This window comes from Capra hircus, chromosome 6 (genome assembly GCF_001704415.2).
Source record: "Capra hircus breed San Clemente chromosome 6, ASM170441v1, whole genome shotgun sequence".
NCBI lineage: Eukaryota > Metazoa > Chordata > Mammalia > Artiodactyla > Bovidae > Capra > Capra hircus.
Genome location: NC_030813.1, coordinates 49,396,999 through 49,469,087, shown reverse-complemented (window position 1 = coordinate 49,469,087; position 72,089 = coordinate 49,396,999).

Sequence of the window (72,089 nt, the reverse complement as noted above, 5' to 3'; positions counted from 1 at the left end):
TCAAAATGTTAACTTTTGAACCAAATTAGTGTTTAGAATGATTATAATAATTTGATGTTTCTCCTAATAGTTTTTGTATAACAGCAGCATATTTGACCTTTTTAAATGTCAGAAATAATATTTAATATTAATATGCTCCTCAGCCACTTTAAACACTCAGGTAATATTTAATTTTAAAAATAATAATCTTGATATTTGTGCTCAAAATGTCATCACATATTGCTTGAAGGATGATTCAATGTCTCTCTAAAATTGATGAATTCAAGTATTTCTTCTGCAAAGTTGTTTAGAAACTGGAATAGATAAAGTAATTTATTCTGTAGAAACTGAGTAGGATCTACCCCTCCTAAAGTACAATGACATCTTGCTACATTGAGGGCATTTTTATTGTGGGACTAACAATATTTTAGAAAATGAATAGTTCAGAAGAAAAATCTATATTTTAATGTTGGCAACAGGGCCCCTAAATAAAAATTTCAGGGAAACACTATAACAACGGAACTTAGGAGAACACTATTAAACTGAAATGTCAAGTGATTTTTGTCTTTATATAAACAATATATTGCCTGAGCCCAGATTCTGTAGGTTAGAGTCTGTTCCTTTTTCACTAGATATTACCATAAACTGAAATTGTTCAGTTATATCTGGAATAGATTGGAATATTTCTTACAATATGGATCATTTTCACAGGCAGCTTGATCTTATTTTAATACTACTTTGAGTGGCAAGCACTTTAGAGAAACAGACATATAATATTTTAAGACATTCATACAGAGCAGTCAGAAATATTCCTCTCATATATCTGACATAAAGAGGTTTTCTTTTTTTTTTTTTTTAAGAGAACTTCTATGCAGTTTCTTTTATTTCTAGAAACATTACAGCAGAAGACATCTACGTGACATTTATATATCTTTCAAGTAGGACTATTAGCCAGTGTGTCTCAGGGCCTGAGGACTAAATGCAGACATGCCTGGCCACATTTGGTCTAGAACTTGGTCCATTAGGATACTCTGAAAAAAAGAGGTAAAATTTTCGACAGGCAGTGTTGACTACCTTGAAAGAATTCAATCTTGAAATGGTGCACAGGTTTGTGTTTGCAACATCTTCACAAATTGGTGATAGTATGGTTCAGGTAACATACAGAATGTATATCTTAGAAAAAAAAATTTTGATTATAGTGTAGGAAACTGTTGAAGAGGGTTTTGTGATCATTATGTTCATTCACTACTCTTTTGGGTTCTCCTTCTGTGGGCATTTTATAGGACTGCACTCCCTGATAATGCGTGGAATGATGCTGTTCCACTAGGAATGGAAAGATGCCATCTACTTCCTAGAGGGAGTCACTTAAGTTCCAAGCCACAGTGTCCACTTTCTATTCCCCCTCCATTGACAGCAATGCTCCTGATTTTTGGAGAGCCTGTGAATGTAAATTCCCATGTAAAAACATGCAGACCAGACATTACTGTGCTGGTGCAGACATTTATAGGATTATCTTAAGAAGTGGGCACTGGGCACCAAGAAAATTGGTGTTAAAAATTAAAGATATGGCAAGTCATGATATTATGTACATGCTAATTCATTTCAGTCATGTCCAACTCTGTGCAACCCTATGGACTGTAGCCTACTAGGTTCCTCTGACCATGGGATTCTCCAGACAAAAATATTGGAGGGGGTTGACATGGCCTCCTCTAGGGAACCTTCTTGACCCAGGGATCACACCCTGGTCTCTTATGTCTCATGCATTGACAGGTGTGTTCTTTACCACTAGCATCACCTGGAAAATCCCTCCATGTTATTGGCAGAAACAGTTTTATAACCCATCTGTAGGAATTTGTGGTTCTGATGATTATCTTAGAGTATTAATTTGGATAGTTACAATAATTCAGAAATCACAGTTCAAAAGTGTGAGAGGTTATGTTGGCTGTGAGTAGCAAGTAATATAAGTAAAAGTTGGGTGCAAAAAATAATTAGCCAATTAGCAAAGCAAATAGGAATGAAAAGGATGAAGAGGGTCCACATGTTTAGAGACCTCTAGGATCAAAAGAAGTGGTTGATTTTTAACTCTCATAGCTAAAAATAAAATAATTAAAGCTTTTAGTTGGAAAGAATAATTTAAACTTAGACTTCAGGGGAAGGTTTAAATTAAGGGTATTGATTTGTAAGCAAGCTACATATAGGGAGCAGATCAGGGCCAAAGAGACAAATGTTCACTACCCAAGCTAGTTCACTATCTCAGTCCTCTGCCTGTCGTGAGCTATCTATTCTTATTACTTATGAATCAGGAATGGTTTGTTTGCATTATTAATATCCCATTCTACCTGCCGGGCTCTTCACTCTTAGTAGTTTGTTTGTGCATCCATCCTTACTTTTTAGTTGATGAGTTTCTTAAATACATCTCCTAGAGATCCCAGATTTAACCTTGATCCTGTGATCAAGTAAGCATTTGGGTTGTTACTCTTGTGTTTGGGGAGACTTTACATTGATTTATAAAGAAGTCAGAAATCATATGATCTTTCTGACTTATTACACTTAGCATAACATGCTCAAGTCCATCCATGTCGTTGCATATGACAAGATTTCAATCTTTTTATGGCCAAGTATTTAAAAATCAAAGACATCACTTTTCATAGTCAAAGCTATGGTTTTTCCGATAGTCATGTAACAAACAGTGTGAATGTTGGACCATAAAGAAGGCTGAGTGTCAAAGAACTGATGCTTTCAAATTGTAGTGCTGGAGAAGACTCTTGAGAGTCCCTCGGACAGCAAGGAGATCAAAGAGATCCAACCAGTCAATCCCAAAGGAAATCAACCCTGAATATTCATTGGAAGGATTGATGCTAAAGCTAAAGCTCCAATATTTTGGCCACCTGATGCGAAGAGCTGACTCACTGGAAAAGACCCGAAAGCTGGGAAAGGTTGAAGGCAAAAAGAGAAAAGGGCAGCAGAGGATCAGACACTTAGATGGCATCACTGAGTCAATGGGCATGAATTTGCGCAAACTCCGGGAGACAGTGAAGGACAGGGAAACTTGGCGTGCTGCAGTTCAACAAAGAGTTGGACACTACTTAGCGATCGAACAACAACAATAACAGTATTCCATATATATCTTCTTTATCCATATATCTCATGAAACGCACACAAGTTGTTTCCATATCATGGCTATTGTATTAATACATAATTCTGTGATGAACATAGGGAGTATATATCTTTTTGAAATTGTATTTTAGAAATCTTTGGATAAATGCCCTCAAAGTGGGATAACTACATCATATGGTAGTTCTATATATTTTGAGGAATATGCATACTGTTTGCCATAGTGCCTGAACCAGTTTAATTACTACCAGCAGTGTAGAAGGGTATCGTTTTCTCTATGTCTTCACTAATACTTGGTGTTTCTTGTATTTTTGAAAATAGCCATTCTGACAGGTATGGGGTGATATCTCTTTGTGACTTTTATTTGCATTTCTCTAATGATTAGTGATATTTAGCAACTTTTTATGTGCCTGTTGATTATCTGTAGATCTCCTTTGGAAAATGTCTATTCAGTTCCACTGCCCTTATTTTAATTGGGTTGTTTGTCTTCTTTTGAGTTGAATGACTTATTGTATATTTGGAATATAAAAAACAACAAACTAAACATAACATTAAATACAGAGAACACAGTAATGGTTACCAGATGAAAAGGGGTGGGGTGAGGTGTATGCTGATGAATGGAAGTTCCATTTTTGGTGGTGAGCATATTACAGTGTTGGATGGCATCACTGATTTGATGGATGTGAACTTGAGTAAACTTCAGGGGATGGTGAGGGACAGGGAAACCTGGTGTGCTGCAGTCTGTGGGTCGCCAAAGTTGGACATGACTTGGTGACTGAAAAATAGCAATGTTATAGGGTTATAGAATCAGAAATACTATGGTATACACATAAAACTTATACACTGTTATACACCAATGTTACTTCAACAAAACATAATTAGGAAAGAAAAAAGCTAGACCTACTTAATTGTTAAAAAACAAAGTGCACTTTGGAGGACTGTACTCCACCACTCACTAAATGCTGGTTTTGAAAAAGTGAGTCACCAGGACCAGAAGTGGTGTGTGTGGTTGTTGGGCAAAAGCCTGACAGGGTTTGTGCCTTATCATCTATATTTACTCCTTCCTCTACACAGTGATTATACGTGAAAAGTTAGAGCTTTTACCATCTTATGCCCTGATACAAAGATTATAAAGATCTGGGTGTCACAGAAATATAAGATAGAAAGCACAGATGGGAAATAAGCCTTTATTGATTTATATCAGTAATAAACTAGCATTGTTTGTTACCATGGTGTAACATATATTTTCCTAATGGAAAATGGGGTGAAAAAAGGATGCAAAGAAAGCAGCCAAAAAAAAAAAAAAGAAAATCTAGAAAGATGTTACAAGAAAGAGACGGAATGACCAACTAGAACAACGACTACACGAAAAACAGCAGAAGTATCTAAGATGTAACATTAAATGAAATGATATAATTTGTTGAATATGGGTAGAAAAGGATGAAATCAAAAATGGTATCTAAATTTATGACTAAGTAACAGGGGTGAATGTTGAAACCACCCTTAGAGAAGAGTAGCAGAGGAGACATTTGAGACATCAAGATGGAGTGGGGGGGAGGAAGGGAAGATTTATGTATGTGTTAATTTAGCCATTCAAGGAAAAATATAAAGTAGACATTTGGATTTGACATCTAAATCACAAGAGAGACAACAGTGTCAGAAATATGTATCACCAGTTTAACTGTGATAATTAAGATATAACTGTTGGTGAGTCTACTGAGGAAATTGTACAAGATAGGAACTTAATGATAGACTGTGAAAAATACCTATATTTAAATGATAGCTATGATAAAAAGGCACTTATAAGATGGCTGAAGAGCAGCCCTCCATAGCAGAAAATGTGTAAGACTGCACTACTGAACTAAAGAAAGTGTTTGAGAAAAGCAGTGTAGGTCAACAAAGGCAAATGTTCTTAGAGGGTAAACAACACAAGATAAACATGTTTGGATTTAGTCACAAGCAGGTCATAAGTGTACTACATGAGAGGACTTTTTTCCCAAAATTGAAGTATAATTGACCTACAATATTGTATTAGTTTCAGGGGTACCATATAGTGATTTGATATTTTTATAAATTATATACCATGCGAAGTATAATACTATTGACTATATTCCCTGTGTTGTACATTAAATTTCTGTGATGCTTGTTTTAAAATTGGCAGTTTTTACCCCTTAATTTCTTTAATCTGTTTCACCTATCCACCATCTCTGCCTTCTCTGGCAACCACTAGCTTGTTCTTTGTACTCCTGAGAAGTCTTTCACTAGAGCGATGTTAGTGAATGCCAGATTGAATTTGATTGAAGTGTAAAAGGGAAATGATAAAGTGGGAACAATAAGTTGTAAGTAACCCTCTCAGGCAGTCTGAGTAATAAAACAGACAGAATGAGATAGAGGTCAGGATTAAGATTTTGGCTTATATATTTTGTGTGTGTGTGTATAACCAGAGAGTCTTAAAAGGTTTCAAATGATGAGATGAAAAGTAGTAAAGACTAGAAGAAATGGATTTGGCACATTTGGGAAGGAGTGAATCCAGACCCAAGGTAAAAAGATGTATCTGGGATAATAGATTTATTATAGCTTTCCTTTAAACAGAAGAAGAGGGAAAAAAAGATGAGTATGGATATTTTTATTTTTTCTGGATAGGGTAAAAAGAAGTTGATAAATTATTCTCAGATAGTTTCTATTTTCTCTGTGAATTTAAAGGCAAGACCATTGTCTCAGATTGAGTGGGCAATGGTCAGGTCTCATGTTTGGATAGAAGTGCAATTGGTTTAAAATGAGTAGGAAATGTGGGAGAATATCCAGGCTGCACAGAGGGCTTGGATAAAGAGGAGATGTGTTTATGCACTGTGCCAAGTATGCATAACTTAAGATTTTCTGTAGCCCTATTCAGAATCCTGGGTATTAATCCAAAGAGTATAGACTGTCTAATTGCACTGGTGTTGTGCCTATATTCGATGGATAAGGCTGGAGGCCAGCAGAATGAGGCTTTCAATAATGTTGGAAATTGAGCTTTATAATTGAAGAACTATGGAATCTCAACTTTTTATGAAAGAAAGGAGGGGATGATAAGAAGTCCAAACACGGAGTGATTGATGGACTTAAACCTAGGTATAGTCTGATTCCAGCTATATATGATTTATTGAGAAAGGTGTTTAAAAAGAAAAGACCAACAAGCATATGAAAAGATACTCAATACCACTAGCCATTAGAGGAATACAAATCAAAACCACAGTGAGATATCACCTTACACCTGTCAGAAAGGCTATTATAAAAAAGACCATAAATAACAGTTGTTGGTGAGGATATGGAGAAAAGGAAAGCCTCATACACCATTGGTAGGGAAGTTAATTGGTGCAGACACTGTGGAAACACTATGGAAGTTCATTAAAAAAATAAAATAGAGCTACCATATCATTCAGCTATTCCACTCACTCCTGGGTATATATGCAGAGAAAATGAAAACACTAATTCCGAAAAAAAAAAAAAAAAAGATACATGAATCCCAATGTTCATAGATGTATTATTTACAATAGCCAAGATAGGGAAGTAACCTAAGTGTCTATCAACAGAAGAATGGACAAAAGAAGATGTTTTATATGTGTTCTGCGCTTAGTAACTTAGGCATGTCCAACTCTTTGTGACACCGTGAACTGTTGTCCGCCAGGCTCCTCTGTCCTTGGGGATTCTCCAGGCAAGAATAGTGGAATGGGTTGCATTGACCTCCTTCAGGGGATCTTCTCAACCCTGTGATGGAACCCAGGTCTCCTGCATTGCAGGCAGATTATTTACAGTCTGAGCCACTAAGGAAGCCCAATGTTATATATATATGTGTGTGTGTGTGTGTGTGTATATGTATGTATATATGTATGTATGTGTATATATATGTATATATGTGTGTGTATATATATATATATGTATATATACTGGATTTATTTTGAAAATCACTGGAAATATCTAGATATCACCCTTCACTACCATTCATTCCTTTGGAACAATTTAGCTTAGCTGTGGAGTATGTCTTCAACTTCACAGATGCAAGGTGACTGTTAACAGTATACAAACAGAATCTCAGTACATTCTAGACTATAAGTCATACACATTTTTATTACATAAATACATAAGAATCATAGGTTTTCACTTATAATTATTGCTAATGAAAAGAAATTTTTCTTCTGTCACACAGTTGAGATTGTATTCAACTTGTTTTCATCAAAAAGATTTTAAAAGACAGATGACAGTGAACATTAGGGGGCAAATTGCATAAAATTATTAAATGTGAAGTGTTGAAAAAGGTAGAGTGCAAATGTAGAGAGACCTATTCATTTAGCCTAAAAAGCCTGTGGCAATACACCTTATGTCCAAATTTGAAAAAGGAATACTGAGAAGATAGCAATTACAATCAAATTTACTGACAGTAAAGTTTATACATAAACTTTCCTATGCAAACAACTTGCTAAAAGGTAGAATTCATTACTTTCCTATTTGAGAACTTCAAAAATGAACACAAATTACAACCAACTATAAATTCATTTTATTCTGTCCATCAACACATACCAGCATATTTTTGATTGTACTTATTATATCGACTGCATGTTGTTTGTCCTTCGGACTACCAACTCCAAGTGGGTAGAAGCATTTCTGTTTGCAAGTTATCATTATGTATCTGGTTTGTCTCATCATATCTAAGTTTCTTGTGACTTGATCCAATATCAGCTGTGATATAGTCTGTATGGCTTCTAACCAACTTCACTTGTACACAGTGAAGTGATGGGGGGCAGTCTGGGACTTGGGGTAGAAAAAATCCTGGAGATAAGTCCTTCTCCTTTTCTAAGTACTGAAAAAGTTACTAGAATAGTTTTCAGATGCTTGATACAATGTGCAAGTCATCTTCACATTGGCTAACTTTACTTCCCCCTCCTTGCTTCTGTTCTTTGAGATTAAATTCTCAAAATACTTGAACTTTTGTTTAGGTTCTGCCCTCTGGGGAACTAGACTAAGGTATTTAATGATTTCCAAAGCCTAGAAAATTTTAAGGAGTGTAGTAGGCAGTGAGTAAACATTTACTTTGTGTGTGTGTGAGTGTGTGTGCATGTGTGTGTGCACGCGTGTGCGCGAGCGCGCTCAGTCGCTCAGTCATGTCTGACTCACTGTAACCCCATGACTTGCAGCCCGCCAGTCTCCTCTGTCCATGGAATTTTCCAGGGAAGAATACTGGAGTGGGTTGCCACTGAGTGACAGAATAAGATCATAAATGATTCTACAGTGGACTTCACTATTGTTGCTTTCTTAACATCTGTAGCAATATCTTCTGGCAAATGTATTCCAAAGGCTCTAAGCAGAAATATCTCTTCCAGTCTTTTAGGAAAGGAACTTGGATTGAGGCTATCCCCATGTATACTCAATGAAGAAAAAAATGACTTAGCCCATACCAATCAGTGAAAATGTCTCTTGACATCGACAAGCAGCATATTTCCTCTTAGCACTTAAAATTCCCTGGAACAATATTTACAGTGAAATAATTTTCTCTACTAGCTATCTTTCATGTATAGTCCTACTAGAATATAAACTCAAGGAGACCAGAATATTTGATGTTTTGTTTACTGCTGTATCTCAAATACTTAGAATACAGTACAAAGTAGATAATAATGAATTCATTCATTCATTCCTTGAGCAGAAACTGTATGTCAGTACTCTTCTGGGTTCTGGAGAAAAAGCAGTCAGTAAATAAAACAGACAAAATATTCTTCCTACATGGAATTCATATTCTGGTTAGGTGAAATAAGCAAAAAAACAAATTTGATTTATGTATATATACATTTTCCAGTATATAAACTAACATAAAAATCGTGTGTAAGATGGTTATGAGATGAAAAACAAAGTAAGGGAAGGGATAAGGAGTATCTTCAAAGTGAGGAGTAGAGTTACATAACTAAATTTAAAATAAATTTGTAAAGTATGTGCACCCGTTGTGGATTCGTGTCGATGTATGGCAGAACCAATACAGTATTGTAAAGTAAAATAAAGTAAAAATAAGAATAAATAAATAAATAAGAAAATAAATCATTGGCTCAGGATGGTCAAAGGAACAAAGCGTGATCAGTTTAAGCTGGGTACTCTCTTTCCTTTTGTCTTAAATTGAAGATAGGACATGATTGTTCAACTGCAGCAGTCAACTTGATTCCTCAGTGGAGACTGCCTGAGGGTCTATGCATAGAGGTAGATGGACATAGGGGAAGAAAGCACAGCACCTAATGATGAAATGAGAAGCCGTGGACCTAGACCAATATTATTTCCCCTGGCACTGTTTAGCTATATGAAACCATAAATATCTATTTGTTTTTAAACAGGTTGATAATAGATTGTGTGTCATTTGTAACTTTAAAAAAAAAAAAAAAACTTAAAGACACACACATAAAAAAAAAGGTCTACACTAAAAGTTAATTTTTCAATAATTCAAGTGTATAATTTATGAAGAGGCAGATGCATTAAAATGATAGCATCACAAATAAAAAATAATAGTTTTTAAAAAGAGTACAGTGAAAAAATTAAATCCTTTCACATCTTTGGATTACTTAAATACTATTAGTTTTAGCTTTAATCTTCCCATTCTCTTTCTACAAGCTCATTTCTTTTTCACTATCACAACTGTTAGTTTTCTGTAACTCTCTGCCATATATTTACTATCTTTCCTACAAAAGAATACATATTTTCAGGATTTTCAGATTATTTATCAGATAAAAGCATTAAAATGAATAATACATCTAAAATAGAAATTTAAGGTAAAAGTAAGCAGAATTTATGCATCAATAAATATAAGGCTTGGAAATTTTTATTTAAAAAGTCTATAAGTAAAAACTTGATGAAGGAGAAAGAGGAGAGTGGAAAATGCTGGCTTAAAATTCAACATTCAAAAAACTAAGATCATGGTATCTGGTCCCATCACTTCTTGACAAATATGGGGGGAAAAATGGAAACAGTGACAGACTTTATTTTCTTGGGCTCCAAAATCACTGCAGATGGGGACTGCAGCCATGAAATTAGAAGACATGTGCTCCTCGGAAGAAAAGCTACAACAAACCTCTACAGCATATAAAAAGCAGAAACATCTCTTTGCTGACAAAGGTCCATGTAATTAAAGCTATGATTTTTCCAGTAGTCATGTACAGATGTGAGAGTCAGATCATAAAGAAGGCTGAGCACTGAAGAATTGATGCCTTTGAACTGTGGTGCTGGAAAAGATGTTTGAGAGTCCCTTGGACCGCAAGGAGATAAAGCTAGTCAATCCTAAAGGAAATCAACCCTGAATAATTCATTGGATGGACTGATGCTGAAGCTGAAGCTCTAATACTTTTGCCACCAGATGGGAAGAGCCAACTCATCGGAAAAGACCCTGATGCTGGAAGACATTGAGGACAGGAGAAGAAGGGGATGACAGAGCATGAGATGGTTGGATGGCATCATCATTGATTTATGTTTGAGCCAACTCTGGGAGACAGTGAAGGGCATGGAAGCCTGGAATTCTTAAGTCCATGGGGTTGCAAAGAGTCGGACATGACTGAGTGACTGAGCAAGAACAACAACAGTAAGTAAAAACTAGTGTACAAAATTGAACTTGTAAATTATGACAAAATATAATTTAAGATAAACAAACATAGATTTGGAATCAGACAAAGAGTGAAATCTATCTTTCCCACTTTTTTGCTCTGTGTTTTTTGTCAGACTATACCTATTTCAAAGAGTGGTTAGAGAATTAACAAGTAAAATAATATCAACATATGTTTTGCTTATCTCTTAAAAATCTGTTTAAAGTGTTGAAATTATGCGTTTTTGTTGTTTTTGTTTCTGTAGTGTTAAACAATATATTGTGGTGTGTGTGCTCAGCAATGTCCAACTCTTTGTAACTCCATGGATGGTACCCCACCAGGCTTCTCTGTCCATCGAATTTTCCAGGCAAGAGTTCTGAAGTGTGTAGCCATGCCCTTCTCCAGAATATCTTTTCAACCCAGGAATCAAACTTGTATCTCTTTCACCTCCTGCATTGTTAGGCAGATTCTTACCACTGTGCCACTTGGGAAGTCCACTGAGAAATAGCTTAATCTATCATTACTTTGATGTGTGTATTTTTCACAATTTTTTTGTCTGTAGATGGGATAATCCAATTGTTTTAAAAATTATCCTAGAATTTTAGAACCACTTTCTCTTTCCTTTATAAAGCATATAATATTTAGAGTTATTGTTCATGTTACAATGTGTGATGCTGATGACACTGATAATACTGTAACAACATGAAAAGTTTCACACAATTTTTATCATGCTGTTGGTTCAATGGCCAAGGAAGGAACTGAAATTGCTTTCATGGAATAACTTTGAGGGATACTGAAAAGAAGTTTTGTTCTTGATTTTTGCTACTTTCTTTCTCAGTAAGGAGGTAAGTAGTTAGCTCTCATGCTACTTTTCTATGTATTTCTTTAATGATTTCTCATTTAGAAATTAAATTTTGTAGGAAAAAAGTGGTTTGTGAATGGCGTATAAGAAAACAGCCTTTGCAGTTTAATCAAGAAATATTAAAAATCATTAGAAATATATGTTGATATTCCAGAAATAGGTTTTTTAAAGACAGGAAATTAGCAGCTTCTAGAATTAGGGTGAAATACATGTACTAGATGCTAAAGATACTCAAATCAAAATTTGTGCTAATGAAATGTGGACAATATGATAGACTTTTAGCAATAGCTTGAGAATAAGAGGTTAAAATTATATGCAAAAAATAGACTAAGATTACTATGTTAAGTATTGAATCTGCATTTGAATTTTTGAAACATTGTTTTGCTTTATAATATTACAGTCTCCTTATAGTTGTAAAATTATGACTTGAAAAGCTGTAGTTTGGCTACAATTCATGGATGGTAAATTTTATGTTGCTGAAAATAAAGATTGAATGTGTCATAATTTTCCATGTCCTACATATTAACTTTAGAAAAAAAAATCATCACTTATATTTAACTGCAGGTGAAAATAAATCAGTTACATGGTAATGGCCCCATGAGCAAGCAGTCACCATGCAAGTGCATTTTATGGAAACAGAAGCATAAAATGGAGAGAATGGTAAGAAATTAGAAACCAAACAGACCAAATAAAAGACTGAATATTACAGGGTATTTCCTATCAATGCAGTAAAATTAATACAGAATCATTGTTGATTTACTACTTTAAACAAAATTTCTAGTGGAAGGCTATGTCTTAGTGATTCATTCATTTTCTTCAAAGACACCAATATCTTTGTAAGGAAACTCCACTCATTGTAAATGAAAAAGATAAACTCCCAATTAAACATCAAAAAGAGAAAATTGCTATATTTCAAATGCATACTTCTTCTCATAAATTCATTTTTAGGTTTGAAAGTTTCTTAACAGAACATAATGTAGTTCATTACTGTGAAAAACTATTTAATCATAGTGATTCAGTATCTAGAAAAAAGGAAGATTTTCTTTAGAGAAAAAGCATGCATAATAAGTTATCTGAACAACAATTTTAGGCCTATATATTGGGGTGAGGACATCAGAGTTTATAGAATTGGTAAAACTTTGAAAATTGAAGAATTTGATGGAAATAGATAGATATATATTTCTCTTTTCTATACCACCAAAGCATTTTAATAGCTCTAATACTAAACATCACTATGAACAAAGTTAGTGGAGGTGATGGAATTCCAGTTGAGCTATTTCAAATCCTGAAAGTGCTGCACTCAATATGCCAGCAAATTTGGAAAACTAGCCAGTGGCCACAGGACTGGAAAAGGTCAATTTTCATTCCAATCCCAAAGAAAGGCAACGCCAAAGAATGCTCAAACTACCACACAATTGCACTCATCTCACACACTAGTAAAGTAATGCTCAAAATTCTCCAAGCCAAGCATCAGCAATAAATGAACCATGAACTTCCAGATGTTCAAGCTGGTTTTAGAAAAGGCAGAGGAACAAGAGATCAAATTACCAACATCTGCTAGATTATGGAAAAAGCAAGAGAGTTCCAGAAAAACATCTATTTCTGCCTTATTGACCATGCCAAAGACTTTGACTGTGTGGATCACAATAAACTGTGGAAAATTCTGAAAGAGATGGGAATACCAGACCACCTAACCTGCCTCTTGAGAAACCTATATGCAGGTCAGGAAGCAACAGTTAAAACTGTTCATGGAACAACAGGCTGGTTCCAAATAGGAAAAGGTGTATGTCAAGGCTGTATATTGTCACCCTGCTTATTTAACTTCTATGCAGAGTACATTATGAGAAACGCTGGGCTGGAAGAAGCACAAGCTGGAATCAAGATTGCCAGAAGAAATATCAATAACCTCAGATATGCAGATGACACCACCCTTATGACAGAAAGTGAAGAGGAACTAAAAAACTGCTTGATAAAAGGAAAAGAGAAGAAGGAAAAAGTTGGCTTAAAGCTCATATTCAGAAAATGAAGATCATGGCATCTGGTCCCATCACTTCATGGGAAATAGATGGGGAAACAGCGGAAACAGTGTCAGACTTTATTTTGGGGGGCTCCAAAATCACTGAAGATGGTGATTGCAGCCATGAAATTAAAAGTTGCTTACTCCTTGGAAGGAAAGTTATGTCCAACCTAGAGAGCATATTCAAAAGCAAAGACATTACTTTGCCAACAAAGGTCCATCTAGTCAAAGTTATGGTTTTTCCAGTAGTCATGTATGGATATGAAAGTTGGACTGTGAAGAAAGCTGAGCGCCGAAGAATTGATGCTTTTGAACTGTGGTGTTGGAGAAGACTCTTGAGAGTCCCTTGGACTGCAAGGAGATCCAACCAGTCCATTCTAAAAGAGATCAGTCCTGGGTGTTCTTTGGAAGGACTGATGCTAACGCTAAATCTCCAGTACTTTGGCCAACTCATGCGAAGAGTTGACTCATTGGAAAAGACTCTGATGCTGGGAGGGATTGGGGGCAGGAGGAGAAGGGGAAGACAGAGGATGAGATGGCTGGATGGCATCACCGACTCGATGGATGAGAGTTTGGGTGAACATCGGGTGTTGGTGATGGACAGGGAGGCCTGGTGTGCTGCAATTCATGGAGTCTCAAAGAGTCGGACACAACTGAGTGACTAAACTAAAATGAACTGAACTGAACCCCTTCAATCATGTGAGGCCACATCAAAAATTCTACTCTTCATATGAGGATTCTCCCAGCACCCAACGTGCATGTAGATACCCTAGCCTCAAATCACCTGTCTCCAAAACTGTGAGAAATACAATTCTGCTCTGAATCTGGCTGAACTGAACTGGCATAAATGTAGCAAGTCATTTAAAACTTGTACAATATATGTATCAATTATAGCTAAATAAAGAATAAGCAAAAAATAATAATAACCGTTGCCTTGAGGCTGATGATCTTTTCTGATTGAGAACATTATCACCACCACAACCATCTCATCATACTCATTTCCTAAAAAGCACTTCATGAACACTGTTCTATGAACATATAATTTTTGCATGATGACCTTTCTGGGGAGGACTTACCAGTTTTTTCTCTGATAATCTCTCTAAAATATTCCTGATTTAGTTATTTAACTTCCCTAAAACTCTGGGCATGCTCTGAATAATACCAGTCTTTGAGAATTAATGAGCTAGAACAGTAAATGAATGGATCATCTTCACTGATATGTTATAAAGATTTACAGCTTATATCTACTTTTGAATTCCCAAAAAGTCTTTTTCCAAGAACACAACATAATTTATATCCTCAGTTTCTCCACCTGAATATAAGATCAAATTTCACATGTAAAAAATTCGTTATAGCAACAACACACAAAGCATATCAAAAAGGGGATTTTGTTAATTCTGATTATGCACATCAAACAGCTGAGGAAAAAAGTATGCATTTATAAAAGTTGTAAAGTTGAACTAAAAATTTTATAAGTGAAAAATACCCTTCTGGAGTCACTTAATATGATATAATTGACAACAGTTAAAAATAACATTTAAATTGCAGTACGTCACATGAAAACAATAGAATGGGAAAGACTAGAGGTCTCTTCAAGAAAATTAGAGATACCAAGGGAACATTTCATGCAAAGATGGGCTCAATAAAGGACAGAGATCGTACAGACCTAACAGAAGCAGAAATATTAAGAAGAGGTGGCAAGAATACACTGAACTATACAGAAATGATCTTCATGACCCAGATAATCACAGTGGTATGATCACTCACCTAGAGCCAGACATCTTGGAATGCAATGTCAAGTGGGCCTTAGGAATCGTCACTATGAACAAATCTAGTGGAGGTGATGGAATTCCAGTTGAGCTATTTAAAATTGTAAAGATGATTCAGTGAAAGTGCTGCACTCAATATGCCAGCAAATTTGGAAAACTAGGCAGTGGCCACAGGACTGGAAAAGGCCAGTTTTCCTTCCAACCCCAAAGAAACACAATGCCAAAGAATGCTCAAGCTACTGAACAAGTTCACTCATCTTACACGCTAGTAAAGTAATGCTTGAAATTCTCCAAGCCAAGGTCAACAGTATGTGAACTATGAATTTCCAGATTTTCAAGCTGGTTTTAGAAAAGGGAGAGGAACCAGATATCAAATTGCCGATATCCTTTGGATCATCGAATAAGCAAGAGAGTTCCAGAAAAAATATCTATTTCTGCTTTATTGACTATGCCAAAGCCTTTGACTCTGTGGATCACAAAAAACTGTGGAAAATTCTGAAAGAGATGGGAATACCAGACCACCTGACCTGCTTATTGAGAAATCTGTATGTAGGTCAGGAAGCAACAGTTATAACTAGACATGAAACTACAGACTGGTTCCAAAATGGTAATGGAGTATGTCAAGGCTGTATATTGTCACCCTGCTTATTAACTTTTATGCAGAGTATTGTCATGAGAAATGACAGTCTGGATGAAGCACAAACTAGAATCAAGATTGCCAGGAGAAATACCAATAACCTCAGATATGCAGATGACATCACCCTTATGGCAGAAAGTGAAGAGGAACTAAAGAGCCTCTTGGTGAAAGTGAAAGAGGAGTGAAAAAGTTGGCTTAAAGCTCAACATTCAGAAAATGAAGATCATGGCATCTGGTCCCGTCACTTCATGGGAAATAGATGGAAAAACAGTGGAAAGAGTGACATTATTTTGGGGGGCTCCAAAATCAATGGAGATGGTGACTGCAGCCATGAAATTAAAAGACTCTTACTCCTTGGAAGGAAAGCTATGACTCAACTAGATATTAAAAAGCAGAGGCATTACTTTGCCAACAAAGGTCCATCTAGTCAAATCTATGGTTTTTCCAATAGCCATGTATGGATGTGAGAGCTGGATTATGAAGAAAGCTGAGTGCTGAAAAATTGGTGCTTTAGAACTGTGATAGTGGAGAAAACTCTTGAGAGTCCCTTGAACTTCAAGGAGATCTAACCAGTCAATCCTAAAGGAAATCAGTCCTGCATATTCATTGGAAGAACTGATGCTGAAGCTGAAACTCCAATACTTTGGCCACCTGATGTGAAGAGCTACTCATTCAAAAAGACCCTGATGCTGGGAAAGGTTGAAAGCAGGAGTAAAAGGGGATGGCAGAGGATGAGACGATAGGATGGAATCACTGACTCAATGGCCATGAGTTTGAGTAAATTTTGGGAGTTAGACGGACAGGGAGGCCCGGTGTGCTGCAGTCCATGGGGTCATGAAGAGTTGGACACAACTGAGTGACTGAACTGAACTGAACTGACTGATGTCATATGATGGTCTTCTCTGGTATCTCAGGTGGTAAGAATCCACCTGCAATACAGGAGACCCCGGTTCAATTTTTGGGGCAGGAAGTTCCCCTGAAGAAGGGATAAGCTATCCACTCCAGTGTTCTTAGGCTTCTCTGGTAGTTCATATGGTAACGAATCAGCCTGCAATGCAGAAGACCTGGGTTCAATCCCTCAATTGAGATGGTCCCCTGGAGGAGGGCATGGCAACCCACTCTTGTATTCCTTTTCTTTTCTGCTTATTAAAATTAATTTTAAATTTATATTAAAATACACTTATTTTACAAAGTTGATAGTTTAAGATACACAAAAGAAGTGATTCAATTATACATTTACATATATTCATTCCTTTTCAGATTGTTTCCCATATAGGATATTGCAGAATATCGAGAGTTTTCTATGCTAAACATTAGGTTGCCTGGAGAATCCTCATAGACAGAGGAGCCTGGTGGGCTACAATTCATGGTGTCACAAACAGCTGGACATGACTGAGTTACTAACCACAGCATGGCTTGTCAATGTGTGATGGTAAGATGCTGTGGATGCTGCTGCTACTGCTGCTAAGTCACTTCAGTCGTGTCCGACTCTGTGCGACCCCATAGACGGCAGCCCACCAGGCTCCCCCGTCCCTGGGATTCTCCAGGCAAGAACACTGGAGTGGGTTGCCATTTCCTTCTCCAATGCATGAAAGTGAAAAGTGAAAGCGAAATTGCTCAGTCGTGTCCGACTCTTAGCGACCCCATGGAATGCAGCCCACCAGTCTCCTCCACCCATGGGATTTTCCAGGCAGGAGTACTGGAGTGGGGTGCCATTGCCTTCTTTGAAGATGCTGTGGATGAAGGTGTCCCAAATTTAGCCTGGAAGACCTCAAGGGGCTGCATGCCATTTGACCTAGTTATATGGCATATAATAAAAGTTTCCAAGGAATGGTCTTACCTATTTTAGTCCTAATTAATTCTCAGCAGCCAGAATCCCATCATTATTCGTCTCTAGAAGGACTAGTTTTCTAGGTTTTGGTTAACTATTAAAGTGATATCAGATTTTAGTGACAAAGATTACCCTGGAAGTCTTGCACATTTTTTTGTTGTTTAATCTTTAAATCATGTTCGACTCTGAGACCCCATAGACTGAGCCTGCCAGTCTCCTCTGTCCATGAGATTTCCCATGCAAGAATACTGGAATGGTTTGCCATTTCCTTCTCCAGGGGATTTTCCCGACACAAGAATCAAACCTGCATCTCCTGTAACTCCTGCAAAGACAGGCAAATTCTTTACCACTGAGCCACCTGGAAAGTCCATAATACAGTTTGATAGTAGGTAAAAATGGAAGCAGAAGTTGAATAAATTGATATAATGATCTAAGAAACAGATACTGAAGGCCAAACCACAGCAGTGGATGTAGAAACCACGTGAGAGATACTAGAAGGCATATTTGATGTGATTCAGTGGTAAACAGAAAGTTGGTGTAAAGAATGAGAAAAATAATATGGTCTGTCTTCTCAGTTTCTTAATTGGCTAACATGATGGCTATAATACTATATACATCATGCTATTGCTCTGAAGGCTATAAACAGTGGAAATATTTTTTTATTCATAAAATCCTCAATCATAATGATCTACTTAAGAATCATTTTTGTAGTTAAATATGGTGATAGATTATTGAGGGTTCATGTTTATATGCTTATGTTAACTATGAAGCTTAGTCTCTCATTTAAACCAACTGATTGTTTTGTTTAGACCAATCTAAGATTGCTTTACTTAGGTTGCTTGACATAGGAGGGAATATGCAGCATTTATTTGAAACGTTTTTCTTTCTCCTCTAACTTGTCTGTATTCCTTTGTAGAAAATAGCTTGTCCATAGCTGTGGACAAGCTATGTCCATAGCTATGTCCATAGCTTATCCATATTTTTCAATTCCCTATTTTTCCTGTTGATATATTTGCTTATCTTGATTCCTATAGTTTCCTAATAAGTCTTGAAATGAGGTAGTATTAGTCCTCAAATATTGTTCTCTTTCTCAAAGTTGTTTAAACCAGTTGGGATTTTCCAGATTAACATTAGAATTAGTTCACAAATTTCTACAAAGAAAATCAGTTGGAATTTTGACTGGAAGTTTGCTGTGTCTCTGAATCAGTTTGTAAATAACTGATATCCTAATAATATTGAGTCCTCTGACTCATGAATACAGTTTATCTCCTTTTTTTTAGGTCTCAAAATTCACTCAGTAATGTCTTGTAGATATTCATATACAAATCTTTCACATCTTTTGTCAGAATAACCTCTAAGTTATTTTTAATGTATTTTTAAAGCTATTGTAATGGTATGATATTGTAAGTTTTAATAAAAATTTTGTTTTGGAATGATTTTAGATTTGTAGAATAATTGTGAAGATGGTACATGCAGAGTTACCATACACCCTACAACCAGTTTCCCTATTATTCACATCCTACTTTAGTATATTATATTCGCCAAAGTAAATGTGTCAGTACTTATACATTATGACCAACCAAAGTTCATGTTCTATATTCCTTAATTTTCCTTGTGTATGCTTCTGTTGTAGGATTCCGTCTAGGAGACCACATTACGTTTACTCATCTTGGCTACTTAATCTACCTTTACTCTTGGCTGGGTCCATTCCTGAGACATTCCCTGTTTTTGGTTACTTTGACAGGTTTGAGGAATAATATCAGCTATGTTTTTTGTCAAATGTCCCTCAATTAGGGCTTGTCTGGAGTCTTTCTCAAGATTAGTCTCTGCTTCCATCTTTTGGAGGGGGAGTTCACAAAGGTAAAATGGCATTCCCGGCACATATCACTGGTATATACTATCACCAGGACTAATCTCTCTTGATGTTTACCTTCATCATCTGATGGAAGTATTTATCATTCTCCGCTGAGAATTGCCATTTCCCCCTTTCCAACCTGTACCCTTTGAAAGTCTTTGTGTACAGATCATACCTAAGGCGTGGAGACTTATGCCCACTTCCTTTATGGAAGTGTATCTACATATAGTATTTAATATTTTTCTGCACAAGAGAGTTAACTTTTTTCTCTTTATCTATCATCTATTCATTCATTTGCTTACACAGCTATGGATTTATTTACTTATATACTATGGATTCATGGACATTTATTTTATACTTTGGGCAATAGTCCCAAACATACTTTTGGGAAATAGTCTTTTCTTAATCAAGTTGCTCAAATTGTTCCAGCTATGGCTTGTGAGAATTATTTTAGTTAGCTATTGTGTCACTTTATTATATGCACACCATTGTGGGATTTACTTTTTTTAGTCACTTTCTTATTTTAGGGCTGCTAGAAGTTCCAGGCTCACTTTATTTAGTCTCTGTCTCAATACCAAATTTGGTCACTTCTCTAAAGATTCCCAGTTTCTTTTATTGGTGAATGGGATATGATCCACAATCTGGGTATTGGGGGAGTTTATTGCTATTGGGATGTCACTGATACTAGTCTCATTTAGCTGATAGTCAATCTGTTTACATATAGTTCTATAAATATTTCTATATATAACCATATGTATCTGTGTTAAGACAAACATGAGCTTATACTGATGTCTCTTACTCTAACCTGTTATCACATGATTCATGATAGCCTTCTTCCTTGCTTATCACTAACCTTCAACTTCAACACAAGAAACCTGTTTCCACCCACTTAAGCATTTGAGATCCACTTACTTAGTTGTTCAATTCTAATAATAACCGAATATAGTATTAGAACTACTAATCTGTACTCTCATGGGAAATAACCTTATCAACAGTTGCAATGGTTAAGTGCAATTCCCTGTCCTTAGAGACTCCACTTCTTTCTGATTGTCCTTAGGTCAGCATTTTTTCCTTCATTCTTTACAGAGGGATGGTTTCACACATCCATAACAAAGCTAGTTTTGTTTGTTACAATCTGCCTTCTATCCTGGAATTCTACAAGCTCTTATTTTTAATTTGCATATGCTTAATCAGTCTTTGTGCATTAAATTCTAGAAATTTTAATGAATACATAGTGTCACGTATCCACCATTACTGCATTATAAAGAAAATCTTACTTAAAAGTCCTCTCTTATTTGCTTTTTCAAGCCACTCTCTCACAAATCCCCAGAAACCATTGATTTCTCTGCTGTCTGTATAGTTTTGTTTTGCATTGCTTTTTAGCTCATTCCTTCTGGTAGCACAATGGCATTTCATTATATGAAAGTAGTGCCTCTTGCTTAACCATTCACTTGCTGAAGGATATCCTCTTTGTTTCTAACTTTGGCAATTCTGAATAGGTTACTATAAACATTCTCATAAGGACATCATTCCTGTAGGATTAAGGCTTTACCCCATGACCTGATTTAATCTTTATCACCTCTTCAAATAACTTATCTCCAAATCTCCAGATTGAGACACACTCTAAGATACTAGGAGTTTGACTTCAGTGCATGAATTCTAGGGGATACAAGTCCATAATAAATATGGCATTTTCTGAGCTGGCATTAAATTTTTTTATTATTACCTATTTATATTTTTGTCTGTGTTGGGTCCTAGTTGCTACCCAGGCTTTTCTCTAGTTGCGGCGATTGGGGGCTACTCTATATTTGCAGTGTGTGGGCTTTTCATTGTGGTGGCTTCTCTTGTTGTGAATGCGTCTCACAGGCTTTAGCATGTGCAGATTTCAGTAGCTGCAGCATGTGAGTGGCTCCGAGGGTTTAGAACACAGGCTCAACAGTTGTGACACAGAAGTTTAGTTGTTCCATGACATGTAGGATCCTCCAATATCAAGGATCTAACCCCTGACTCCTGCACTGGCAGGAGGATTCTTTACCACTGAGCCACCAGGGAAGCCCATATAAAAATTCTTGAAGATACTTAGGAGTGCAAAACGTTCTTCCTCATTCATTTCTCTTATTTTCCTTGCTTTTTTCTCCTTCAGTTCAGTTCAGTTCAGTTCAGTCACTCAGTCGTGTCCGACTCTTTGCCACCCTATAAATCGCAGCACACCAGGCCTCCCTGTCCATCACCAACTCCCGGAGTTCACTCAGACTCACGTTCATAGAGTCAGTGATGCCATCCAGCCATCTCATCCTCGGTCGTCCCCTTCTCCTCCTGCCCCCAATCCCTCCCAGGATCAGGGTCTTTGCCATTGAGTCAACTCTTCGCATGAGGTGGCCAAAGTACTGGAGTTTCAGCTTTAGCATCTTTCCTTCCAAAGAAATCCCAGGGTTGATTTCCTTCAGAATGGATTGGTTGTATCTCCTTGCAGTCCAAGTGATCTCCAACACCACAGTTCAAAAGCATCAATTCTTCGGCGCTCAGCCTTCTTCACAGTCCGAATCTCACATCCATACATGACTACTGGAAAAACCATAGCCTTGACTAGATGGACCTTAGTCAGCAAGGTAATGTCTCTGCTTTTCAATATGCTGTCTAGGTTGGTCATAACTTTTCTTCCAAGGAGTAAGCGTCTTTTAATTTCACGGCTGCAGTCACCATCTGCAGTGATTTTGGAGACCAAAAAAATAAATCTAACACAGTTTCTACTGTTTCCCTATCTATTTCCCATGAAATGATGGGACCGGATGCCATGATCTTTGTTTTCTGAATGTTGAGCTTTAAGCCAACTTTTTCACTCTCCTCTTTCACTTTCATCAAGAGGTTTTTAGTTCCTCTTCGCTTTCTGCCATTAAGGGTGGTGTCATCTGCATATCTGAGGTTATTGATATTTCTCCCAGAAATCTTGATTCCAGCTTGTGTTTCTTCCAGTCCAGCGTTTCTCATAATGTACTCTGCATAGAAGTTAAATAAGCAGGCTGACAATATACAGCCTTGACGTACTCCTTTTCCTATTTGGAACCAGTACAAACCTTAGTGTAAGGAGTAGCATTTGTTGTTCAAAACAGTTCTCTTATGGCTAGATAATTTATTCTGAGATTTCTGACTGCTTCTCAGATTATGATTCATAAACTCAACCTAAGAAAAAATGAAGAGAAACCTGGGAGAGCAGCTCTGTCTGAGATGGTTATTGATTCCTACCCTGTCTGTTATGCATTCTAGATGACAAAGGCATTCAGTTTTATTATTTTGCTGGCCTTGTCTTTCTGTATAACTACCATCATTTTACTCTGTTTAATATGTAAACATAGTGTTCAACTACCATTAGTTACTTTGAAATTGCAGCTATATAGTATACCTGATGGTCTCAAAACCTGGGCTTGAACTTAAAGAAATAAAACAACAACAAAAACATCCCCTCTCAAAATAAATTTTCTGGCAGTATAGTTCATTTGTTATTCACATACAATAAAAATCTACTTTCACACGCTCTTGTTGAGCAGTGGAATACAATATTTGCTATAATGACTAATTTTGTTATCACACAAAAAGATTTGGGTGAGTTTATTTCTTTGAAGCAAGCATGGAGTGCTTTCATTTCTATTTTCACCCCATACAATAAAGAACCTAGAATAGAATTCAGATGTGTAGCTTGTAAATTTTGAGGTCTTAAACTTTTCGATGATAATATCACCCAACAATAATATTTCATACAATACTAAGAGAAATATTTCTAACATTTTTGAAATGCTCTTCTCACCAGGAAAAGAAACACTGTGGGTTTTTTGTTTGCTTTTAAAATTTCTTAACTAGAATTATTTTCCTGGCAAGAGAAGGGCTTATACTGTGGAGCAGTTTTGTCTAACTTGGATCCTGAGTGGAAAAAGGAATGGCCCCATTGACTGTGGTAGTTATTTATGTTAGACTTTCTAGGACAGTCTGACAATCATTCACAGCAACTGTCAGAATGAGTTCTGATTTGGGGCTAAGAAAATATATTTACTGTGGCTTCTTAAGACATGGACTGAATATTTGAGATTTAAAAGGAAATCTAGAGATGGACAAGCACTTTAAAGTCACATCCACATGAAAAGCAAGGAAAAAGTTTAGTTCAAAAAGAGCAATATCTTGCAAGGATAAAACATATTGACATTATAAGGCCCACTGTTTAAAAATATGTTTTCAGAGAGGAGTGCTAATTGAAAATCACAAATCAAAACACAGGAGTCTTTAAAGATTCATGCAAATAGATTGATAATATGAAGCAGGTAAATCTGTCAACAAGCATCTTGTCACCTGACTGTAGTTTGGCAGCAGAGCCTAAGTATCTGGGATGATGAATAAGACAAATGAGGTAAATTCTATCAGGTAGAGAAGTTTTTGTTTGTTTGTCTGTGTTAATGCAAGGTTCCCAGACTAGGCCTTATCCACAAAAATAGAAATAAACAAAATAATGAGAAAGAAACACTCTTCTCACCCTTGCTGACCATGGATTTTATAATTTAGCAATATAATCAGATCCAGATTAGCAGCTAAATCTGAGGGTTAGGTGTGATGCAGTACAGATAAAGAATTAGGCAGAGTAGCCTTTGGCAGATATCAAGGTGAAAGAAGAAAAGATAAGAAAAATCTAGGGGTTTTCCAAATTTTGACATTGCGCGTGGCACTTTCGGGAGTTTTGCAAGTTTTGTAAAAGTATTGTAAACTATTCTTATAAAGTGCCCTCCAGATGTTGTCTCTGGAACACAGCAAATGTTACAGAGATAAAGGTTTTAGTTTAAGCAGAAGCCCTTTGATGTGATAACATCTGCCTTTCATCTGAGAAGTGAAAGAGAAGTTTCTGATTTGAAGGCCGTTCATACTGTTTTGGCAAAGAGGATTTTTCAATGGTGCCAGCAGAACAGAAAAAAATAGTAGCTAAATAATGCTGCAAAGATTTTCATTCATAGAACGTCTGCTCCCGGCATGAAATTTACACCCGTGCACTGATTACAGAGACATGGAGGGCAAATTCTTCAAAGTGAAGTGTGGTTTTGAGAGAGCACACTGTTCAAAACACTTCAGTGGTTGGCTCATAGATGGTCTTAATAGTTCACACCATAGGAATTGAAGTTAGGAAGATTACAAAAATCTCAGTGAAGTTAAACTGTGGTATTCACAAGCTGGCAGCAAGGCATGCTAAAGTGTGTCTTTGAGTACACAACAGATTCTCTCCAGGTTGATGATCTTAAGATTGATTATGGTATATCAACATGGTCAGAAATAGTCTCCTTCATACATTGCGCCATTGTGACTGTAATCCACAGAGCCTTGTCATTTCTTTCTCTTCCCAGAGGTACTTAGAGTTCTCTAAACTGCTGTCCTCTGATCTAGACCCTTGACAGATCATTCCACAGGGTAGCTAGAGTAATTATTAAAAAGGAAGATTAGACTGTGCAACTCTACAATGAGAAACAATTTATTGCTTCTTCTGTGTTACAAATAATTGCCTACTTCATACAATGTTCTAGGTAAGGGGAAGGGGTAGAAGGAGGCCTTGATTAAAGGAAGGGGATGGCTCTTACAAAAGACACAGAGTTATTTCATGAATGATCACTCCTAATCATGTTGATTTATTTTCTTTGGATCCATGACCAAGTTTTGACCAGTACAATATACAGGAAGGTGTTCTGAATAAGACATTCATTGTTTACATACACACACACACATACACACACATCAATATATCAAAAAGGGAAAGCTCTTCAATTTTCTGTCCCTTATAACTGACCAAAGTGCAGTAGCTATCTTCTAATCATGAGGAGAAAGGTCAACTTGCCAAGAGTGACAGAACACAAAGAAGAACATGGATTGTTAATGACACTATTGAACTGCTGAGCCAATGTTGGAAATATTCTCTGTAGTTACATGTGAAAATACATATATGCATGCATATATACCAGGCAATGGTTCAATGGTTCTCTTCATTGTATTTTCCATAACTTTCAAGTTTTTCATTCTAAATTGACATAACTTTGGGCATTATTGTGAGGATGAAGAAAGTTGTTCTTTCATGCACGGATTTCCCACAAGGCAGGCAGCAAGCTCAGCCATCTGTTATTACTTAAGAATCTTTGAAGTAGATGTAGGTGTAGAGTTGACTTCATTACAAATGGTGTACTACCTGATGATTTTATAAGATCCCTATCAGTTACCATGTCTTGGGAATTAAGAACACTTTCTAGTTTTCCAGAGGTTATTCTAGAAAGAATGTTAGGAACTTCAGACCTTCTAATGTTTTCTTCATATTATGCCTGAAGAAGATTATTGATTCTTATATGCAATAATTGCTTACTAAAAGAGCTATTGTGAACGTAGTTTACCAGTAAAGTGAAAAATTAAGTTCTGTTCACTTCAGTTCAGTTGCTCAGTCATGTCTGACTCTTTGCAACCCAGGACTGCAGCATACCAGGCTTCCCTCTCCATCACCAACTCCTGGAGCTTACTCAAACTCATGTCCATCAAGTCAGTGATAGCATCCAAAAATCTCATCTTCCATCACCCCTTCTCCTCCTGCCTTCAATCTTCTCCAGCATAAAGGTCTTTTCTGATGAGTTAACTCTTCACATGAGGTGGCCAAAGTATTGTAGCTTCAGCTTTAACGTCAGATATTCAGGACTGATTTATTTCCTTTCCGATTGACTGGTTTGATCTCCTATCCTGTGGACTCACAAGAGTTTTCATCAGCACCACAGTTCAAAAGCATCAATTCTTTTCTGCTCAGCTTGTTAACCTTAATATTAATATTAATTCACGACAAGAAGTACCAACCATTTGTCACTGTACAATTGATGATTAAACACATTGTGTCACTGCCATATTTAGATGCATTGTGGCAAATGACTCTGGGCTTCAATTAAGTAGTATTGAATAATATTATAATCCAGAGAATATAATTTTACACAAATTAGTAATGATACATTATTATCAACTGAGAACATTAACAACTGCTTCTACAGTGATGCCCTCATACATTCAATACCTCTCTTCTATTTTACAATTTACAACATTTTCATCTATAGGGAAACAACCGATGTGCTACTTTAGGTGCCTATCATTGTAGTTTCCAGATTTTATTTTGCCTTATCTATAAACTACTTAATAAGTGACAATTCATGCATTGCCTTTGTTTCACACACTTTCATTGAAGAAGATGCTTTATAGAAGGACCTGATTATTTTGTGTGTGAACATTTTTCAAATAGATTATTAAAGGGTGAGGGTGTTGCAATGCTTATGGGAATCTTTAGCACATTGCTAAATCAATTATAATTCAATTTTTTTCTATACTGTAGAAACTTTGTGCATCCTTGATGAAGAATATTTTGTAATGGCAAGAGCAAAGTAAAAAATCAGACAATAAACTAAATTATGCAGAAATGGATGTGTCATCTGAAATCAACTTCTTTAGATTCAAGTTCCTATCATGCTTTTTTTTTTTCTTTTTTAATAGAAGATAATTGCTTTACAATATTGTGTTGATGACCGACAAACACATGGAAAGATGTTCAGCATTGGAAAGCAAATCAAATAAAAACTACAATGAGGTATCATCTAACTCCAGTCAAAATAGCCATTATTAAAAAAAAATACAAATAATTAACACTAGAGAGGATGTGGAGTAAAAGGAACCCTCTTGCACTGTTAGTAGGAATACAAACTGATACAACCACTATGGAGAACAGTATGGAGATTCTTTTAAAAACTAGAAATAGAACTACAGTTGGCCCAACAATCCACTACTAGGTATATACCCTGGGAAAACCTATTCTTTATTTTGTTTCTGAATTACTTTCTGCTACTCTAATGGGCTTCCCAGCTGGCTAATTAGTAAGGAATCTACCAGCCAATACAGGAGACATGGGTTAGATCCCTGGGTTGGGAAGATACCCTGAAGAAGTGAAGGGCAAACCACTCTAGTATTCTTGCCTGGAAAATGCCATGGACAGAGGAGCCTGGTGGGCTATAGTCCATGAGGTTGAAAAAATCAGGGATGACGGGTGACTGAGTGTGCACACACACATACACACACACACACTAATATTCAATAACTTTCTCCCTTGACTTACTGTGTCATTACATTTGTATCATATCATCTGTTTTTTAGTTTTATATTTACCTCATTTCGCTTTCCAAATACTATGTGATCATTGAAGCAAATGCAAAAAAGCAGAATGGCTGTCTGGGGACATAGCTGTGAAAAGAAGAGAGGCGAAAAACACAGGAGAAAAGAAAAGATATAAGCATCTGAATGCTGAGTTCCAAAGAATAGCAAGAAGAGATAAGAAAGCCTTCTTCAGTGACCAATGCAAAGAAATAGAGGAAAAGAACAGAATGGGAAAGACTAGAGATCTCTTTAAGAAAATTAGAGATACCAAGGGAACATTTCATGCAAAGACGGGCTTGATAAAGGACAGAAATGGTAGGGACCCAACAGAAGCAGAAGATATTAAGAAGAGATGGCAAGAATATACAGAAGAACTGTAAAAAAGAGATCTTCATCACCCAGATAATCACGATGGTGTGATCACTCATCTAGAGCCAGACATCGTGGAATGGGAAGTCAAGTGGGCCTTAGAAAGTATCACTAGGAACAAAGCTAGTGGAGGTGATGGAATTCCAGTTGAGCTATTTCAAATCCTGAAAGATGATGCTGTGAAAGTGCTGCACTCAATATACCAGCAAATTAGGAAAACTCAGCCATGGCCACAGGACTGAAAAAGGTCAGTTTTCATTCCAATCCCAAAGAAAGGCAATCCCAAAGAATGCTCAAACTACCACATAATTGCACTCATCTCACACGCTGTAAAGTAATGCTCAAAATTCTCCAAGCCAGGCTTCAGTAATAAATAAACCATGAACTTCCTGATGTTCAAGCTGGTTTTAAAAAAGGCAGAGGAACCAGAGAGCAAATTTCAACATCTCCTGGATCACGGAAAAAGCAAGAGAGTTCCAGAAAAATATCTATTTCTGATTTATTGACTATGCCAAAGCCTTTGACTGTGTGGATCACAATAAACTGTGGAAAATTCTGAAAGAGATGGGAATACCTGACCACCTGACCTGCATCTTGAGTAATCTGTATGCAGATCAGGAAGCAACAGTTAGAAATGGACATGGAACAACAGACTGGTTCCAAATAGGAAAAGGAGTATGTCAAGGCTGTATATTGTCACCCTGCTTATTTAACTTATTTGCAGAGTACATCATGAGAAACGCTGGACTGGAAGAAACACGAGCTGGAATCAAGATTGTCAGGAGAAATATTAATAACCTCAGATATGCAGATGACACCACCCTTATGGCAGAAAGTGAAGAGGAACTAAAAAGCCTCTTGATGAAAGTGAAAGTGGAGAGTGAAAAAGTTGGCCTAAAGCTCAACATTCAGAAAACTAAGATCATGACATCCAGTCCCATCACTTCATGGGAAATAGATGGGGAAACAGTGGAAACAGTGTCAGACTTTATTTTTGGGGGCTCCAAAATCACTGCAGATGGTGATTGCAGCCATGAAATTAAAAGATGCTTACTCCTTGGAAGTAAAGTTATGACCCACGTAGATAGCATATTCAAAAGCAGAGACATTACTTTGCTGACTAAGTTCCGTCTAGTCAAGGCTATAGTTTTTCCTGTGGTCATGTATGGATGTGAGGGTTGGACTGTGAAGAAGGCTGAGCACCGAAGAATTGATGCTTTTGAACTGTGGTGTTGGAGAAGACTCTTGAGGGTCCCTTGGACTGCAAGGAGATCCAACCAGTCCATTCTGAAGGAGATCAGCCCTGGGATTTCTTTGGAAGGAAAGATGCTAAAGCTGAAACTCCAATACTTTGGCCACCTCATGCGAAGAGTTGACTTATTGGAAAAGATTCTGATGCTGGGAGGGATAGGGGCAGGAGGAGAAGGGGACAACAGAGGATGAGATGGCTGGATGGCATCACAGACTCGTTGGACGTGAGTCTGAGTGAACTCCGGGAGTTGGTGATGGACAGGAAGGCCTGGCGTGCTGCGATTCATAGGGTCACAAAGAGTCAGATACAACTGAGTGACTGAACTGATTTCTCTGCTATGTTTATTGTCTCATTCAAAATTATCAATCAATTAATGCTAAATAAAAACAGCTGTATTGAGCTATGTATCTTGTAAATTAATAACAATGTTATCTGCTTTTCCTTCCTAAACTTCCTATTTTTCCTTTCCAATGTGAGAAATTTAGAGAGAATTGCTTTCACTCTTAGCTATTTGGACAAGTTGACACAAATTGCTTATTCATGTACTTTCTGAAACTGGAGTGTAGATTCATCTCTAAAATGCTTTTGTGTCTTATTTCTCTGTGTCACAGGAATATTTTTATTTCAATGAAGTTCAGGTTCTTGTAGTGTAGAAAAAAATAAAGATAGCTTTAAAACTGGAATATTTTTTAAACTCAATATATATAATAAAGAAATGGCAGCACAATCTTTTTTACTTAATGAATCAAAAGTTGAAGCTACTGAATTTCCAAGGAAGTGAGAGTGATTTAATAAGCTAAAATCTATATAATATAGTCATTTAATGTGATGTCTCAAAAATACTTAATGGTTTAGAAAATTGTATTTCATTCATTATTAAGTTAAAAGTTGATCTAACAAAGAGAATACTGTATGCAGTCCCATTTTTCTGGAAATGTATACATGTAAACATGCATAAGAAAAGATTTATTTGCACTAAAAAATCAGTATTGGTAACCTGAATGGGAGCTACGTGATTTTTTTTCCATTTATTGTCCTTTCTGGATATTTGCATTTTCTAAATATTTGGTAATAAACTATAGGAAAATTATGACCAACCTAGATAGCATATTCAAAAGCAGAGACATTACTTTGCCAACAAAGGTCCATCTAGTCAAGGCTATGGTTTTTCCAGTGGTCATGTATGGATATGAGAGTTGGACTGTGAAGACAGCTGAGCACTGAAGAATTGATGCTTTTGAACTGTGGTGTTAGAGAAGACTCTTGAGAGTCCTTTGGACTGCAAGGAGACCCAACTAGTCCATCCTAAAGGAGAACAGTCCTGGATGTTCATTGGAAGGACTGATGTTGAAGATGAAACTCCAATATTTTGGCCACCTCAAGAGAAGAGTTGACTCATTGGAAAAGACCCTGATGTGGGAGGGATTGGGGGCAGGAGGAGAAGGGGACAACAGAGGATGAGATGGCTGGATGACATTACCAACTCAATGCACATGAGTTTGGGTGAACTCCCGGAGCTGGTGATGGTCAGGGAGGCCTGGCGTGCTGCGGTTCATGGGGTTGCAAAGAGTTGGACATGACTGAGGAACTGAACTGAACTTAACTGACATATATAATAAGGAAATAAAAATGAGCAGCCTTTATTATCAAATATCTGAGTGGTCAAAATGAAGCAATCTGTAAACAATTCCACTGAAACGCAATTTTTATTGACCCTTAACTTTAATTCCTAAGCTAGCAGATTATGGGGCTTCCCAGGTCCTGCTAGTGGTAAAGAACCTGCCCACCAATGCAAGAGACATAAGAGACACAAATTTGTACCCTGGGTTTGGAAGATCTCCTGGATGAGGGCGCAGCAACTCAAAAAGTATTCTTACCTGGAGAATCCCATGGACAAAGGAGCCTGGTGGGCTATAGCCCACAGGGTCACAAAGAGTCAGACACTATTGAAGCAACTTAGCATGCAGCAGATTTATATTTTAATTTATGTCCTCTGTCTTCAGATTAGGCTAAGTTTTCTTGTAACAAAATTTTGAACTGTATTCCCTAGGAAATGTATACTGTAGAAAGATAATTTCAAGACTGAGAAGACATTTGGGAAATCCAAGGATTTTCTGCTTTCATAGTGAATGGAAAATTTTCTTCAGTGTACCAGCATTGAATCAGAATTCACTTCAGGCTACATCAATCTATGGCTACAATTTGATTGTTGGATGGGACTCTTTTATTGATTTATATTGTTTGAAGCCACTAAAAACCATAGGCTGCCAAATGTTTTGGTAGAGATCACATTTGAGAGGTGGAGTCTTAGTTTAGATTATAAAAAGCAGTTTTGACTTGGGAATTTTGTTTTCTTTTCTTTGCTTAAAGCAAACACTGAAAGATCTGCTAATGGATATGGTTTGTTGGTGAAGTGTTAAGAAGTAGTCATTTTATCTTCATTTATAGATTTTGTAGTGATTTTTTTTTTTTTACTTTAATTTTCATCAGCTTCCTTTCAAAATATCAGGAGTCAGGAGGGATGTTTTTTGCTCAGTTCTCCCTAACTAGGAGCAGAATAGAATAGGTCCAACAATGATTAGGCTGGTTTCTAATAGGAAAGAATTGTTGGCTAAAACCATTTATCAGCCCAGTATATTATTTTTGTTAACTTACATAATTTTCCATATCTTACTTTATTGTTGCTGCTGCTGCTAAGTCGCTTCAGTCGTGTCCAACTCTATGCGACCCCAGAGATGGCAGCCCACCAGGCTCCCCCGTCCCTGGGATTCTCCAGGCAAGAACACTGGAGTGGGTTGCCATTTCCTTCTCCAAAGCATGGAAGTGAAAAGTGAAAGTGAAGTTGCTCAGTCGTGTCAGACCCTCAGTGACCCTATGGACTGCAGCCCACCAGGCTCCTCCGTCCGTGGGATTTTCCAGGCAAGAGTACTGGAGTGGGGCGCCATAGCCTTCTCAATCTTACTTTATTAACTATCATATTTTTTTGCCACATCCATGGTTGTATGAGTTTTCCTGTAATAAAATAACCATGTCCTTATCTGTGTTATGTTACAATGTTAGTATAACATTTCTTATAAAGAGTTGAAACTTCATTTATTGCACATTGACTATGTCAGGACTACTGTGGGCAAGAGTCTGCTTGTGTTTACCCTTTCTGTAATTCCATGGATAATTTTCAGACACATCTCTATGTGAGTATTTAAGCCATTCAATACTGATAATCACTGCAGTATTCTGACCCAATAAATAAAATTCACTTCTAAAGATATTTTTAGTTTAAAATGGCACTTGTATATTACTATATACATTATATATTATGACTATGATTCTTCCAATTAATTGAATAGTTAAACTTTTTTTTTTTAATAAGAAGTAGGATTTATTGGTGAGCATAGTTAAAGAGGGGCTGGCGCTGATGATCTCATGAGTGCAGGGCCTACCATTTGTGCAGGGCCTACCATTTGTGCAGGGCCTGCCATTTGTCCAGGGGACCACAATTAGGGATGCACATAACCCCAAAGCCATCTCGGATGAGCAGATTTTCGCCACTGTGTTTTCAAATTCATCCTCATTAAACAGTAAATTCCTGCTTCTTAGAGATGTGCATCTTCTGACTGCTAAGGAACTTGAACTTGTCCCTGCTGGAAGGCCTCAATCATATGCCTCTTGTTCTGCAGCTTGGTGTGGATGGACATTATGACTCAGTCAGTGTGGATCCTGGCCACTGTGCCCTGGGGCTTTCCAAAGGCATGGCACATACCTGTCTGGAGCCTAGATTGGGGACAGCAGACCAGTCAAGAATGCCTACTAGAAAGAGTTGTCTTTCAGATACCGTAGGGCAACCTGTACAGGCAACAGGTTGCATACACTACCTAGGATGCTGCTATTTGCAGCCATTGCCCACTGGGCCCCCATGGGGAAAAGAGCACAGTCGGCTTAATTGGCTGCAAATAAATATGCTTTTTATATCAGCAATTATTTTAAAGTGGCTACTTGTGAAGTGACTCTTATAAGGGATTCTGTACTGGTCATATTTTAAGTAAACAGAAAATAATCCAGTAATTCCAAAGTTGACACTCAGCAGAAATATTCACCCTGTCAATTTTGACTACATCTTTGACCCTCATCAAAATATAAAATACTTCATGTAACAGAATTAGTCATTAAATTGTTAATTACTCTAAAATTGAGAGGAGAGTAAATGGTTTCATGAGAAAATACAGAGAATTATAAAATGCTTGTGAATTTATTATCTTCACCTCTGATATGAAGCAAAGAGAAATCAAAGATAACAAAAGACAAGTTTGTTCCTCATAAAGTGTGACTTATTCATGCATTTATCACTAATATTTCAGGATTGGATGAGATACTATCTTGCTCAAAGTTTTAGTGACTGAGGAAATGTCAACATGGCTGCCATGCTGTGAGACAGACTTGCTATTAATTCTGATGTATTATATTGTAGGGATAAACTGGGGATAAGTCTGACTGGCTAATTAAAACCTTATTCTGTATAAAAGTAAAAAAAAAACAAGACAGTCACTCTTCATTCTTTCATGTTGTTTTCCGACAGTGTGTAGACTACTTCAGACACTAACTTAATCCAACATATGTATATTTTTTCAATGCAACTCAAGAGGAAGACAAAAATTTGCTTTGAATATGACATTTATCTTGCCAGTCCTTGATTTAGATATGCAGAGGTAGCAAGACATGTTAGCTGAAAATAGAGATCCGGCGCATTTCTAAACATGATGTCCCATTTATGTTCAAGATGACACGGATGGAGTCAATTAGGATAACAAGTGAGTTCCAAGACAGACTTTTAAGAAAGTTGCAGAGTTGCTTAGTAACCTGATGTTATACTTCATTTCCCAACAGAGCTGTAAGGCTGTCAGAGTAGGTAATGGAATACTCAGAAATGAATCAAGTCTCATGTGTTCTGTCACAATTATACTCATTTTTAATATGTTAGACCCCTTCCCACTGTCAGAAGTTGTTTGTATATGCTCAGTAAAACATATAGTAGGACAGTGATCAGGGAATATGACTTCAAGTTGTGCTTTGACATAAAAATCTTGTTTATTTTCTTCATATACATTGTATTGCTGTAAATCACTGAGCCACATATCTACCAGTATGCTAGGGAAATGTACATTCAAGTTTTTCATCCTACAGGTTTGCCTGCTATCTCCCTGGGTCCTCTCTGGCAGCACTACTGCTGTCTGCACCTCCTATACTCTGCATTTGAAGATTCATACATGGAGTCACAAGAAGTGTTGTTTTTCCTTCACATTGTCCAGATAGCAATATATCCACTTATGTAAATTATATTCTTCCAGAGAAACTATACTTATTGAACACTTCAAATAATTTTAAAATCATCTCTGCAGATAAAACCAGACTGATGCATATACATAAACTAAACTCTAAATATAACTTAACAAAGTATTATTCATGTTAATGAAACATTTGAACTTAGGTCCTCTGAACTGAACTGAACAGAAACTCTTAAGTGTTCGTTTCAATTTGTGTGAAACGATGTGAAAATGCCAGAGCCCCTTTCCTGAATTGCAAGAATTGGGATTTGAGAGTTCACAAGAAATAGAAAATAAGGAAGGTAGAGATACATTAAATGATTACCTTCATTGGTAAGGACATTGGTATGATGTTTTGATTTTCAAGTTAAAGATCTAAAGAGAAGAAAATTCCATATTATATCCTCCTCAGAGTTAGCTGACACAATCATTAAATTATTAATTCTTGTATCATCTCTGTGAGATATATTGGGAACAATCACTTTTCTCATTTTTATAGGTAGATTTCATAAATTTTTTGTTAATAAGCTGGGATGTGGCTGAATCTTAGGGAAACCATAAAAAATTACATGTAGTTTGTTATGGAATATTTTCTCAATAGATATTACACCAAGTAGCTATTAATAACCAATGAATATGATTAGTAAAAAAATTAAAAAATAAGTAAATAAAGCAACTCTATTGATTTATATGCAACATCCCTGTGTTTGGGCCGATTTCCAATAGTACCCACCAAATATATTGTAGGACTAGAAATGTAACATTAATATTGCTTTCATCAGGACCCATGGAATGAGCCTACAGGTCATTCCTCCTGAAATAGAGAAAAGCAAATATTGTATATTAGCACATATTTGTGGGATCTAGAAAAATGGTACAGATGAACCTGTTTGCAGGGAAGGAATAGAGACACAGACGTAGAGACTGGACAAGTGGAGACAGGGGTGGAGAGGGGTGAGATGAGCTGGGAGACTGGGATTGACCTGTGTGCACTGCCATGAGTAAAACAGATAGCTAGTGGCAACATGGAGATCAAGAGGTGAACATCAGAATGGATCACAAATTGCTAGATTTATCTAGGATTGTTGCCATACAATGCTTCTCCAAGGAGAAAACCATTTTTTGAGTTGCTGCTTAGGTATGTTACAGTATGACAACTCTGCTCACACCCACAGTGTGGACATTTAGATAAAGATCTGAGTTTAGGATTCTTCTACAGTTTCCTAGTTTGCTTTTTCTGGGGCACCACATAAAGTGACCACTCAGTGTTGAATCCCCCAAATATTAGTAACCTCGACCCCAGCCACCTTATAAGTAATCTCTGTTTCCTGATCTCAGACAGAGTACTGCCCTTCCCAGGTTCATCACAGGTCCCCTTCTGGAAAGTGATACATTGTGACTTTACTTCCATTGTGTGAATATTGAAATTGCACGTTTCAATCAAAACAGGCCCAAGGATTTTCTCTTCCCCAAAGTGGGCACTCCTAATGCTCAGGGAGTTACATGCTGCATCCCCATCCCCACCTCAACCCTTACTCGTGCTTCTGGCTTGTGCCATCTTACTTAGTGGGTCAAACTGCATAATCTGCATTGTTGTTATCTAGTCACCAAGTCCTATCTGACTCTTTGTAACCCCATGAACTCCTTTGTCCATAGGATTTCCCAGGCAAGTATACTGGAATGGGTTGCCGTTTGCTTCTCCAGGGGATCTTCCCAACCCAGGAAATTAACCTGTGTCTTCAGCTTGGCAGGTGGATTCTTTATCACTGAGTCATCAGGGAAACCCCATAATATGTATGTTATTAGCTTAATATACCAGCTCCAGGGTTTCACACACAGCTTCATATTATGATCTTCCTTAAAAATAAAAAATAAAAATCACCCATAAAAATCAAGAGACATAAAATAATGTTTAATACTGAGCTTATTTTTATTTTCCTTTGAATATCAAAGAATGCATTAATATTGAAGTATTCACTGATGCCCCAAATGAATCAGGATCATAGTGGTCCAACAGGTTAGAAGTTATTGATTCTAATGTTATTATAGTCTCTTAGAGTGATTTAAAATCTTATCATAGTGTTATAGAGTCTACCAGAAGACTCTGCTACTAGCTAGTAATTCATGTATGATGGCTATTCCAATATTTGGTTTGACCATTCTGGCCTCAGAGAATATAGTCATGTAATCTGCAAAACCAGAATGAGGAGAAATCTCTCCATTAGTTGATCTAATAAAGCAGATCACAAAAGCACCATTTATCCATCTGGAAATACATGAGTGCCCTGTCATGAGGGGTGCACACATGATTTTCTGAGTCATAAGTTCTAAAGAATTGAACCAGTTTTTGATAAATAGACTTACAAAATAATGAGTAAATAAGTAACTAGAACTGTTCAATTTGAAGACCTGGCAGTTGGTATTCAACTAGTGAGAGAAAACAAGCTGTTGTTTGTGGTCACCTGCAACCTACAGGTTGACTTTGTCTCAGCTCAGGACTTCCCAAGTGGTTCAGTGATAAAGAATCTGCCTCCCAATGCGGGAGATGCAGGAAACTCAGGTTGGGTCCCTGGGTTGGGAAGATCACATGGAGAAGGAAATGGCAACCCACTCCAGCCGTCTTGCCTGGAAAATCCCACGGACAGAAGAGCCTGGTGGGTTACAGTCCATGGTTTCACGAAGAGTCTGACACGACTGAGTAGCTAAGCACACAGTCAAACAAGAGGCAGAGATCTCATTGGGCTTCTCGGGTGGTGCTGGTGGTAAAGAACCCACCTGCCAATGCAGGAGATCTAAGAGACACGGGTTCCATCCCTGAGTCAGGACGATCCCCTGGAACAACAGTAACAACAACAAGAAATCCAATCATACTGGCCTTTTATAATTTTTTTCAGAGATTAGAGTTTTTAATTCTACATTTTAGAGTGCATACATTTCCACATCTCTGGAAGTTGATTATTTTTATCCAAACTTCTTCTTTGGGAATACGCTGTCTCTTTCTTCCTCTGATTTTTCCATCATGAACTAAAACACGTGCAAGGGACTTCCATAGACATGGAATTTGTTTTGGATGGTTCAGCATGTAGACAGCATTAGAAGTTTTCATAAATGTTTTATCTGTTGCATTTACAGTGTGCCTTTTACTGTAACCATCATATAGATTATTTTCAGTCTCCATATAAGTATTCAAACATTTTTAATCCCATTTTAAAAACCAGGGGCATTAACACTTGTAAGTCCTCAGTAGTACTTATGGAGAGAAACTTGCCACTCTTATTTGTCTGAAAGCAAAATGTGCATGATCTTTCTTCCGTGTCACACTGCTTCTCTGAGGGTGGGGGTGGGATAAAGGAAAGAAAAAGGCATTGCTAATATATGTACAAAGTTGGAGTGGGGGAGGGAGGCTTTCTTAATGTGTGACATTTCCAATGAAAGAACAAAGCTAGGACATTTCCATCACACATGTCTGTGTCATTTTATATCTGATATTGATACTCAAACCCCACTCTGACAGTTAAATGATATGAACTTGATTTTAATAAGCTATTGTTTTCTCATCTGTCAGTGACAATGACTTCTATTTTTTTTTAGTTTTTTATTTTTTAAATTTTAAAATCTTTAATTCTTACATGCGCTCCCAAACATGAACCCCCCTCCCACCTCCCTCCCCATAACATCTCTCTGGGTCATCCCCATGCACCAGGCCCAAGCATGCTGTATCCTGCGTCAGACATAGACTGGCGATTCAATTCTTACATGATAGTATACATGTTAGAATGCCATTCTCCCAAATCATCCCACCCTCTCCCTCTCCCTCTGAGTCCAAAAGTCCGTTATACACATCTGTGTCTTTTTTCCTGTCTTGCATACAGGGTCGTCATTGCCATCTATCTAAATTCCATATATATGTGTTAGTATACTGTATTGGTGTTTTTCTTTCTGGCTTACTTCACTCTGTATAATCGGCTCCAGTTTCATCCATCTCATCAGAACTGATTCAAATGAATTTTTTTTAACGGCTCAGATCCATTATTTAAAGAAATAATTAGCATAGTATCTAGCTAGCAAAAAAGTGGGCTTCTTAGGTGGCACAGTGGTAAAGAATCCACCTGCCAATGCAGGAGATGCAAGGGATGCGGGTTCAATTCCTGGGTCGGGAAGATGCCCTGGAGAAAGGAATGGCTACCCAGTCCAGTGTTCTTGCCTGGATAATTCCATGGACAGAGGAGCCTGGAGGACTAAAGTCCATGGGGTCTCAAAGAGTCAGACATGACTGAGTGAATAGCACTAACAAAATAAATGTTTGTCTGCATATATGATTATAAAATAAAGATGTGTTTATTCATAATGCAAAATAAAGAACTATAGTTTCAGTAACTATTTTATCATAAATTTCTCATATCTGAACCCACAGAGGAATAATGTACCTAGATAATTATATGCCACTGTATTAGAAAAACAGCTGCTCAACAGGCAAAATAATTAGTTATTAGTGTGAGAACAGACTAGAAGGTGAGCAGAGGAAAAGAAGCGCAGTTCTTCTATCAGCCCTGCATGTTGGCAAATACTTTAGGCTACATTGCCCTAAGTTAATTTTGAATTTGGGATTATCTAGAGGAGGTCATAGGAAAACAAAGTTGGGATAGGTTTTTGATAAATTTTGTTCAAATCATGATACATTTTCTGTTAAAGCTTAATTTTTGATTATAAGTTTATTAATTATGCTAAGCAAAAGAGAGGCATACTTGAGATAATTAGTAATGATTTCATTCTCTGTGGTGTCATAAATCTCAAAAATTGTCAAATATGGATATTTGATGATGAAATGTAGGTTTTGTTCAGTCTGGTATTAATAAATAGGTCTAATAATGTGATTCATATATATTAACTTTGATTTGAATATAAGTATATAAATTGATATTAATTTTTAAAGTTTACAGCATCTGTTAATGCCAAATAGAGAGTATCTGCACTGATTTCAATCTTGTCTAAACATGTAAGTACATGTTTATTTCTACTATTTCATATGCAAACTTTTGTAAATTCAAAGCTATATCTTGTATTTTGGTCTTGCAGGAAAAAAATTCAATATTTTATATCTCCTCCAAATTCTCTTATTAAGAATCTTGAGAATGAGAATTCCTACAAATGTACTATCCAAGTTTGTGTGTTTATTTGTGAGAGAGACAGGAAACATTGGTTTTGCTTCTATCATCTCTCCTCTCTCCTTTTTCTCTTTCTCTTTCTCTCCCTCCATATTATGTGTGTTTATATGTAAGAATCTCATGTCTTCTTATTTTAAAATAATGCTTTAGCAGCTATGAAAATAGCTATATTCTTGTTTGTTTATTAAGAAAAATATAATATAAATAAATACTAAAAATAAATGGAAAGTGTGCTATGCAAAGTGTGTTTGCATTTAGTCACTCAGTTGTGTTTGACTGTTGTCGACCCTGTGAACTGTAGCCTGCCAGGTTCCTCTGTCCATGAGATTCTCCACAAGCAAGAATACTGGAGTGAGTTGCCATTTCCTCTTGAAAGGGATCTTCTGGTCCAGAGATTGAACGCCAGTATCCTGTACTGCAGGTAATATTCCTTACTGTCTGACCACCAGGAAGCCAGCTATACAAAGTCCCAAACACAGTTGAAAATTGTGTAGATGGTGCCATTAGGATACTTACACTTTATTAAATTTGAAGTCCTTTAAGAAAGAAAATAAAATTTTTAAGGCTGGAGCTGTGGAGAACCACCAGGTAGTAAACCTGGTGGTTATAGAATATTATTTGACTTAGTTACATGTCTGTGCTTTTAAAATTCAGTACTGCACTATTTACAATAGCTAGAACATGGAAGCAACCTACATGTCCATTGACAGGTGAATGGGTAAAGAAGTTGTAGTACATATACATAATGGAATATTACTCAGCCATAAAAGGGAATGCATTTGAGTCAGTTCTGATGAGGTGGATGAACCTAGAACCTATTATACAGAGTAAAGTGAGTCAGAAAGAGAAACACATATATTCAGAATCGAGAAGAATGGTGCTGAAGAACTTATTTACAGGGCAACAGTGGGGACATAGGCATAGAGAATAGACTTATGAACATGGGGAGAGGGTTAGATGTATGGAAAGAGCAACATGAAACTTATATTATCATATATAAAATAGAGAGCCAACAGGAATTTGCTGTATGTCTCAGGAAACTCAAACAGAGTCTCTGTATCAGCCTAGAGGGTGGGATGGAGAGGGCGATGGGAGGAAGCTTCAAGAGAGAGGGGATATATGTACACCTGTGGCTGATTCATGATGAGGTCTGACAGAAAACAACAAAATTCTGTAAAGCAATTACCCTTCAATAAAAAAATAAACTAAAAAGAAAAAAAAAATTCAGTGCTGCAAATTTATGATTGTAGCAAAACACAGAGCCATGAAATTATTGGCTTTGTCTATTCTAATCACTAGTCATTGATATGATTAACAAATCATAAGCAAAATATGACATTTAAATTGTTATAGATGATATTATATCTATAATGCTAATGCATTGTGGATTAGCAATACACCTGGTTGGTAATAGTTAGCTTAGGTCATTTTTTTTTTTATATAACAGAGAATATCCTAGATAATTTTAATTTGATTTATTGGATTTTTGATATACCTAAAGCAGTTTATCTTTTAGTCTTTAAAAGTAAATCTCCAAAGTTGTAGACTATTTATATTCCTTTTTATATTGGTAATGTAGTACCAGGTGGTGCAGTGGTTAAGAATCTGCCTGCTAATAGAGGAGAAGCAAGAGACCCAAGTTTGATCCCTGGGCCAGGATGATCCCCTGCAGGAGGAAACGGCAACCTACTCTAGTATTCTTGCCTCTGGCGGGTCTACAGTTTAGGGGATAGCAAAGAGACAAATATGACTGAACATAGCATAGCAAAGATACATATTTTAACCTATGTTTATTATAAATTTGTATAAGGTCAGTGTGTGTGGCCATTAAGTATTAAGAAACTATTTCTTACTGTTTGATATTACACAGCTAATAAGTTAAGGAAATACTTTATATTCAGGACTTTTGACACTTTCAACTAAATACTGTTATTTACTGTAGCTACTCCTGAATTATAACTTATTTTTGTTTATATGATGTAATTTTTATATTATCCTTTTTTATATACTGTGATTTTATATAGACTACAAAATTTAAAATGCTATTAAAACAAAGTATCCTTAAAGTTTTCTGTTTTCTTTTCAGCAGTATGTAGCGAGTGTGTAAAACATATAGAATGAACAGGTATACCATGATGGTATTGCAGGTTTTGTTACAGACCATCACAATAAAGTGACTCACAATTTTTTTTATTTCTCAGTGCATATAAAAGTTATGTTTACACTACACTGTAAACAATAAGTGTACAATAGAATTATGTTTAAGGAAACATTTGTCATCTTATCTCATGCTCGGTATGTCTAACTCTTTGCAATCCCCTGGACTGAAGCCTACCAGGCTCCTCTCTCCATGGAATTTTCTAGGCAAGAATACTGGAACTGATTACCACTTCCTTCTCCAGGGTATCTTCCTGACCCAGGGATTGAACTCCCATCTCCTGTATTGGAAGACAGATTATTTACCACTGAGCCACCCAGGAGGCCCAAGGAAACAATGCAAACACCTCAGTTATAGATGTGTGCTAAGTTGCCTCAGTCATGTCTGACTCTGCAATCCTATGGACTATAGCCCACCAGGCTTACTCAGTCCATGGGATTCTCCAGGCAAGAATACTGGAGGGAGTTTCCATTTCCTTTTCTATTAAATAGATACTCAATGCTAAAAAAAAAAAAAAAAAATGCTAACCATTATTTGAGCATGCACATACGCACACACATATTATCTGTGAAGCACAATAGAAGTAGGCACAATAAAACAAAGTATGCCTGCATAAGATTCTAATATGAATTTTTCTAAAAGTTAGTATATTTGTGGATTATTGGTCCAAATCTTTGGGAGGAGTTTCCCAGTAGTAATGCAGAATATCAACTGAATCAGGGACTTCTTTGTGGCCAGAAAATGAAGCTTCATTGTAGTTATTTAGAGGTGTAAGTAAAAGAGATAATTTAATATTAGATCACCATTTGTGAAGGGGCTTCCCTGGTGGCAGATGGTAAAGAATCTGCTTACAATGCGGGGCACCCGGGTTCCATCCCTGGGTCACAAAGATCCCCTGGAGAAGGCAACACACTCCAGTATTCTTACCTGGAGAATTCCATGGACAGAGGAGTTTGGCAGGCTGCAATCCATGGAGTCGCAAAAAGTCGGACAAGACTGAGCGACTAATACGCACATGGACGCGCGTGCGTGCACACACACGCCTTTGCGAAACTTACCTGTCAAATTAGCACTAACTTCCAACAGTTAGAAAATCATCAGAAGCTTGTCATTCAGGGTCAAAGGTCGACAGGACTCTCTACATCCAAGTATGCCAGATCAATCTTCTTCCTTATTGCTCTTTTTATTTCTATCATAGCATTTCACCTCTTCCCTGTCTCTCTCCCCTTCCATCTCTTTTTCTGTTCACTCCATTTCCCTCTATGCTTTATCTCTCTTTTGAAATAGGAATTAAATTCACATTTACTGAACAAATAAAAACAGGTTGTGTGACTATCGTGAAACATTTTACCAACAAGGATATTATTACATGGCAGACGCTTTTACTATTCCAGAATTAGTAGTTTTGAATAAATTACTAAAATTATGTTGCCACAAAACTTCATATTAGATCATTTGAGAGTGGTTCTGGGTAGATGGCTTTATATATGGTAAAATTAAACTTTAAGAGAAAATCTCAAAATAAATATTCATATCTATTTGATAAAATCAATACATAAAATTATGAGTAAACAATTTGTTACTTTTTTTTTCATTAAAGTTAACTGAATAGAAAGAAAATTGTTTCTAACTGCAGGTGGGGGGGGGGTTCATGTTTGGGAACGCACGTAAGAATTAAAGATTTTAAAATTTAAAAAAAAAATTAAAAAAAAATTTCAAAGTACACAATGTGAATAATTTGAAATGCAATATGTTTATTCCATTATACTTTCAATCATATCTTAATTTCATTCATTGTAATTTTAGATTGGCTATTATTGCTTTAGTATTTTCCACTTTTCAGAAATGTTAATAATTTTCTACAATGGCCAGAAAATAATGATACTTGCAAAGTCAACCCACAGATGGCGCTTACCATCAGTCAGTCAGACAGTGAAAGTGGCTCAGTCGTGTCCAACTCTGCGACCCCATGGACTGTATAGTCCATGGAATTCTCTAGGCCAGAATACTGGAGTGGGTAGCCTTCCCTTCTCCAGGGGATCTTCCCAATCCAGGGATCGCACCCAGGTCTCCCGCATTGCAGGCAGATTCTTTACCAGCTGAGCCATGAGGGAAGCCCGACCGTGGCATTTGGTTCAACACTGACAAGTGTGTTAAAATATTGAGTTCTTTGGAAATCGATTTAGTGAGCTTTTAGTGAGTGTCATAATAACCTCAGTGTAATGCATATCTTGAATGAGTAGTCGTAGAATGTGTTCTAAAACTCATCAAGTTTTATTGGAACCTGATAGGTTTTATTTCTGGCTGTACAGGTACAGTGAGTCATAGGGAAAGGTGTAGGAAAAAAAGTTCAATGAGGATTCAACCTTGAGTTTTCTGTTCATTGTAAGTCTCAATTAGGGATAAGGCACATATATACGATTTATGTCTTTCCCTTATAAGACCTAAGGTGACTGATACACTACCTATTAAAACAAACAACGTCATCAAACAACATAATCAACAGACAAAGAACATTAAAACAAACAAAGAAAGCTTAACCATAGCTCTTTTTTTTTTTATATTTATTTTTTTTTTCTTAAAAAAAGCGTTAAAGATCTTAACAAAAAAAAAAAAAAAAAAAAAAAAACTGACTTGCCTAAATTAGTCCATTGGAAAAAGATCAGTTGACATTATGAAGTATTATTTTGAAGGAAAGAAATATGCTAATATTGTTAGTTAAAATTCAGGAAAGAATGTGGAATAGCGGATCAACAGAATCTTGGCAGAGGTTTCTAAATGCCCTTGTGCTATTACCCCTGCTCTAGGCATGATTCACTGCTACCCTATAATATATATATGAAGCAAATAGATGTCAACTGTCTTTCAAAAAATACTTATTTAAAAATTGTATGTGTGATTTTGCACAAAACTTTACCTTTATTTCTTATGTAAGAACATATATCATGAAAGTTGAGACATCCAGTTCAGAGAACATTGGCTTAATTTTGAATAATAGATTGGCTCAATTTAGAATAAAGTAAACTAATTTACTTAAAATAAGATTTTATATTTTGAATATTTTAAGTAGCTTATCACTCAGCATATCTTATTATATATTATACAATAGAAAATACATACATATATTTCAATTCAAAAAATGAATTCATCTTTTCTTTCCAGTTCAGGAATTTAAGGCAAAAGAATGAATTATGAAAAAGTAAACTTTATGTGTTATTTCTTCAGAAAGCTTCATTCATCACTAACATCCTCAACTATACTAGTATTCTAGATTTTACTGATTCTTCTTTATTTTTGAAAGTGATTTTAAGAGAGCAGTTTAGTATTACTTTCATTAGAGTATGAGGGTTGAAACATTGAACTTAACGGAAGATACAGCAAGTCTTAAAGTGGTCCCAGCTTTCTGTTCTGATGCTGCTGCTGCTGCTGCTGCTGCTGCGTCGCTTCAGTCGTGTTTAACTCTGTGCGACCCCAGAGACGGCAGCCCACCAGGCTCCCCCATCCCTGGGAGTCTCCAGGCAAGAGCACTGGAGTGGGTTGCCATTTCCTTCTCCAATGCATGAAAGTGAAAAGTGAAAGTCGCTCAGTCGTGTCCGACTCTTGGCGACCCCATGGACTGCAGCCCTACCCGGCTCCTCCATCCATGGGATTTTCCAGGCAAGAGTACTGGAGTGGGGTGCCATTGCCTTCTCCGTCTGATGATGATACCCAGCTTTAAATATAGAAATGAATGTTGATTGAGGTGAAAATTCTTTCCATTAATGCAAAGTAGTGAAAAATGGCAGCATTCCTGTAGCTTATTCTTTCATTGCCCTGAATCAAAACAAAGTTCGTTTTTTGATGTGATTCCCACATGTCCAAATATATAAGTTTGGAGCCGGAAGAAATTGGGGCACATAGGTGGAAAAGGGGAGCTACAACCTATGTCTTAGGAGTATATTCTCTGCCTCCAACGCCTGTGACAAAATCTTGCTTCTATGAATAACTCCCTTTGCAAACTGCAAGCATCCTCTGTTCTTTAGTCTCCTGTACATTTAAATAGTGAGAGTTGCTCAGTCATGTCTGACTCTATGATCCCATGGACTATACAGCCTATGGACTGCTCCAGGCCAGAATACTGGAGTGGGTAGCCATTCCCTTCTCCAGGGGATCTTCCCAACCCCAGGAATAGAACCCAATTCTCCCACATTGCAGGAGGTTTCATCTTTAAATAGGAATAATAACAATACCCATTTCTTGTTGTAAAATGTGATATGTGATAATCTGTAACTTTGTATCCTAGTTAATTACTATTATATTCTTGATATTTTTTCTCTGGCAAAATCTTTAATGTATAGATTTAGCATGATTTTGCATACCGGGGAACTTGGACTTGCCCTGTATCTATAAGGGATGCTGAAAGTTACAGTTTCTCATACCTTATTAGAGCTGGCAAATTGTAGAAAGGACTACATTCTTATAGTCTGGGGTGCTGATATTAATGTTGTTTTTGTATTTTTTTAAATTAGCTGACAGAAACCTACTTGTTAATTTTCTGGAAATGTGTTGAGTATGGTCTTGAATTAGCTAAACCAATTTCCATCACATCTCTCTCATTTGATGGAACAGAAATATCATGGGACTAAAATGCTACTCATACATTTGAGTTAAATTCACTCAGCCTGACTACTAGACATGGCAGGATCAATTATTCTTTCTATAGCTCTAATTGGTACTTGGATTAATTAATTGCTCCACCAGGTTGAATATTTAGAGTGGGTTGGTTTTACTCACTTAGTTTCTCCTTAGTGTTCATTGTAATATTATCATGTTAAGGTACCATTTCATTATTGTCAGGAGACAAACCCTATATACAAAAAATTACCAAAACTCACCCACTGGTTAGCTTGTTTAATTCTCAGATTAGTTTTGTACTGGTTCTTAAAGTTTCTTCTAATGGAACTTGTATTTTCCTAACATAATTGAGCATCTTATTAGAGGCTAAAGGAAAAAAATAAAGGTGAATAAGGTCACATTAGAGGATACCTCAATATGAGGTACATATTTCTGTCACTGGAAGTCTAAATTATCAATGATTGTGGAATAAATAATCTTAGAGTTAATAAGCAACCATTATATTTGAACAATAATATGCAAGAAGATTGGTGACATACAAAGATATGCACAGATAATAAAGGATTGTGAGATGTACTGGCAGATACATGCTATCATTTCATGTAATCTCTGAGTTAAGAAATGAACCTGTAGCACTTTCATTGTAAAAGTTAGTACTGTCTAGAGCAATATGTGTAATAAAGAGTTAAATGCAAAAATTACAGAAAGAGTACTTAAGACAGACCACTTTATTGAGGTCAAAGGATGCTCAGAAGAGATGAAAGAGTAAGCACCATGGAGGAAACTTTGTTTCGTCTATGGGGTTAAGGTCTAGGGCAATGGCCCTAAACTCTGAACTTTCTTATCCTGGAAGAGTGTTTCATATGGGGTTTAGGAAAAAAAAGAGAAGAAAATAATTTTCCACCAAAAGAGAAATGAAAATGAACAAAGCAACAGTGAAAACACTTGTTTTATAGTGAGTATCATCTAGGTTGGGTTGAGAGGCTGGCAAGGAGTTAATGAAATTGAGGAAACAACGAGCATCCCTTTAGACAGGCTTCAACAGAATGTGAACCGTGAACTTTCAGATGTTCAAGCTGAATTTAGAAAAGGCAGAAGAACCAGAGATTAAATTGCCAATATCTGTTGGAGCTTCGAAAAAGCAAGAGAGTTCCAGAAACATCTATTTCTGCCAAAACCTTTGACTGTGTGGATCATAACAAATGGTGAAAAATTAAAAAAGAGATGGAAATACCAGACCACCTGACCTACTTCCTGAGAAATTTGTATACAGGTCAAGAAGCAACAGTTAGAGTCGGAGATGAAACAACCACCTGATTCTAAATTGGGAAAGGAGTACGTCAAGGCTGTATATTGTCAACCTGCTTGTTTAATTTATATGCAGAGTACATCATGAGCAATGCCAGGCTAGATGAAGCACAAGCTGGAATCAAGATTGTCGGGAGAAATATCAATAATCTCAGATATGTAGCAGACACCACCATTATGGCAGAAAGTGAAGAAGAACTAAAGAGCTTCTTGATGAAAGTGAAAGAGGACAGTGAAAAGTTGGCTTAAAACTCAACATTCAGAAAACTAAGATCATGGCAACCAGTCCCATCAATTCATGGCAAATAGATGGGGAAACAATGGAAACTGTGGCAGACTTTATTGGGGGAGGGGGAGCAGAGCTCCAAAATCACTGCAGTTGGTGACTGAAGCCATGAAATTAAAAGACACTTGCTCCTTGGAGGAAAAACTATGACCAACCTAGACAGCATATTAAAAAGCAAAGACATTACTTTGCCAATAAAGGTCTACTTCGTCAAAGCTATGGTTTTTCCAATAGTTACATAGGGATATGGGCTTCCCTGGTGGTTCAGTGGGTAAAGCGTCTGCCGACAATGCGGGAGACCCGGGTTCGATCCCTGGGTCTGGAAGATCCCCTGTAGAAGGAAATGGCAAGCCACTCCAGTACTCTTGCCTGGAAAATCCCATGGACTGAGAGTTGGACCATAAGAAAGCTGTGCAACAAAGAATTGATGCTTTTGGATTGTGGTGTTGGAGAAGATTCCCGAGAATACCTTGGGCTGCAAGGAGATCCAACCAGTCAATCCTAAAGGAAATCAGTCCTGAATATTCATTGGAATGACTGATGCTAAAGCTGAAACGCCAATACTTTGGCCACCTGATGCAAAGAACTGACTCATTTGAAAAGACCCTGATGCTTGGAAAGCTTGAAGGCAGAAAGAGAAAGGGATAGCAGAGGATGAGATGGTTGGATAGCATTACCGACTTAATGGACGTGAGTTTGAGTAAACTCCGGGAGTTGTTCATGGACAGGGACGCCTGGGGTGCTGCAGTCTATGGAGTCGCAAACAGTTGGACACGACTGAGTTACTGAACTGAACTTTAGGCAGAGAGAATCCCATGGTAATGTAAAGCAGCATGGCACATTCAGGGGATGGCCAGACATTGTTTGTGGGTTGACTTGTTCCCCAATAATTGTCTTTTGTCTAAATTTTCTATTAAGAACCCAACTAACTAGTGTTTGTAACAGGAGGAAAAGCATCTCAAGGGACAGCAAAGTTCATGCTTAGGCAAAAAGTCCAGTGGTTAATTTAACCACATTCTTATTTAATGCAGAAGATATAGGTTACCATTTATTACAGAATTGCTATCCAAATCCAGATAGCCACTTACATATTCAATATATTTGTTGCTTCATTTAAAAGATATTTTATCTGTTAAGTTAAGCAGAGCTTTGCATATGATAACTGAAAAATAAACTATACTTGAAATGTGTTTATGAGGAAACATTCAGTTGAGTCTACTGTCTGTTATCTTCTTGCAAACTCATTTTACATGAAGTAGAAAGAACAGCAGAAGAGAGAGACAGAACGAAAATATCTTTTGTAGATTTATGTAAAAAGGAAAGAGTGATGAGATGGAAAAACATAGTATGGACCTAAAAGGATCAGGCTTCTGGTTCAAAAACAAGGAAATGTTTTTCATTTTGAAAAGTACAGACTAATAGACATGAAAAAAAAAATCTGAAGCACATCAACTGGAAGTACAACCTGCAAAATGGTAATGTCAGATGAACGCGTCTGTGCCTTGCTGTAAATGTACCTCCTGGCAGGTGTCTGCGGGTATTTCCTTTTTAAAATTTGCCTACAGATAGGTTATTGAAGTCATTGCAAATCAGAGCATGTCTTTCCTGTGGCACAAATTAAACTATACACAAACAGAGGCAAAGGTAAGGACGAGAGCATTTAGGGGGCAGAGAGAAAGCTTTTTTTGTTCCACATTAACACTGAGGTATGGTTCTATAGAGTTATATTTGATTTGAAGCAAAATTTGATTTAAAAAGTGCTATGATGAGTTACCTTGAAATAAATATGTCTGTAAGGTAGTTTGATGCAAAATTTGGATGATTTGGTTGATTTGTATTAGTGCTGCTAATAGGCTGGAGAACTTGCTTATAATTTATGCAGGGTGATAGTTCTCTTCAGGTGCATAGGGTCATACTAGTTTATGCCTGATGTTATGAACTGGTCTGAATTAATATCCTGACCTCATTCAGCTCAAAACATCCCACTGGTAGGATCTAATATATGTGTCTGTGTGTGTGTGCATGTGTGTGTGTGTGTGTGTGATTAGTTCTCATTCACACCAGTATCAGTTCCATCCACCTCGTCTTCAACAAAAGAACGTTTCTGATTTCCTTGCTATTTTGTCTTTTACTTGCCAACTCTTTTGAAGTATAATTTCAAACTTAGAGAGACAGGTTAAAGGTAACAAATGAGTAACCAGGTGGTAATCATTGCCCTCTCACAGAATTTCTGTCTCCTTTGTTTCTCTATTACTGTAGTTTCTGGAAAATGTATTCAATAATCTATAGTCTACCTAATTTTCTAGAGCACATGAGCAGTAAATACAACATGCAAGTTTATTTCTAGGCTACAAACCACTTTTATCCATTTAGTTCTTGCTCTCTTACTTTCTCCTGTTCTTCAGTTTTCAGTAAATTTTCATCAGTGACTCACGATCCCTGACAGCTTTTAAATTGCTTGAAAATACCCTGTGCTTTATAAGAACACAAAATATGAATACTAAGCAATGCTTCTTCCAGAGTTCCAGATGTGTTAACAATCATGTAAGGTACTTATTGATTTATATAAACCTGAATAAATATGGAGAACTATCTGAATTAAAAAAGGGTGCCTGGGAATACCAGACTCTCTCATGTGGTCCTTAATAATGTTGAAGGAGTAAGCTGAATAGTGAGTTCTCTTGAGTTCTTCGGCAGATCTATGAAAGTTTGTTTAGCATACAGAAAGAAATCACCCTTAAGATATTAAAATCAAACTTCCAATGCATCCATACTTTAATATTCTCACACATTTTAACACAATTCTAGCCTAATAACTAGCCTTAACAAATGCAAAGACAAACTATATAAAAGAAATATTTCAGGTCAGTGAATTTTCAAAGCTTAGTTTAGTGGAAATATTAATAGAGAAAGGATAAACTGCCATTGTTTTATCCAAGGCAATGGAAATGTTGCCAAGAAGAAAGAGATTATTTTGGCAAATTCAGGAAGCAAAAGCATTACTGATATGCAAATGGCCCAGAGATGGAAAGGTGAAAGGGTATAGTATTCCAACTTTTGATAAATTCAATATCTATTAGGTTTCGCTGTGGGTTTCAAATTTTAGATATGTGAAAAATACCCACCATGTTGCATTTACCTCTCTCCATGTGGGACCCTGCAGTGATGTTCCTCTGGGCCTGTCCCTGTATCCACTGTGAGCTTAGTTCTCCGTATGCTGTGCATAGAGGTGACCTGTGCATATACTGCTCACTGACAGCAGGAGATGTAAACCATAAGCCGGAGATTCTCAGTTCAGCAAACGCTTTGGACATCTGTGTAAAGAAGCATGTACAAGATAAGCATAAGTCTTTAGAAGAGAAAATGAATGTTGTAAAGCCCTTTTTTCAGAACTGAAAATTGTTTAAAATAACATTAGAGATTCCATATTATTTGATACTTTTTATACAGTTTCAGTTTATGGTTAGGTTAGGTTCTATAGGGAGGAAGGGGGGAAAACTGAACTTCATTAGGAAACTCATACATTCATTTAGTACTTTCATATAAATTGAATGAATATGCATTTTGTATAAAGGAAAACAACATTATTAGACTATAAGGTAAATGCAGCCATGTCTTAAATACTGGTATTACCAAATTGGCCTTTATGTCTTCAAATGTACCACCGATACATGACTTATGTTTTACAGGTGATGAACAAATCAAATTCAAGTGTGCCCAGAAAATCTCTTGCAAATATATTAACCTTAGAAATATAGGTATTTGTTTAAACTGTGTGCTCCTGTGACTCTCTGCTGCTGCTGCTGCTGCTAAGTCGCTTCAGTCGTGTCCTATGCTGTGCGACCCCGTAGACGGCAGCCCACATATTATAATGCATTAAGAGGATCTTGCTGCCTATGTGGGGGCTACAATAATAATTTCATAGTTTATAGTATATAAACATTGATAATCTAATAATCTGTATACAATGGAAGCTGCATAGTCTGTCTTAAGATGAAAGGCTTTAAAAAGCAAGAACAAAAAAAGCATCAAAAATAACAATGTGATACTTATTGAACAGTTTCTCTACTAGATATCAAACTAAGTAATGGATATAGCTACTTTCATTTAAAAATCAGATTAGCTTGATAAATATATAAGTATAATCTTTAGATTATGAATTTAACATTTAGAGATAAAATAATAGATACAATTTTGAAAATGAAGTTTAAAAATTAGTTGCATAATTTGGCCACTGTAAGTTATAATATGGCAGAACTATGTATTTTGACTCGATGACCATATTCTTAATGTGAGGTCAACAAATTTTTTGTAGTGAGGGCTGGGTAATAAATAGTTTATGCTTTTGGACTATATGGTCTCTGTGATAAAATACTCAGTTCTGCCCTGTTCAACTCTAGCTTTTGTTTAGAGAAGTGTTAGAGTTAGGGTTAGGTTAAACTGTGAGTCAATTCTGAGTGTATAAATGCACAATATGTAAAGTAATGGGCATGGCCAAGTTCTAAAAACTTTATTTTTTTATTTTATTTTTTTAATTTTTATTTTTACTTTATTTTACTTTGCAATACTGTATTGGTTTTGCCATACATTGACATGAATGCACCACAGGTGTACATGCGATCCCAAACATGTAGCCCCCTCCCACCTCCCTCCCCACAACATCCCTCTGGGTCATCCGCATGCACCAGCCCCAAGCATGCAGAGAAAAGACAATCAATTGGCCTGAGGAACACAGTTTGCCAACTCCTCCTATAGGTCTTTGTGCTATGTGGATTCCATTCTATACTAAGATGAGAAAATGCAAAAAAGAAAAAAAAATCCATATTCTTGAACACAATTGTAGTTAAGTTACTTAAAACTATGCCATAGTTTTTAAAGTAAATTTCAATTGAAATTATTTTATATAATGACAAAGTGCTAAAATAGTAAATGTGTCATATAAGGTAGACTCACAGTTTCTAATCTGTTGTGAATATTGACATAATTACATTTTACTCCAAGTCTGTGATGTTTTTATTCCAACTAGTTTAACCCTTATTTTAACATTGCTTTAAAATTAAGCATTTAAAAAATAATAAAACCTGGTTTTTATTTCTTTAGCTTTGTATAAAGGGAACTGAGGATTAATCATTAAGGACTTTAAAGTGTGAAATCAAAACCTCATTGCATTGTAGGTTAGCATGACATCAAAAATCAAGAGGATATATAATTAATTTGTATTTTTGCTGCTGTAATTATCTGCATTATGTCTGACAAGATCAAACTGAGCTACAAGGAAATAAGTGAGCTACTAAAAACAATTGCATATTTAAACACATCTTTTTGTCATAACAAATTCTAGCTGTACACAGTATTTTGAAACTTGCAAATCAGGCCAGGGGAAAAAGAAAGTACAACTGAAGGCCACAAATAAATCAAATTATGTATAAGAAGCATGAAAAAAATACACCCTGGAATTTTTGACTCCAAAGTATATTGTAAGTTGATTTTCACGTGGAAAATATAAAGTTGCTGCTGCTGCTGCTAAGTCACTTCAGTCGCGTCCGACTCTGTGCAACCCCATAGACGGCAGCCCAGCAGGCTTCCCCGTCCCGTCCCTGGGATTCTCCAGGCAAGAACACTGGAGTGGGTTGCCATTTCCTTCTCCAGTGCATGAAAGTGAAAAGTGAAGTCGCTCAGTCATGTCCGACTCTTGGCGACCTCATGGACTGCAGCCTACCAGGCTCCTCCATCCATGGGATTTTCCAGGCAAGAGTACTGAATAACCACTAATAATTCCAATTCTGTATTACTTCAGGAACACATCAAGTGGTGATGTCTGCTTCTTTTCACTGACTTCCAAAAAATGCAGAGATGACCTTCAGGGGCTCCCAATCAGCATAGGCTACCCTGATATGCGGTGTTTCCTGGAGGCTAACTTGAGCATGGGAGAATAAAAACAAATCAGAGAATAAACTGACATTTACTGATTCCACAGTACGTACTTCTGGCTTGAACTGTATTTTAAAAAGTCAATAAACCTTTATAAATCTTAATATGTATAATCTGTAGATCCTAAGCATTAAATAACTTTCCCAATTTCACACTATAACCAGCAAAATAAACCTCAGCTTTCAAGGTCTGTCCTCTTTCCACTCTAACAAAACTCCCCGCTTTTGAACTCTAAAATATCTTTCCCTCAAACTCTTCCTGAGCTCAGTATTACTTGTTTTAAGAGATTTTTTATGGAAATATAAAACATCAGAAAATCTGTAAGACACTAGGCATTTTTTTGTTCTCTCAAATCAAAGTGCCAAACAGTATATTCAGTCTACTCACTCACATACTAAGGAACAAAATAACACAGCTCCTGGGTAGGAGAGTTTTGTGTGCATCTTGGGTAGCAGAGAACAGAAATGTAGTCTAATTTTCATGGAATATATACTTCAAGTTTCTCTTCAAGAAGTTAGTTTTGACTTTGATAACACTGAGTATCTATGACCTTGTGCTTGGGCCGTCCTATCCTTTTAGGCACTGTTCATTTGCTGATCAATAAACATGAGCCTGGGGAAATTGAAAATTGTAACTTAAACTCCCTTAATTTACTCCAGCCCCTGCTGTGATTCCTCATTTCATTTTAATGTACACTCGGGTTTTGACACTTTTACATTGAGCTAGACTTGTGAATAGGAGTCTAGTTCTGTAGTTTTAATTTTCAGTACATATCTTCCCCTCTAGACTTTCCCCCACTTCTACGTGTTTCTGGTTGCTGTCCTGCTCTCATCTCTAACTCCCTAAACTGAAAAACAGCATCAGTGAAAGAAAAATAAGACAATGATCTTGCCTGTGTTTTCACGCCTTCATAGCACTGAAATCTCCATTGGTAGTTAAGAGATCCCAAGAGGCATAAATAATCTGATGGAGGATGTTCCTTCCAACTCTTCCATCTAGGTGGCATATCGCTTGCTTTCTTCTTAATACACAGGTGCATGCACACATAACAAAGAACATCCAATGTATTGTCTTTAGAAAACAGCAGATTTTCAGTTAAAAATGGCACAGATCTATAAAACTTAGACCTGTAATGAATACTATAAATATCTCATAACTAGTTTCTGGTGTCCCCTGGAGCCCAACAGTTTCCTCATCAATACCTAGTGATGTTTATATATCACATACTTGGGTATCTCTTTTTTTTTTTTTTTAAGAATGATGAAAAAGTTTATAAAAGACTTGGATCCAATATTCATGATAAGTGTTTTCTTTACAGAATGCACAATACTGACATAGTGACCACAGTTGGAACACTGGCTGTCTTCAAATCATTGACTTGGATGTTAATCACTCTTCTGATCCAAATTGAAACCGTTTTTTTTGTTTGTTTGTTTTTGTTTTTTTATGTTGTTGTTGTCTGTTGTGATGCACCACTTGAGGGATCTTAGTTCCCTGACCAGGGATTGAACCTGTGATCTAGCAGTGAAAGTGTAAGCTCTAATCCTTGGACCACCAAAGAATTGCTGCATACATTAACATTTTAAGTGATAGGTTTTGAAGTCTATTTTCCTCCTTTTTTTCTTTTACTCCATCTTCACTTCTTTTGTGTATATAGATATAGATAAAGATACAGGTATAAAATCTTTATATAGCAAGGGACGAATCTGAAAAAAAAAATAGAATTAACAGAACAGGTCCCATCGCTTCATGGGAAATAGATGGGGAACCAGTAGAAACAGTGTCAGACTTTGTTTTTTGGGGCTCCAAAATCACTGCATGGTGACTGCAGCCATGAAATTAAAAGACGCTTACTCCTTGGAAGAAAAGTGATGACCAACCTAGATAGCATATTCAAAAGCAGAGACATTACTTGCCGACTAAGGTACATCTAGTCAAGACCATGGTTTTTCCTGTGGTCATGTATGGATGTGAGAGTTGGACTGTGAAGAAGGCTGAGTGTCGAAGAATTGATGCTTTTGAACTGTGGTGTTGGAGAAGACTCTTGAGAGTCCCTTGGACTGCAAGGAGATCAAACCAGTCCATTCTGAAGGAGATTAACCCTGGGATTTCTTTGGAAGGAATGATGCTAAGCCTGAAACTCCAGTACTTTGGCTACCTCATGAGAAGAGTTGGCTCATTGGAAAAGACTCTGATGCTGGGAGGGATTGGGGGCAGGAGGAGATGGGGACAACCGAGGATGAGATGGCCGGATGGCATCACGGACTCTATGGATGCGAGTCTGAGTGAACTCCGGGAGATGGTCATGGACAGGCAGGCCTGGTGTGCTGCGACTGATGGGGTCGCAAAGAGTCAGACACGACTGAGGGACTGAACTGACTCCTTTTTAGAAATTGTGAACAAATTTGAAAAGACCGATAAACTTCAGTCCATATTATAAATACCATTTTTATTTTTTAATGTTTTTGGTTGGAATCCTTCTGCAGGTAAGCATATGAATAAAGTTGTAAAAGTCCATGGCATTTTAATGCACTAAAGATGAAACCAAAGCTATATTCTGAATTCATTTCAAACTTCATGGAGATGACATTATAAATTTCTGTTGAAGAAAGTTTGATCACTAAAACCTCTATTAAAATCATGAGGTAAATTTAAGAATAACTTAGAATTCCCTGATAGCTCAGTTGGTAAAGAATCCGCCTGTAATGTATGAGACCCCGGTTCGATTCCTGCGTCAGGAAGATCCCCTGGAGAAGGGGTAGGCTACGCACTCCAGTATTCTTGCGCTTCCCTTGTGGCTCAGATGGTAAAGAATCTGCTTGCAATGCAGGAGACCCTGATTCAGTCCCTGGGTTGGGAAGATCTCATGGAGAAGGGAAAGGCTACTCATTCCTGCATTCTGGCCTGGAGAATTCCAGGGACTGTATAGTCCATGGGGTCGCAGAGAATCGGACATGACTGGGCAAATTTCACTTACTTACGTATAATTTTCTAAATAAATCCCGTCTTGGGCATTCTATTGAGCAAATGTTGCCACAAACACACACTGCAAGAAGCATTATTATGGCAGTTCCAGGTCAAATTTTTAAGAGGACTAGTAGCTTCCAGCTTGGTTTAAGGGATCCCTAATCCAGCATGTAAGAAATGTGAATATCCTGCTAAGAGATGATATGGAGAGCTGGATACCACATGGTAGTGGGGAGAGCTGAACCCAGTCTTCCAGCCATCTCCACCATCATGCTAGGTGAACAGATAAACAAGCTGTCCTAGATTCTTCAGCCCATCTCAGCTGCCCTCTGAAATCTGACATGTAACTCCAGTTGACACCCAAAATTGCCCAGTGAAATATTGGGTTGGCCAAAAAAACTCGTTTGTGTTTATTCCAAAACAATGGAAAAGTCCAAATGGACATTTTTGGCCAACCCAATACCATATGGATTCTGATGCCATATAATAATATAATTAAATAATTATCCTTAACTCATATTTTTACCATATTATATTGTCAAGGATGATCAGGACCTCTCTACAACATAAACAAAATTGAACAGCATATGCATAATTAATATGTGGCTAGACAAATGACGAAAAGCTTTAACAATTTAAAGGAAAGTGCCATGTCCAGAAAGTAAGATGATCTGGTAAGGCTTCAAGAATGTATTAGAATAAAATGATGGTATGTTTTGTAATATTAGAAAATGGGAAGTAAGTAAGCAAACCCAACATAATCTGGTCATATAAAGAAAAGAATTTTATTGTTGATCTCCTCAGGTTTTATTTTTCTATGTAGACCACCTTCAACCTTAGGTCTTCATCACATTCTTTTTGATAAAATTTTTATTTTACTTTTTCTTTTATAATATAAATAAACAATTTTTAGTAATGTTATTGAGACATTTCATATATTTAATTATCTTACAGTTTCTAATGGCTGTTAAATTCTCCATTATGTGACTATAAGAAAAATTCATGTTTTAGTGATAAAATGTTATTCTAGCTAAGCAATGACAATGTCATAATTAATATTCCTTTAAACTTTTTCTATAAATCAGGCCCATATTAATAAAAATGATATTCTATAACATTAATCAAGCATTTATGATATGTAATAATAACCCTTTGATGAACAATTTAGATCCACCCTTTAATTTTCACAACAGAAAGAAAAATGTATAATATCATTTCTCTCTTTCATAGATGAGAAAAATAAGGACCAGAGAGATTATTCATGCAGTAAGAATTTTAACTAATGATGGAAGCCCAATCACATTTGACCTAAGGTCAGAAAATATCAAAATGTGTTTACATTTACATTTAAAGTCGCTCAGTCTTGTTCAACTCTTTGTGATCCCATGGACTATACAGTCCATGGAATTTTCCAGGCCAGAATACTGGAGTGGGCAGCCTTTCCCTTCTCCAGGGGATCTTCCCAATCCTGGGATTGAACCCAGGTCTCGTGGATTATGGGCGGATTCTATACCAGCTGAGCCATAAGGGAAGCCCAAGAATATTGGGGTGGGTAGCCTATCCCATCTCCAGGGAATCTCCCCAACCAAGGCTCTGAACTGGGGTCTCCTGCATTGCAGGGGGATTCTTTACCAACTGAGGTATCAAGAAAACCAAAAATCTGACACTTGTAGTTTTTTTTCCCCTGCCGCTTAAGAGAGAGAGAAAAAATATCTGACACTTGCAGCCTATTTCCTCCGTTTGGAAACCCTAGTCTTCCTGCTTGTTCCCTCTCATTCACCTCTTTTCTTTTAGGAGAATTATGCTGTTGAGGGAGTGGGGTGTCATTTTCATTCTGTAACTGCTTCCTAGCTGATAAAGGGTGTAGTCCCTAAATTGGTGAGGCAACATATTCTCCTAACCCTCATACTGAGGGTCTCTGATCCAGGAGCGCCAGGTAGTAGTTGGAGGAAGCTGCCACAGTGGCAGGAGTTTGAGCAACCATTTGTAGCTTAAAAATCATGTGGCTAGAAACAAATCCAGTTACACAGTTACAGATGCAGGGAGCAAACAGCAAGAACAAAGCCACCAGCAAAGTTAAAAGTCACATTATGTCCACAGTTAAGGTAAAGTGTTGCACTAATCCATTTTAGGATTGTTAGATGTCATCAGATTAAGAAGAGGCATCACATATGATTGCTGTTGTCAAAGGTATGCACAGACTTGGAGAAAGTCTTTTCCTTGAAGTGGAGATGCCCAGCATGGGAAGACTTCCACTGCTGAAGAGGGGAGTGCTCTGCAGACCCAGCAGTTAGACTGATTGTGGAATACAGCCTTAGGAGTGAGCCCAGGATAGGAAGGCATTGTTTCAGGATCAAATGGAAGACTCAGGATTTTTGGAGTCAGCAGAAGCAGACTCACGTAGATTATCAAGCCTGTCCAGATTAAGTTCAAGGGAAGTTGTGATGCTCATTGTCCTTGTAGGAGTCCACATGGTATGAAGAAGCACTGTGGGAAGAGTCTGTCAGTAGCCACCGTGTCTTGGGTCCTCTGGATGGTCTTCTACTTCAGTGGCACTATCTCCCAGCAGGTCTTGAGGAGACCAGCTCTTCTTGGTGTGGACTGGATGCCACAAGGTACCAAAGTTGAAGTCCCAGTAGGTCCTGAGGACACCTGACTTCCATTGGCATGAACTCCACCCGGGGTTGTCTTGAAACCCAGGCTCCAAAATGTGTTTGGGAGATAATGAAGGAAGAAATTTAAATATATTACAGAGGTTTCATGAAGGGGGGAAAGAGGCTGAAATATTGTTTTAGCTAAAATATGGAGTCTTTTAAATATCAGATTAAGTGAGCAGTGTAACAGCATTTCATGCTGAAATTCTCTCCTCAAAGAGAGGACAATCTCCAAGGGTTTACATTGGAGAAATAATCTATGTCTTTCTCAAAATAGTATGGGAAGGAAACACCGTTGGTTCTTCCACTTGTGCTTTCTTAGTTGTCTGGGTACATCAATGAAGATCACCCTTGGCATGATATATATAGGATAGAAATCAACTCATGAGGAATTTCCACATCCTAAAAGATCATTTGCTGACATGCCGTGATATAAGTCCTAAAAGTAAGACCCAATATAATTTGTGCCTTGATATGTAGTGAAAATCAGGAGAACCTGGAAAAGCCTCACCACAAGCTCCCCTTCTTGCCCTGTTTCCAAACCTAGGTCCCCTAAGCCAAGCAAACTTCCTAACCATGGGGACCAAGCACAGTGTGTATTTATCACTGAGAAGTGGGCTTCAGCTTTTCTGCCTGACCATGGAATTATTCCAACAAACTAATCAGATCCTAGCATGAGAACCAGAAGTCCTGACTCTCTTGATGCTACAAAGTTTGCCCTTGATTGTTTACTTTGTTCCCAAGTGCAACGCTAATGGGGCCCTTTGTAGCATGCAGTGTTCTTGTCACCAGGGTTGAGAGTATTTGTGAATAAAAATATCAGTCTCATCTGTCCAGTATCTGAGGTCATGTGTTTGGCCATCCCCCTAACCATAGGACAGTAATCTATCTGTTACCAATGGTGTGAAGGGAGATTGACACATCTATAGGCACTTGACAATGACAGGAACCATCTACGAGTGCCTGAAAGGAAACAGTCAGCACATATCCCCTCTCTACATACAAAAAATAATTAAAAAATAAAAATAAAACATAGTATTTCTATAGAGTGTGCAATCTACTTAAGGAAAAGCAAACTGTCATTAGATGAATACATAAGCTAACAAAGTGAAACTGCAAAATTTCAAATATGTGATCATATATTGTAGCAACTGTTGCAACTATAATATTAGATTTCAATTATTTTGCAGAAATAGTTACATACAAAATTATAGAACACTCTTCATAATTATTGGATACTATCTTTTAGAAGCCATCTTCCTCTTGAAGCTAAAGCTAAATTAAAGACAGAGTTAAGTCGTATGGAAAGTAGACTGAATTAAGAAGGATCTGCATTAGCAAGAAAAACAGAAAAGACAAATAATGGTCAATTGGCCACATGTTATATGACATTATTTGCTCCAAGCTATGCCTTATATGAGTATGTAAAATATGGAAGAATAAATATAGTGTTATAACATAATTTTTTAAAGCATTACCTGTCAGATAGTTAAAAGAAAAAAAGTATCATACAATCTTGAAAGAATCCATGGCCAACAAATTCTTAAACTTCACTTTCAAGAACCACCAACTTTCTACCTAAACTTGTCCCCATATTCCTATGGAGTATACCATGATAGGTTTCTCCTTTTTTAAAGCTACTTCAGAACACGGTTCTGTTCTTTGACTGATACAAAGTAGTTTATTTTAGATTATATTAGATGTCTTTGTTGTCATCTACCTACTCCTAGACTCTAAGATGGTTTTGAATGGACCTTTGTTCAAAAGTCCATGCTATCTGATAAAACACCCTTAAGATATGAAACCATTTGAACTCCCAATGACAGTTATGAGTACTAATCTTAAAACATATTCCAAAGTTCATTCATGAGCTTTCTACTGCTTTGTCACTGTTGTTATCAACTCTGATTATAAATATTGTATCTGTCCAATCTTGATTGATTAGAGGGATGTTTATCATCACTTTAGAAACCTTTTCTAATCGCACTTACCAGATATAGTGCTACCTTCTCCAAAATCCTATGGTCTTACTGCTTTATATATCTTCATGAAACTTACAGATATCATTTTTTTCTAAAGTTGGCTTGGGTATATAGTCTCTAACTCAATTGTAAATTTTTGAATGCAGAAAATGTACTCTGTATAATTTTATATGTTTCAAACACTTATTAATCAGTTCATTAACTCAATCAATGCATCTTTATTTAATTTCAAGACCTTGGTTTGGCCCTTTGTATATGGTGGTGAACAACAATGACAAGATTTCAGGGGCTAAAATAAAACAAATTAACCCACAATATGTATTTAATTACAACTGTAATAAATTCTAGGAAGATTCTCTCCTTCTCTCCCTCCCGTCTCTCTCTTCATCTATTTTTCTATCTGAATTAATCAACATTATAATGCATAAAAGATGGATGAATTGGCAATGAAAAGTGTAATAATGGGTTAAATGTGTTGTCTAAAATGCCAAAGAAGTTGTCTGGGTTTTCTGGGTTTTAAGGATGTAATGAATTACTACAAACTTAAAATATTAAAAATGTATTATCACAGAGTTTGCATGTCAGAAATTCAGTGGGCTCTACTGGGTTATCTGTTCTAGGTATTTCAAAGCCTAAATCAACATGTTCTTTTCTGGGGGCTCTAAGGGAAAACTGTTTCATTGCTCATCCATCTTGTTGTCTGAGTTCAACACTATACTGTTATTGTATCACTGACCTGCTGTTTCCTTGTGAGCAATAGATTGCTCTACCTCAAGAGACTTCCTGCTTTCTTTGGCTTGTGGCCCTTTTTTGTCATCTTCAAAACCAGGGTCAAGAACCTCTTAGCCTCGGAATCTCTCTGAGCTCTTTTTCCGCCTCATCTCTGTCCCTGCTTCCCTCCTCTACCACATCTCTCAGTCTCACTCTTTTGCATTTCTCTTCCACTTTCAATGACTCATATGATTACATTGGGCCCATCTGGATAATCCAGGATAGTATCTCTACTTTAAGGTCAGCTATTGAGCAACCTTTCTTCTCTATGCAAAGTCCTTCACAATCCCACCTATATTAATGAATAACTTGGGGAAAGAGAAATCTTTAGAATTTTGTTAACCACATTGGGATCATTTAGCTTATACTAAAAGAAGTGATTAAAAGTGTGATTTAATAAAATATCATATTCTATATACAAACCATAAATTGAAAAAAGTAAAATAGGCAACTGATTTGTGTTATGAAAATCCATTTTGTCTATGAATTTAATATTTCCTAAAATGATTATATTTTGAGATACTGCAAAAATAATGTGAAATCTTGATATTACAGAAGCAATAGGCTTTCCTTCAAATATAAATATTATAATCCATTAACTATCTCAAAATCTTACACTAAAAATAGAAAGTATAAATGAACACATGTATATCCCTGGCTTTTTCCACCCCTGCTCCTACATTTTCATTAATTTGTTGTCATACAGGTGAGTTTTTTCTTTCCTGGTTTCCATGGTACACATTCAAACTCAGCAATGAGGTTACTTCCAAGAGTTGGTTTCCAAGGTAACTAGATGGCAAAGAAAATCAAGTCTTCCCCAACATCAGCATGTTTAGTTTCTTTAGGAAGTGAAGATTTTATTTTAATAATTTGACAAGAATTTTTAAGGAGAATGCAGAAATTAAGATAAAATCTCTACCAAAACACTTTAAGATGACTATATTTTTATATAATGCAAACTACAAAGAGTTTAAGAAATGCTTAATTTAAAAGTTAATTTTTAACATTGCCAAATATCAATGAGGTAATGAAACAGAAACAATCATGTTAATTGGGTTAGTTTTGACTTCATTTATTTGAAATAATGAAACTTTGAAGAACATGAAGGAAAAGAAATAGATATTTAGGATTCTATTTGTAAAGTAAGAATATGAATATGGTAAATAATCATCACTTAATAAGAAAAAATTGCATAGAATTTAAATACATTTTAGGTGCAGAGTTCAAAATACATAAATATATTTTATTTATAACATATAATTCTAAAATTAGGTGATCATTGAGAATGATTAATACATCACTAGTGTTTTCTACAAAGTTAAAAAAAAAAAACTGTTGCTGCATTATGAAGGCACCACTATTTGAGCATTAATTTTTTTTTTTTTAATTCCACTAAGAATCTACACTTAGATAGCATCATGGATGATACGGACATGAATCTGAGCAAGCTCTTGGACATAGTGAAGGACAGGGAGACTGGCATGCTGTGGTCCATGGGGTTGCAGAGTCCAGTGTGGCTTAGTGACTGAATGACAAATACAACAAGAGTAAACTATTATTTTTTTTTTTTTATATCTTAAGATGATGATTACTTTAGGGAAATGAGAGATTTTGAAGCAAATTCTTTTTTAGAGAAAACAATTGCTGCATGTAGTAAATTGTAAAAGTAATCTAAAGTACTTCCCCTCATTCATTCATGTCCTGCACTGTGATTTCATTTAACCTCTTATATTGAAAAAGGGCAGTCTATTCCTTTGATTTTATCTTTGGTTTTTGTGAATTTATCTTTTAGTTTTCAAATTAAGTGATTTTTTTTTAGTCATGCAAAAACTGCATAACTCCTAATCATACATTTTCATCTTGTCTATTAAATAAAAATCTTGATTTTTTTTTTGTAGTGGAGATGACCACTTATCTACTTTTCATCATTGCATGAGCTATGTGCAGTGATATAAAAGAAAGTATTGATAGAATATGAATGCTGTATACAGATTTTATAATTTTTTAAAAGGCTATTATTTACCATCAACTTTGTGTCTTTCTGACTTAGAAGAAGAAGAACACACAAAAAATTAGACCATATTTTACCATGTTGACAAACACAGTAATATAGAAGGAAAGTCTGTCATGAATGGCTTTGTGGGTGGAAATACCCTGATTTACATATATACACTGGACTGTTACATGAGTAAAGAAACATAACTGACAGCAAAGTGCTTCTACAAATAATAACTTTGAAATATTAGAAAACTGGTGATTTCTTGCACCATACCAAAGTATCTAATAAAACTGTTGCTTGCTGTATTTTAGAAGATGGACCATTGAGCCTATAGCTCTTAAGAGAATGGCTGGAAAAATCATAATGTTAGTTATGCTGACTGTTACTTTAGCAATACTTTATACAAGAGTAGGAGGAAATATTAGAGAAATGTAAAGTCAGAAGAAATACTAGAAAAAAATGGAAAATGTAAGCCTGAAGACATATTATTCTCCAATGGCACTCTCTTGCTCAGTGTCTCCCAGTTTTGTTATGTTTTGTTTGGATATTTGGTTTGTTCATTTTGGCTGCACCATGTATCTTGCAGAATTTCAGTTCCCTGACCAGGGACTCAACACAAGCCACAACAGTAAAAACGCTGAATCCTAAGCACTAGACCTCCAGAGAACTCCTGAGTCTCCCAAATTTAATTGCTTGAGATACTAGTGATTTGGAACCAGTCATGCTATAAGGAAACACTGCTTTTGTACCATATCAACTAAATAATGTGCCTACCCTTTCTGAAGCATGTCCCATTAAGAAGTCTTGATTAAGCAAAGAAAAATAGCCCGGTGGCAAAACACTATCAATGTTCATGCATATGTGTTTGTGCTCAGTGGTGTCTGACTCTTCACATAATCAAGAATAATTGAGTCTCTCCTCTTTAATTATGCATTCATTTAATCAAAAGAGCCTATGAATTTCACCTTCTAACTGTTCATTATATGAGCACTTTTCATCAGTTTATTGGGTTTTGGCAGCAGTATACATAAAATCAGAAACAGAATTCATATACAATGAAAGTAAGTCAATAGAAAGTATGTAAACAAATCAAAGGAAAAAATGTGAAACCATATACATACATAGCAGACATGTGAAAAGGTTGAGAAAAGCATACCTTGAACTTCTGTATTAAACTGTCATTATTTAATGATACATATTATTATCTAGGACAACTTAAAAAACAATGTGAACTAATGATATGACAGAGGATAAAGCAGAAAATTCAAATAATTTTATTAGCACAAAAAAATTTTTACAAAAGAGAATCAAGGGTATAAAAAAGGTGAGCTAAATTGAAAGTTAAAAGAAGAAAATGATAAGTAAAGTTACAACTATATTTATATTTTTTAATAAATATAGAAGACCAAGTTTGACAGATATGAAGAAAACTCCAAATATACTCAATTACACAAGATACACTGTAATAAAAAATATATTGCAAGATTTAAAAAGCCAGAGGAGACAAGAAAAGCTAGAAATTTTGCCCACTAGAAATTCTGTACTGACTCCTAGAAAAGACAGAGAAATCTATGGTAGGGAAAGCTGTACATTGATGATTTTTCCTTGAGCTTGGGTGTTATTGAACAGAATTAACTGAGTTGAATTGGAATCAGCATCTAGAGAAACGATCTCTCATCCTAATTTGATTATTACATTTTTAGTGTCTTGGACAAGTCACCCTACTTCTGTAAAATTCAGTGATCTCATTTTTCAAACGTCAAAGACGCATTTCATCACTATCACCTATTTCACAGATATGAGTAAGCTAATTAGCATGTAAGTATTTGGCAAATGATGTCAAAGTACTGTCAAGGAGGGGAAAATTTCCATCTACTACTGTGTTCTTTTGGCTGGTTTTAATAATTAAATTGACACAAAGCATATTAGCAGGAAGAAAAATAATAGTTTCATACTCACAGAGGTCTCATAATGCTGAACCCAAGAAGTAACCAAAGTAGGTTGTCTGTAAACCTTTCAGACAAAGAAATAATACATTGGTGAAGAACTAATGAGACAAAGAAACTTAGGCTTGGGTATTAATTAGTGAAGAAATTGAGTAGATTTTGTTTACACAGCCTCCTTGGCCCTTAATTCCCTATATCTGGTTATAAGAAAGTCTCTCACTTCTGATGCAAGAATGGAGATATAGTTCCTGCTTTCAAGGGAATAGAGTGTAGGGTCCTCTTTGTACTGACTGATTCTCAAATAATTTTAATTCAAAGCAATTGATACACCACTTTGCCTTATTTTGGGGCAACTTCCCTGAGCCTCATCAGTAACAATGTAAATACAAAATATTATGTTTACAAGTTTTTACAAGTGGTAGTCACTTAAAGAGAACATAACTGAAAGGATGGCTAACTCCTGCTAACTAAATCCTCCAAACTCCCTGAGGTTATAGGAATATCATAAATTGAAGAACCGGAATTCAGAGGTGTTCTTATCTAAAGAGCCTTTCAGGAATGGAAGAGAAGAAAAAGAAGATAAAGATAGGTTGAAGATAAAGATAGGAAAAAGAAAAAGCAGTGCCAGTTCATTCTAACTATCTCTGAGTCCTGAAATGTTTCCTCCAAGATGGAGTACAAAATTTCATAGAAATGTAGAATAGAAGCTTTTAATTTTAATTAGATCCCATTTGTTTATTTTTGCTTTTATTTCCAATATCCTGGGAGGTGGATCATAGAGGATCCTGCTGTGATTTATGTCGGAGAGTGTTTTGCCTATGTTCTCCTCTAGGAGTTTTACAGTTTCTGGTCTTACGTTTAGATCTTTAATCCATTTTGAGTTTATTTTTGTGAATGGTGTTAGAAAGTGTTCTAGTTTCATTTTTTTACAAGTGGTTGACCAGTTTTCCCAGCACCACTTGTTAAAGAGATTGTCTTTAATCCATTGTATATTCTTGCCTCCTTTGTCGAAGATAAGGTGTCCATAGGTGTGTGGATTTATCTCTGGACTTTCTATTTTGTTCCATTGATCTATATTTCTGTCTTTGTGCCAGTACCATACTGTCTTGATGACTGTGGCTTTGTAGTAGAGCCTGAAGTCAGGCAGGTTGATTCCTCCAGAGAAACATGTGTACTATCATGTAAGAAATGAATCGCCGGTCTGGGTTTGATACAGGATACAGGATGCTTGGGGCTGGTACACTGGGATAACCCAGAGAGATGATATGGGGAGGATGGTGGGAGGATGGTGGGAACTCATGTACACCTGTGAAAGATTCATTTCAATATATGGCAAAACCAATACAGTATTGTAAAGTAAAAAAATAAATTAAAAAGTAATAATGTGAAATATACATATATCAAAATATGTAATTTTTTCCAGGTGCTCTTGCATTACTCTTTTGTTCTAAAAGGAGGCAGAGCACACCCTTTGAAAGAATGACAAAAAAAAAAAAAAAAGAAATGTAGAATAGAGAAAGTATATGAGGCCTGTATAATCAAAGATCTATATGAACATCTTCTCATGGGTAACTAAAACTGAAATTCTGATAATTCTATTTTGAAAATGTAGCTTTAGTACTTACTGTCCAAAATGTTATCTTGTATTTCTGTTTTTGAGCAGAAAGGGAAACTATTTACAAGAGTGATGCCGTGAGAGTCTTTCTATTTGATTTAAACACATTAAACCCCTTAAGAGCCAAAGAGAAAGAGAAAAAGAGAAAGACAGAGAAAGACAGAGAGAGAGGTTAATCTTATTGATTACTCATAGATTCATAAATTTATTATCTTTAATCATTTGAGTATAAACATTTATATAAAATAAAATTATTTCAATGATTTGTCCTCTGAATTATAAATCAAGTTAATCTTCCTCTTAAGTGCAAGTGGTTGTTTAATAAGATTTATGGGGTGATAGTGATGATGGCATTTAAAGCATAAAAGATCACTTTTTACACTTAAAAATATATATATATTGGATCTTCCAAATGGAAAAGGTGATGTGATGCTGCATTTCTTGGGAACTATTTATATTTTTACTTAGGCAGGCAAGTTAATTCACATTTTTGAAGGAATCCTGAATAGTTAGTTATAATTGAAGAACATACCTGACCATTTCAAATTTTACCATTTCCTCCATTTTGCAGCACAATTTTCTCTGCTGTTGAATGAATATCCAACAGAAATAAACTTATATTTGTTGTTCATTATGTATAATCTCCTGCTGTTTCTTTAATTTTTTGCATCTGAAAACCTGCAGTAATATATAAGTGAATACTACAACATAGCTTATGAAACTGGATCATGGACTCTGTGATATTCTAAAAACAATTTGGGAATTTTATAAATTTGTTTGTGTAGAAATCAGGAGAGGAAGAATATAGGGAGATATTCTGGGTCACATTTTGTGTTGGTCTCAGGTAATCTGAGGTCAATGTGATGTGCAATATACAACAACACTCAGAGATTATATTATCAAATAGTAAGTAGGAGGAATGTATTTTCATTGTTGTCAAAAATGGATTTATTTGAAATCACTTCATAAAGTATTAATTATTTACTTATTTTCCATGCTCTTTAATTCAGTTCAGTTTACTCACTCAGTCATGTCCGACTCTGTAACCCCATGAACCGCAGCATGCCAGGCCTCCCTGTCCATCACCAACTCCCAGAATCCACCCAAATTCATGTCCATTGAGTCGGTGATGCCATCCAACCATCACATCCTCTGCCGTCCCCTTCTCCTTCTGCCCTCAATCTTTCCCAGCATCAGGGTCTTTTCAAATGAGTCAGCTCTTTGCATCAGGGGGCCAAAGTATTGGAGTTTTAGCTCCAACATCATTCCTTCCAATGAACACCCAGGACTGATCTCCTTTAGAATGGACTGGTTGGATCTCCTTGCAGTCCAAGTAACTCTCAAAAAAAAAAAAAAAAAGAGTCTTCTCCCACACCACAGTTCAAAAGCATCAATTCTTTGGCACTCAGCTTTCTTTTCTTTTTTTTTTTTGTTAATAAATTTATTTATTTTAATTGGAAGGCTCACATTCATACATGACTACTGGAAAAACCATAGCATGACTAGACAGACCTTTGTTGGCAAAGTAATGTCTTTGCTTTTTAATATGCTGTCTAGGTTGGTCATAACTTTCCTTCTAATGAGTAAGTGTCTCTCAATTTCATGGCTGCAATCACCATCTACAGTGATTTTGGAGCCCACAAAGATAAAGTCTGACACTGTTTCCACTGTTTCCCCATCTATTTGCCATGAAGCGATGGGGACCATATGCCATGATCTTAGTTTTCTGAATGCTGAACTTTAAGCCAACTTTTTCACTCTCCTCTTTCATGTTCATCAAGAGGCTTCTTAGTTCTTCTTCACTTTCTGCCATAAGGATGGTTCCATCTGCATATTTGAAGTTATTGATATTTCTCCTGGCAAGCTTGACTCCAGCTTGTGCTTCCTCCAACCCAGCGTTTCTCATGATGTACTCTGCAAATAAGTTAAATAACCAGGGTGACAATATACAGCTTTGACGTACTCCTTTTCCTATTTGGAATCAATCTGTTATGTCCAGTTCTAACTGTTGCTTCCTGACCTGCATACAGGTTTCTCAAGAGGCAGGTCAGGTGCTTTTTCTTTACAAAGAAATATAACCTGAACTAGCTCAATTATTAAAGGGAATCTATTGGCTCTTATTAATTAATCAAAGAAGGTCAATAATATCTCTGACCTTGTGAACAAGTGGGATAGCAGACCAGAATATGTTTATGATTTCATATTTAGGCTCTCATTATTTTAGCATTAGATGACTGGAAATATGCCAATGGAAGTGGTTGCCTACAATTTTATTTCTTAACAGTTTCCAGGAGCAAAAATTAAAACAGATTCTCTTCTTACACATGAGTTAGACATTATCGAGGGGGATCCTCTTCACCTATTAAAGGTCTACTGATGAATCATAGGTCTAAGCTATTGACATATTCACACAGATAATGCTCTGTGTAGATCATATGACCATTCCATCGACCAACAGGTCAAGTAAGTCTTTAGTAGTAATAGGTGCAGGCAGACCACAGTCATGACTACTAGAGATGGTGTACCCAGCTAGCTACTCTAAATTGTATCTACTGAAATCTCATATCAAATAGCTTCCATGTTTTTGCAGCTCATTTAATTAGAATACATTCTTTTAAAAAGTCTAATAAGTAAATGCAATATCTTTAATTGAAAGCTTTCTGTACATACACAAACTAAAAATTTCAAACATTTTGCTGTTTGATTTTTAAAAAATATATAGAATCTGCCCACACCAAACCTCCTATTATATCCCTGATAGTGTTTTGTCTAATTTTCTACAAGTTCTTTATTCAATAATATCTCTTTGACATTGTGAACTACAGAGAAACTTACATATTAATCCATACTCCCAACAGTATGATTACTGTTATCATTTATATTGTTATTATTTACAACTAATATTATTTATTCCACTGCTTTTTTAAGCATCAGAATTTTTTTTTGTCACTCCTTGATTAATTGTTGTGGAAAGCAGAATAAATTTAATACCTGGTAGCTCAGAGGTTAAAGCATTTTCCTGAAATGCAGGAGACCTGGATTTGATCCCTGGGTTAGGAAGATCCCCTGGAGAAAGAAATGGCAACCTACTCCAGTATTCTTCCCTGGAGAATCCCATGGACGGAGGAACCTGGTGGGCTACAGTCCACACGCTCGCAAAGAGTCAGACACGACTGAGTGACTTTACTCATTTCACTAAAGATTTCCAAGTCCTAACTGCTATAACCTAAGAATGTATCACAGTGTGGTACATGGCAAGTGAGAATTATGTCTTCTTATGGAATTGAGGTTGCTAATCGGTTCACCTCAGTAAGGTGTGTATCCTGGTGAGTGCAATGTAGTAACATAATTCTTTAAATGGGGAAGAGTGTGGTAGAAAAGTGAGCACTAGAAAGTTCATACAGGCAGCTATTCCTGGCTTTGAAGTTGTTTAAAGAGGGCTACCTGCCAAGATATGTGGGTGTCTTCCAGAAGATAGAAAAGGCAAACAGATTCTCACCTAAAGCCTTCAGATACCTTGCTCTTACCTTGAATTTGGCTCAGAGTGATCCACTTTGATATCTGACATCCACAACTCTAAAAAATTAAAGTGTGTGTCAAGTCACTAAGTTTATGGCAATTTGTTATAGCAGAAATAGGACACTAAAGTAACAGACTTCTGTGGCTTTTATTCTGTTTTTAAAAGCTATTTTTCAAGTACTCAAATCTTATCATTATTATTCCTTCACTAAAATTCTCATGCATATCTGAAATCAAATATTCTTATGGCATACAAAGCATTTTTTAGCGTGGTCCCAATTGATTTACTGTCCTGTCTTCTAATACTCCATCTTTCCTTTCTTAATTCACCCTCCTTAATTCATTCTTAATTCATCAAACAGACCATGCTGCTTTCACCTTTACACATTTACTTTCCC